Below are 72089 nucleotides of genomic sequence, written 5' to 3' on the forward strand. Positions count from 1 at the left end.
GTTGCACCCCTTCCCCTAGATGCGTAAAATAATTGTATTTAAATTGCTCATTCTTCTTTTACTATTAAAAATTTGGCATAAAATGTATACCTAATTAGTATAAGTTATGGCATATGTACTAATTTTTTTGAAGTTTTTAAAAGTAAATGGGTTAAGTGGGTCAATCCACCAGGTCAAACACAGTCTGTTTAGCTAAATGTATTTTCAGGTTCGATCTAAAATTGACTTGAATCCGTTTAGAGTAAACCCAAAATACGTGAATTAAATTACGTGTCTAAGTTCGTGATATAAATTCATACCTCTATTTAAAACACTGCCACGCCAATTTTTAATTTAAATATTATTAATTAATAAAACTTTGCAATCTTTGTTCATATGTGTTTTAGTTGGGCCTGACTTTCTACAATATTATTCCGTATATTCTTCTAGTTGGTTGCGGCCTTTTTCTCCATCCTTGGGTACACAAGGAAAACCCAAAGATTTGGTGTAGTTGAGACTTGAGACCCATCAATGGGCTCTGTGTTCGTCGATGATGTCTAGGGTTGTGCAAAGGGTCGGACCCGACCCTTTTGGACCCAGAACCTCCAGAACCTCTACCCTTTTTAGCCTGTAAAATGAGAACCACGAACTGACCATTTTATGTTTATCCGGTTCCGGGTCCAAAAGGGTCTGGTGGGTGGGGTAAAGGGTTTGATGGGCAAGAACTTTAATTTTATTTGGGTCTGTGAACTGAGCTGCATTAAAATAAAAAAAATGTTTCATAATAGTAGTAACATCAATCTAAAAAAACAAAACATAAAACCTTTCACCCAAAATCCCTAAAGCATACACATAATTCTACCTGGAAAAACAGAACCGCAGAATGTTTGATGGTTTGATCTTGGAAGGATTGGTCTTTGAAGATTTCAATGGCCGATGGTTTCAATGGCTGAAGTCCGAACTTTTCATTAGCCAGAGGTTTGATTTAGGAAGGATTACTTATACGCAAGGAAATTGGATGGTTTTAATGCCTTTTTGTTTTATATAAGAAATATAAGGAACTAGGAATAGATGGAAGTTTGATGGTTGTTTATCCAAGGTTCCAGTGGTTCTAATTTAATACCCACGGGTCAGAACCAGAACCGACCTGAAACCTTTCATTGATGAATTTTTAAACCCACGAACCGACCCTTTCAAGGCAAAAAGGTTCGGGTCATTGTGGTTCCGGTTCGGGTTCAAGGTTCTGAGTTTCCAGAACCATAACTTGCTCACCCCTAATGATGTCACATTGATTCCACCATTCAAACACTCATTGCAGATTTGTAGATGTTATACAAAAGGTAGGGTCGAAACCGGTCAATGTTAAAACCATGTCGGGTTTGGATTGGGTTGGGTTGGGCAAGGTCTCGTCATTTTAGTGTCACCAAGATTATTCTAGTATAAACAGGATTTGTGGGTTGGGCAAGGTCTGGTCAAGTGTGGTGATTTTAGTGTCACCTTGATTATTCTAGTATAAACAGAATTTACTTGAGACTAAAGGAAAATAAGAATATAGACTGATACGGGTTAGGAAATGTGTAGCACACTCATTCATGACTATTATTATTCCAAGCGGGGGGCACCCCCTTGGTGGGAGTTTGCAGGCAACACCCCATGCAGGGTCCAAGGGGTAAAGTCGCTATAGGTTGCTACAGATTTGCGCAATTGTTGGATAATTGCACAGAAGCTAATCAATATTACCTAATTATTTGTGGTAAAAGATAGTCAGGAGCAACTGACCATCGGTGGTAACTCGTCGATGGTAACATAATGGCAACGACAACTTGGCTGCCAGAGGTAAGATGAGGTTTTCTAGCTAACGGTTTTCCATTGCTATAACTATCTAACTATCAAAAACTAGTTGCCAACCTAAACTTTGTGTTGGTTCGTCGCTTATATAAAGATGTTCTCTGGTGTATTTTTGGTATACGTCGTTTTCTTAACATATTTATTTTTTTCACTATCTTTGAATTATCCCATTGATCTTTTGATTCATACCCTCATGTTCACTTTTTTAAAATAGTAAAATACATGACTAACGGATCTCATATTTTACCTCTGGCAGCCAAGTGTACGCTCCCTGTCTCAGCACTAGATGACAAAAGTTGATTTTTGAAAGATTTGGAAGATCTAGGGGACCCACAAAGTTGACCATGCCCCGTGCCTAGTAGACACGCCCTGTGCCTCAAGAACCGGTTGTAGCAGGTCCCTTGGCCAGGCACGCCCCGTGTCTTGAGCCCAGCCACCTTATAAATAAAGGCCCATTTGCAACATTTTTCTTTGTTCATTCTCTTCCCCTCTTTTCCACTACACGTTTCTCTTCTACCCGCTATCTCTAATCATTATAATCTTTAAAAAAACTAAAGAATCATTAGTGCAATCATGCTTTTGATGATTAATATAATCTTTTCAAATTTGGTAAAAAATAGTTTCATGGTCATTCTTGGCTAGATTCTTGAGGGTGTTTTGTGGGAAACATACCCCCTTGATAGGGAGTAAACTAAGGAAGATCATGGGTAAACAAGGGTGTGTGTGTGTGTTAATGACTTTAGTTAATTAAAAGTTGATTAAAAGTGAGTGAAATATTAGTGTCGCCATTGACTTCGGTCATTAGTATTTTGGCTTAACCCTTAAAATTTACCAATTATGTTGCGGAGGTTAAAACATGTTGATGCTCTGACCGGAGGTTAAAGGTTTTGTAAAAGACTTTGGGTGCTCTTGCTTTTACGCGGCGCTAGTACCAAAGTGTAAACGACTTGGTTTCCATAAAAAGTGACTGCCTTAGGAGAATTAGCGACTCACCAAAGGACTCATAATTTAAACCCCTTAAACTATCTAATTAACCAATACTAAATTATAGTGGTATATACTTTCATAGTTGATTGGGCGTTACCATTATGGTTTGATTCCGTTCTTAAGTGGCGTTTCCCTGCTGATTTAAAGCGATAGGTTCGAGTGTGTTATGATTATGACCCAGATACTACACAACCCTATGCATTAAGACACATAGTTCCTCGTCTGACAATCGAGCCCTTGTTACCCCATGGTAAGAGTTAGTTAACGAAGCATGAAGAGGTATGTTAATCCCAAACACCCCATTTTCTTATCATTGATTACTATCTTTTTAGTTACCTCTTGATTTTTCTTTTGAGCCATTTTTAAAACTTTAACTTTTGGGTTTGACTAGAAGCTAAGATGACTTGGTACTAAAATTCGTATCCTTGGACGACCTCAGTGTCTTACCATTACTATATTACGCCAACAATGGGTGCACTTACCCAACGTGAAGTGTGGTGTGATAGTATTTTATCGTGTTTTTATAAAAATTAAAACTTGAACTAGTGCATAAAACAACTAAAAATATATATCATTTTTATAAGCACACGCATCACGTCAGTTTTTTATGTTCGTGATTGGAAACCTGGGACAACAATTGGTATCAGAGCTTGGTCAAGAGCCGAAGAAAAGAAGCCGAAGCAACGATTGATCACACATTCAAGATCTATTAAGCCGAACTCGACCAGGGAAGACCAAGATGAATAAAGGATTGACAAGTAAGTTTATCCGTTTAATAGTTATGTTTAATTATCGTATCCAGAAAAATAAAAAGAACAGGAAGAAGAATAAGAAAAGGGAACGATCGACAGGAAGGTAATCGAAACTTTTTGAGTCGGTAAAAGTAATTGCTACGGTTGAAAAGGCAAAAGGAGTTAGCGTAATCAAAATCCTGGTCTATTCAAAATAAAGGGTGGGTTTAGCAATCAATTAGGTGATGGTGTCTCAAAGCAAAGTCCATGTGGACGACTAGGATGGTACATGGATGGTTATTAGTTTGCAAGGACGGTCTGTTAAATCATAATTAGGATTCAAGTGGAGGCGAATGAAAAATTCTCACACTTGGAATTAATTCAAAGTCATGAAACCTATTTGATCATGGTTAGTGGATAAATAGATAATAACCAATCTTTGGTATTGGGTTAACTTTAATTGATTTTGGTATGCATGGATTAAATGGATGCATGGGTGATGGCATCAGTTTGCAATTCGGACCAACAGTGGTTCAGTAAGTGTGAAGGTTATCGTCGGGTGTTAACGACAGTTACGAGGTGGTTCGGGTCAACCGGTGTCATGGGGAGTATCGTTGGGAAAACGATGGTGACGGTGATCAATTCAATTCGTTTCAGTTTAGTTAGTGATGATAGTTTAGTTAGTGATGATGAGCTTGATGCATTAGCAACTTTCAATTCGGGTTTAATCAGACCTGATCATTACCGCCAAGGATAAGAACGGAGTAACCGGTGTAGGTTGTTTCTTTGGTAGAAGTATCCAATCGGACTTGCGGGAGACGGACGGAAGAAGATTCTTCAAAGCGGGAGGCTTTGAATCTTGTCTTGTCTAGAAAGAAAATAATATAACGGTAGAAACGATGAGCTTGTTTTTTTTTCTTTAGTTGATGGTTAAGAACGGTGTAGTTCTGGTGACCCGGGTAGAGGGATATTGAGAGATCAAGCGAGTTGAAGTTGTTGATAAGAACGCGAATGTGAAACGAGTCCAAATCAAAATTAAGGTGGTGAATGAAGGAAAATTTTGATTTGGAGACAATCTTGAAAGTTTTAGTGGGTTTAAGATAAAGATTGTATGGTTAACTATTTAATTAGTTTGAATTATCTGTTTAATAGATATGTTTATGTAGTTAGTTTATTTAAGTATTTATATAAAGTTTAAGTGGGTTAGGATTATTTTATGTTTCGTATAAATATAGGATTACGTATTCAGTTTTATTTGTCGAGTCGAGTTTAATAATACGACGAGTATAAGACGTGTTAGTCTCCAAATCGTTTGTGTTTGGTTTTGTATGTCTATGATTAAAAGCGTGGGCCAACACCATTAATCCCAAATACTCCATTTTCTTATCATTATTACTATCTTTTTAGTTCCCTCTTTAGTTTTCTTTTGTGCCATTTTTAAAACTTTAACTTTTGGGTTTGACTAGAAGCTAAGAAGACTTGGTACAAAAACTCGTATCCTTGGACGACCTTAGTATCTTACCATCATTAGTCAGTGGTTTTATCATATTGGGCATTCGGGCAGTGAGTCCTCTAGAATGGTGGTGGGCCGGGTCAATAAAGTCTCTACGTTATGGCCTTTTGCCATTGGGTTTACCCGGGTTCAACAAAATATTGAAACCCGCCACTGAATTCAAAGATTTTGTATTGAGAATCGTCCACTGTAATTATAGTTAGAAATGTAGATTTAAAAAACTAAAATAAAGAAAAAAATTCAAAAAAGGTTTTTTTTTTTTTTTTTTTTGTAAGAACTTCATTCGTTTAAAATTTAAATTCTAACATGTGCCATAAAACTTTTCAAAAACTTGGTTCACGAGCCGAGCCGAACCGAGCGGACCTTTGCTCGTGCTTGGCTCGTTTACAAACTTTACAAACTGAACCGAGCGGAGCGGCTCATTTAAAACTGAGCATCAAATCAAGCGAGCATTTTTCGAGCAGTAAAAATTTCGAGCGAGCGTCGAGCGAAGTTCGAGCGACATGAAACATTGAGGCGATGAACAGACTGTCGTTTATCGATTTAGGGTTTAACTTTTAGTTTTGATTTTAACTTTTATTGGCGTGGTTGGGCAAGTACGTATAGATATAGTTGTAAATTTGTATATAGTTCGCCAAAATCTAATAGATTGGTACGTATAAACTATAAATTTAATTTATATTTAAGTATATATGTATGTGTAAGTGTGTATATATATAGGTGTATGTGTGTATATATATGTATAATTTATATTTGTGTATATACATGTTTATAGATGTATGTGTATGTGTATATGTATATGTATATATATATATATTAATTAAAATAATAATTCGAGCCGAGCGGACCTTTGCTCATGCTTGGCTCGTTTACAAACCGAACCGAGCAGAGCGGCTCGTTTACAACCGAGCGTTAAATCGAACGAGCATTTTCCGAGCAATTTCCGAACGAGCGTCGAGCGAGCAACGAGCAGCGAGCGATTTGAACGGCCCTACTTGTGAACCTGCACACAAAATTAATGGTTTGACATTAAAGGTGGTTTGAGAGTTGAGACCATTAAATGAATGATCTGTACAATTGTACACATGAGTTCACGAGCTAAATCTATGGAAAACAACCCTTGATTAACTTTTCCTTTCTATCTATATCTATATACTATATATAAGCATTTCCTATGTACACAATTGTAATTTAACACCCATTTTTTAAGATGGCAGCCTAAAAGTCTCAAATAAAACCTAAATTTTTACATTTTTTCTCCCCATTTTGTCCTCCTCTCCTTACATCCCCCTCCGAATATGTAGCCAATCGAACAAGCAAATGAAACGGTGGGAGCAATTAATTATGGTTAGAATGATTTTGTCACCCTCATCGATTGCAGTAGTGAATGCTAATTTTAATTCTCCATTGAATGCAACAATTGAAGCATTTGTGCGTTTCCATCCCACCCACTGAATTTTAGGTATATTTATGTCTTCCCACACATATAAGATGCGATACATAGATTTTTTTTTTTTTTGAAAAGGGCGGAAATTTTATAACAACTTAAGCAAGGCGCTCAAGAAACAGTACAAACAGTACAAACAGAAAAAAAGAACAACTACATGAACTACATAACAAGTGAAAAATACTTAGAAATTAAACGATCTCCAGTTCCCCCATGTAATTTCTGATAGTCCTGCCCGATTTTTTAACCAAGTGAACGATATTGCTTTTATGTCGCCAATCACCTTTGTAATGTTGGGAGATTTTTGTTTGAAGATGATTCCATTTCTCATTAGCCACAGGTTCCAGCAGGTTGCCGCGACGATAGCATAAATTGCCCTTTTGACTTTCTTTTCCCGTTTGTGTGAATCCATAACCTCCAATAACTGGACCACACTTACTAGATACCTTGGTTGCTGAATTTTCATCCACTGGAATACTAAAGTCCACACCATTTGGGCCCAGTCACATGTTATAAGCAGATGATTAATCGATTCTACTGTATCGTTACAAAAGACACATTGCAAAGAGGGTAAGTGAATACGCCGGATCTGTAATGCCTCTTTTGTTGCTATTCTGTCGAGAACCACCCTCCAAAGGAAACAGTTAACCTTTTTAGGAATCCAGTGCAGCCATTTGAGAACTTTCGTTTCGTTAGTTGTATTAATATGATCCAGCTCCTCCCTTATCAGTTTGACTGTGAATTCCGTTGTACCCGAGCCTGATTTCCATAACCAAACATCTTCGCTGCCATTAATGTTGATGACCTTTATTCTTGAGATGCATTCAGCCCATTCTTTACTCTGCTCCTCGTTTGTCAAAGACGTGCTACTGCCCCATTTCCATTCGATGCCATCCCGATTGAATATATATCTATCCATCACACGACAGGTTTTTTCACTTTCAAGAGCATAGAGATTGGGGTAAACGTCCCGTAGTGGTCCGTTACCTACCCAGTTATCCAGCCAAAAGAGTGTCTTATCTCCTCTCCCTATTTTCGGAACTAGTCTCTCTTGGACCTTGATGGGTTGGTTTTGCGTTAACCGACCCATGTTTACAATAGCCTTCCAAACCCCACCAAGTGAGCTTTTTAGAGGAATGTATGAATGGTTCCTCACCTTACCATGCACAGCCGTGATTATTCTCGCCCACAGCGAGGATGTTTCGTTCTTATAACGTACACACCATTTGATCATTAGAGCTTTGTTTGTAGAGGATAGACTGCCTATACCGAGACCCCCTTTATTTTTTGGTGCAACAACTTTAAACCATGGGACCCAACTAACTTTATCTTTCTCCAAGCATCCCCCCCAAAGAAATTTACGACGAATTCTTTCAAGATGTTTTAGAACTTGATTAGGTGCACTAAAAAGTGATAGATAATAAGTAGGAAGATTACCTAGTACCGCCTCAACAAGTGTAGCTCTTCCTCCAAATGACAGTGTTCTTGCTTTCCATAAGCTCAGCTTCTCTTCGAATCTTTCAATAATCGCTTTCCAATTTTTTACCAACCCCATGTTAGCTCCAACGGGGATCCCGAGATAAGTGAATGGAAATACCCCCATTTTGCACTGAAGAATGGAGGCATTTTGTTCAATCAACTCGGGAGGTACACCCACTCCAAATAATTGACTTTTGTTGAAGTTGACCTTGAGACCGGATGCCAAGTGAAAGCATCTAAGTAATCTAGAAAGATTATATAGATTTGATTCCGACCATTCACCCACAAATAGGACATCGTCAGCATATAGTAGATGAGATATGATGGGTCCGTTATTTGGTGTTATACAACCTTTAAAGATTCCTTGAACATTAGCCGTGACCGTAGCAACATGTAATGCCTCCATTGCGAGAATGAATAAAAGTGGTGATAAAGGGTCGCCTTGTCGAACACCACGTTCAATGTTAAACTCTTGTGTTGGTGAGCCGTTTACTAACACTGAGGATCTTGAGGATGACAGAATTCCCATAATCCATTTCCTCCATAGAGCAGGAAAACTCATTTGAGATAGTATCGTATCCAAGAACTTCCAACTGATTGAGTCAAAAGCTTTCTCGAAGTCTACTTTAAATAGCATCATTTCCTTCTTTGTTTTCTTACCCCAGGATAGGAGTTCATTGATTATTAGCGGCCCGTCCAGTATGCTACGACCTTCAATATACGCTGTTTGAGTGTCACTTACCAGGAGCCCAATAACCTTTTTCAGTCTCTTTGCCAAAACTTTTGAGATTATCTTCGAGATACATCCTATAAGATTAATGGGTCTAAAATCTTTGATACACTGTGGGTTGGTAGATTTCGGCACCAAGGTGATGAAACTTGAATTACAACCTCTGTTCAGATTGCCGTGCACATAGAAGTAATCGAAAAGACTTAAAAAATCGGCTTCCAAAATGTTCCAAAAGTGTTTTATGAAACCAAACGTGAACCCATCTGGACCTGGTGTTTTCTCCCCTCTGCAATCCCAAACCGCTTCCTTGATTTCCTCTATGGAAAAGCGCTTCACCAACATGGATGTATATCAAAAGTTCGATGGTTCAATGGGGTTACGGCGACAGCCGAATTCAATAAATGCGCAATTAAACCAAAACGGTTTCAGGATTTAATCATAACCATATGATGGGATGGATCAAGAACATTTATATCTTTAGTCTCTGTTGGGTGCGCAAGTTTGGAGTCCGACAGAGGCTGAATTCCAATCGCAGGTTAGTAAGATTCATCACAGTTATCTTGTAAACCAATTATAATCTCTACATTGTGATTATTTAGTTGTTTTATGCATGTTTTTACTGAATTTTAAAGAACTGGAGATCTAGGGTTCATGTTATGTTTGTATTTTGGTAAATTAATGTGTTTATATTTGGTGTGTACATGGTGTTTGAATGAAGAAATTGGGGATTTTTATCGGTGAAAATGAAATTTCAGGTGAGATGGGAGTGAAGAATGATCTGAGTTGGTGGGCTTCACCTTCAGTCGTTGACCGTGTTAGTGAGGCTGGGGGAGGTTATTAAGGAATGCGAGGAGGTTGTGGGTTGAAGAACCCTGGTTTTTAAAGAGCTTATCAAAGATTAGCTTCTCTATATCTCAGGTAAGTTTATAAATCCTGATCCAATCAATCAAATCTTTATTTGCTTTTAGTTAATCGTGTATGGGATGTTGGAATTATTTAGATCATGATTTGCAACCTTGACTTCTTTTCTTTTTGTGCATTCAGGTACCCAACATTCATATTTTAAAGTAATTTCATGGTATGTGTATACTCTTCGGTTGTTCTCTACTTTAAATATACTGTAATTGTTTATCTAGAAGCTAGAAGCAAAGTTACAATGCAAGCATGTTGAACAAGAGTTATATAATTAACAGGCTGGTTATAGGAATCGTAGGTTTGAGACCGGTTTATAATCCTCTACACAAAAACGGTTCCTGAGCTGAAACCAAATTTCAACCCGATCTGAAACCGGTTTGTAACCGACAAGCAAAGGAACCTATTTGAGCCGGATGGAAATCATAGGTTTGGGACGGGTTTATAACTTTACTTTGAAACTGGTTTGAACCCGAACTGAACCGGTAAAAAGCTGCTCAAAACTGGTTAAAACCAGTCTACAAACTAACATAATCCGAACCGGTTTCAAACCAAAATTGGTTTTCACTTTTCATTGACCTACTTGAACCAGTTTAGGGATGGAAGCTCACTTTCTGCTAAAGAGGGAAGGTTTTGATGTTTGTTCATATGGAACAGGGACCCATGTTAAACTCCCTGGTCCTTCGTTAAGAGAACCGAATGTGTACAAGTTTGGCACCCCTTACAAGCAGATGTTTGATGAACTTAGGCGTAAAGATCCTGAACTGTATCCTTGAATACCAGATTGACTTATGTACTTAAGAATTTTATTGTTTAATTTCTATAGTCTATGATCTCGAAACGAAGATTGCTATTTTTGACTATTGCCTAGCCATAAGCGCAATGGTATCAGTTATTTGTTATCAGTTATTTGCTTTAAGTTATCTGTATCTATTATGGTTATCAGCCGTATTGAACATAGTTAAATTGAACAGGCATGCAAAGTTACGAACAAAACGGGCTTGTTTTATGACTTCAGACAGAATTCAAGATCTGCTAGATCAACCGATTCTTCATTTTCAGGTTTGATTTTTGCATGTTTTACACATACTTAGGTTTACATCATTATACGTGTCATTTGTTATCGGATGTGATTAGATTTTAATCATTTTATTATATTGGGTGTTGTGAATGTTGTGCAGCAAATATGTCAGAGAGATTTGAAGCTTGAGAGCACTCTGTTAGATGGGAACCCTGCACCGCGGCTGAAAATCTATGATTTTGGCTACTCAAAGGTATTCATTCATATTGCAACCATGGTTAAGTGTATTTTGTAAGTAAACAGGTGTTTTGATTACTTTGGTTAAGTGTATTATATAATACAATTATTTATATATGTATGTTTATGTTTGCATAAAAGAATTGATTTTTATATTTATCTGTTTGAGATTTCAGCAATCTCTTTTTTACTTATCTGTATCTATTTTGTACTTGTCTTATAGTGATTGGGGTCATAGAAAAAGACATCACTTTGATGGCGAAAATGATTATTCCGGAAGCTTGAGATTAGCTGATGGAGAAATGATTATTCCAGAAGCTTGAGATTAGCCGATGGAGTTGAACGACAAGCCAGAGATAGAAAACCTTTATCTCCAGAATTTGACGATATTCATGATGAGCAGGTTTGTTTTATTAATTACAAATAATTATGATGCAGTTTCGCGTGCACTCAAATGGCTCAAGAACAATTAGTAATCAATGACGATAAAAACGAACCATTGGTTCCAAGAACACAGTTCTTTTTATTTAATAATCAACCAAAAACTGATCAACAATAAACCCTAAATGCCCTACTTATAACTATGAAAAAAGATAAAATAAGAAATTCAAATTTTAAATAAAAATATAAGATATGCTGATATGCTCCTGCATCATTCTCCCCGTCTTCGAAAAAACTCGTCCTCGAGTTTTGCCTTTGGACCAAAGCCACCCGGATCGTAAGGAACATCAACCCGACACCCACTTAATATTATCATCACGACCCGTCTAAACTGCTTAATTTCATCGGCCTTTTCGCCTAACTCTGAAACTGTACCACCAGGGTCGTATGGAACGTCGAAAAAAACTCGTGTAAACAACTCAACTGTACGGGTCGTCTCACCCAACTGTAGCATGTACCTCCCGTTTCTTTCATCTTTTGGATCCCCACCAATTAGACTACCATTAAGCTTCGATGGACTATTTAACACAAGCCTACAAATTAATTCTAAAATTGGCCCATCACAATTTTGTAAACCCACTAGAGATTTTGCAAGCATCTCATTTAAATTGCCATGCATGGCATCACCCATTTTGATTTCCTCATTCTTATTTTTTTCCATACTACGATTCACATCTTTTTTGATGGGCCACTCCACTATCATTTCCAAATTTAAAATGGCCTCGCTAGGAACATTATCCATGTATTTACTTAACTTACCCACATTTATGGCAACCTCCATAACTTCCTCAGCGGCATTGTTGGATTTTCCAAAAATCAAACCTTCCATATCTTGTGCAACAGCCAATCCTTCCACTATTTTTGTCGACAATAATGGAGTTTCAACCCTACCAACCGTCTGGTCACCGCTAGCCACCACATCATTGGCAATATCCACCACAACACCAATATGACAACTTTCGGAACCCAATTCATCATCACCAGTCAACGTGACACCACCATTAACCAGATTTTCCCCCGTTAAAAACACATCACAATTAACAGGAGTATTCAAATCGTTATATTTGGCCTCTTCTTCGTCATCACTTTCGTCCCAAACGATGTTATTCGAATCGGGTTCGTCATCCGTCAAACTCTTCTGATAAATTGGTTCGAAGAACCGGAGGTGGGGATGGCAAAAAGGATGCTCCTCTTCCTCGTTCACATCGTCCCGGACGATAGTTCCCGATTCGGTTTCCTTAAAGCGCATCTCCCGTCGTAACTCAAGATCTCGGACTCTTTGGCGGAGCCGTTTGATCTCTTCAAGATCTCGGACTCGTTGCCGGAGTCGTTTGATCTCTTCAAGATCTCGGACTCGTCGTCGGAGCCGTTTGATCTTCAGATCCCATGGATCAGGATAGACTCCATCGCTGCCTCGGTCGGCGAATCTACGAATAGGGTGTCGACCTTCACCACGAGCACGTGAATAGAAAACACTAATGTCGTTGCCTCTGTCGGCGACTCTACGAGCAAACAAGTATTCACCTTCACGTCGAGCCATTTGAGAACCAAAGCTCTGATACCAACTGATGCAGTTTCGCGTGCACTCAAATGGCTCAAGAACAATTAGTAATCAATGACGATAAAAACGAACCATTGGTTCCAAGAACACAGTTCTTTTTATTTAATAATCAACCAAAAACTGATCAACAATAAACCCTAAATGCCCTACTTATAACTATGAAAAAAGATAAAATAAGAAATTCAAATTTTAAATAAAAATATAAGATATGCTGATATGCTCCTGCATCAAATTATTTGCTAATTATCATGTTCTTGCTGCTTACCTATTTGTATTTTCTTTTAAATCCATGGTGCAGTTGAAGCAATAGCAATCTGAAATTGACATGCTAGAAGATCACAAGCAGCAACTACAGGTGTGTGCGACCAATTTTTTGTTTATCATTATCTATTTCAGTTTTTACATTTTAAGCATTATTGTAATCAATGCAATGGTACATAGATCTATTGGGAAGAAAGTACTCAAGAAGCAGAAAGTCTAAATTCTAAAATTGAAGAGCTTGAGATGCAATTATTCACCGAGAAAAAAGAATGCAAAAGATATTTAATGGGCCACATCAAATATATAATCTTCTTTAAATAAAGTAAATGTGGGCACCCTAAATCCCTTATTAGGCCATGTGTAGTCATAAAGCCCTTTTGGGGGCGTTATGCGACACGTGTCGTGCCACGTCAGCAAGGGGCTTTATGGGGCGTTATGCAATTTGAGGCCGTAGTCATAAAGCCCCTACCCATCATTACCTATTTAATAATTTTAAGTTTTATTAATTAATATAAAAAAACTCTTCTATTTTTGATTGGCCAAATCAATTAACCAAACAACAATAACGCCGCGAAAAATCTGGCGCCCTCCCCCCATTTTTGAAACATAGCGCCCTTGGGGGCGGTGTTTCCGGCGCTATAATGGCGCGATGATGGGCTAAAACGCCCCACTACGTTCAACCTTACAGTGGGGTATGCTCACAAAGATTGATGTGATACTTGTATCATCAAAGACAACGACCAACTATTAGTATGACTATAAAGATTTCAGTGTTAATTAACGAACCATGATAAACGTGTTGTTTAAAACATGATGGTTCAGCAGTTTACCTAAACACCCGTGTTCTATATCCAGTTGCGATTAGTTCCTTGTATGTTGGTACCATCGAAAACTGAAAATCCTTCCAAAAAAGTCATTTGATGGTACCAGCGGCAACGTGCGGTGGTTGACACGGCAATGGCTATGGATTCCTGCAATGGAAGATTTGGGGATTTAGGGTTCTGTAGATGATGCTAGATCTAGAACAAATATGGGTTTGCAAAGAGAGAGCGAGCAAATGTTAGAAAGAGGGAGAAAATCGGTGGGTTCTGGCCGCTTGGAATATTTTTACTGTTAAATTCATCGTATTTTAGATTCAAAAAGCACTTGGATGTAAAGGAAATCCACTAGCTTTTGACATTACAGCTGCTTGTAGCGGATTCGTATTGGGCCTCATATCCGCTTCATGTTGTATCCGATGTACATTTCTTATAATTATGTTTCTTTCAAGTCTATTTATCGGGCTTATATCATAAAAAAGGCAAGCAACTTTGGTTTAGTATCTGTTTACAGTAACTATCCTCTATCTCACCTGTAAATAATGTTAAAACCTTTTGAAATTTTGATTTTAGGTAATCCATATGGGTCAAAATGAAGTAAGTTTGACCATGTTGAGAGGGGTTTTCTTATAAGAACATGAAATAGCAAGCTGCCATTAAAGTCGACAAAAAACAAATCCATCCAGGTACAGTTGGCTCCCAACAAGAAGCTGCTTGTTTGTATGACACGTATTGCATCATGTCTAAATAGTATAATTCACCAATTTTAAACCGCTTTCATGTGTGGTAGAGAACTGAACTTTGAGCTCACGGCTGAGGAGAAGGACGAACTCAGTAAACTGATTTGGGATGATTTCTTAACCATGACTAGGTAAGCAATCAATAGCAAAAGTAATTTGACTTGTCTTTAACTTTGTATATTTGATTTCTTAACTATTTGAATTTTTTAACATTGACTTTTCACCTCAAGAAACCATGATTTTTCCAAGTTTTGCAAGTTAATGGAAAAAGAATACAGAAGTTGAAATTTTAAAGTCAAACATGCTGACTCAAAATGTCAACCACTTTTTGTTTATCTAACAATTACTTTTATTCTCTCAGAACATCAGAGACGGGTTAGTTCCCGAATGAAGTTCGAGCATCCGTCATAACAGCAGTGACCCGCATACGAAGGCGGATCAAAGAGGAAAGAGTTTCTCAGGATCTGAAGATGTTGAGACATTGGGTTCCCGATGATTTAAAACTTTATTATTGGCATTTCTTTTGTTAAAACATTATAATCTTTATATCCATTTTTAACAAGTTTTATGCTATAACGTGCATTTTAGGAGCATACCTAAATGCTTATGTTGTACCATGCAATCGAGACCTGGCAACCGGGTCGGTTTGGGTCGGGTCATGGGTCAAAATGGGTCATTTACAAAAAAAGGGTTGTTTTTGTTCGGGTCGAAACGGGTTTGGGTCGGAACGGGTTTGGGTTGAAACGGACCCGGGTCAAAATGGGTTTCGGGTCGGTCCGGGTTGGTTAAAAATTGCTTTCTTTAAAAGGGTTGTTTTGATTGTTTGCATAGGCGGATAATGAGAACCACACCTAATATATTATAATTTTTTTTTATTGTTTTAAGGTTTAAATTATATTTTTGTCCTGTATTATCGACTCCGCAGCAACGTGCGGGTTTCCCACTAGTATGTATTGATGATTAAAATTGGGTTTTCTCTGGGGTTGCTTTTTGATGATATTACGTTTTCTCTCAAAATTTTACACTGTTTAAAAAACCTCTTATCAAGGGGCAATGAATAATACTGATTTTAGAACGCAACCGTATTTTCTAGCCATTTTTTTATTTGTATATGTTCGCCTTTAGTGTTACATTTTTCTTAAACAAGTTGTCCTCCCAACATGGTTGTTTTTTACCACTAGAATTAAAGGTAGGTTTAACCTTAATAGCAAATACGACTGGTCTCTCTCTTGGCTTAGCCCGCTTCTTTCTTTTAGGAGGATGGAGACGACTCTGCTAATTCTTTCTCAACAGGTTATAATTGACGTCGATTTATCATTTTTAACGTCTCTAATTCAAAACTGAACATGAAACTTTGGTTAAAAGATCGCCCTAAATGAAGTCTCTCTTCCTGCTTCTCTCTTTTAGGAGGTGGGAGACGACTCTGCTAATTCTTTCTCAGTAGGGTTATAGTTGATGTCGATTCATCATTTATCACGTCTCTAATTCAAAACCGAACATGAAACTTTGGTTAAAAGATCACCCTAAATGAAGTCTCTCTTACAGTTCAAGAGTTTCGAAAGACTCTTATCATACTATGTGTAATGCGACTCATTTACTACGATAAATAATAAAGAAAAAAAACTATTCTATTTTGACAAAAGACGCGTAAAGGATAATTAAGGCTTTGTGTGTTCATGAAAATTGTGTTCATGAAAATTGGTGTTCTTTCAATGAGTAGAAATTCAACTTCCAATTGGTGAAAGCATCCAACTGGGTTGTATCAGCCACGATATCATATGTAAAGAAAATTGCAAGCATCCAACTGGGTTGTATCAGCCACGATATCACCAGAATCCAAGTTAGCTGGCTCAATAAGGAAATCATCATAATCCAGATTAGTTGTATCATTATGGTCTTTATCAACATTTGCAACCTCATATGTAAAATTTGTCTCTATTTCTTTTGCTTTGTCTTTGATGGATTGTTGATAAAGTTCCACCAAGTGTTTGGCCGTACGACAAGTCTTCGACCAATGATTGTTACTTCCACATCGGTAACATGCATTCGATGAAGATCCCGCCTTCCTTTTATTTTTTTCATCATTGGATTTATTTTCATTATTATGCCACTTTTGGTGGGTCCCTTTGTTTTTAAACTGAACACTATGATAATTTCCTCGGCCACGTCCACGACCATGACCACGACCACGGCCATGACCACGACCACGACCACGACCACGATGATAACCTCGACCACGTCCGTAACTTTCACTTTGGCCATTATATGTTGCCACATTAGCTTCAGGGATTGGGGTTGCTCCAACCGGACGAGTCTCGTGATTTTTCATTAAGAGTTCATTATTTTGCTCGGCCACAAGCAAACATGATATTAACTCACTATATTTGGTAAAACCCCTTTCACGATATTGTTGTTGTAGTATCACATTCGAGGGGTGAAAGGTTAAGAATGTTTTTTCCAACATTTCCTTATCAGTAATATTTTCACCATATAGAATCAATTGTGATGTGATTCTAAACATTGCCGAGTTGTACTCGCTTATAGACTTAAAGTGTTGCAACCTTAAATTAATCCACTTGTAACGAGCTCTCGGTAATATTACCGTTTTCTGGTGGTCATACCTTTCTTTCAGGTTGGTCCAAAGGACAAGTGGATCCTTGATAGTGAGATACTCACTTTTCAAAGCCTCATGAATATGATGGCGTAAAAAGATCATGGCTTTTGCCTTATCTTGGGTACTTGCTTTATTTCCTTCTTTAATTGTGTCACCCAGATTATTTGCATTCAAATGTATTTCAGCATCCAACACCCATGACAAATAGTTTTTCCCAGTAATATCTAAAGCCATAAATTCAAGCTTTGCAAGATTTGTCATGGTAGAACTATATTATAAAAAAAAACACATACATTAATGTATGTTATTCGAAGTGAAAACCAATAAATATAATTAGTTAACATTGTATTTCAAATAAGGAGGAGAATTACTCATCTTATGCAGAAGACAATTAAATAATATAAGAAAATCTGATTTCAATATTATGTTTATTTAAATAAGGTCAATTATGATTTTTATTTGTATTGGTTCATACCCAGAATAACATATCGTAGAATCTTGCTATATACATACAACAAATATGTAAAATAAAAGGTAATTCTTATTTGTTTTCTATGTTAAAATATCATATTACATAGCATACACAGGTTTTAATATGATGGGTTCATACGGTGCTTAAGAATTAGAGTTGGTGATTTTAATGGATTTTTATAATGTAAGTCATTCACTAATGTTTTTAAGTTCGGATAGAAGTACAACTGATCTTATTTTCAACACCTACATAAACGAATGTCGGCGGCAATAGTAATTCTGTGGGATTGGCCAATTTGGGCGGCGCATGCCACCCAACCTTTTTTTTTTTTTTTATAAATTACAATTTTCCTTTGGTTATATTTATACTCATACATGACACTTCCTTATTGGCCCAACAAATTTACGATTTTATCCCGTTTTCAAACTACGATTTTATCATCAGTTCAAAATTATGTTTTTACCCTCACTTAAAAATAAATTTACGCTTTTACTCCCAGCTAAAAATTTTCAATTTTGCCATCGGTTCAACATTACAATTTTTCCCGTTTAAATTTACAGTTTTGCCATTAGGTTTTCTTCCTTATAATAACGATTTTGCCATCTGTTGAAAATTATATTTTTACCCCATTTAAAAATAAATTTATGCTTTTGCTCCCAGCTAAAAATTTCAATTTTGCCATCGGTTCAAAATTACGATTTTGCCCTCAACCCCATTGGTCCATTTAATTTACGATTTTATCCCTGAAACAAAATTATGATTTCCCCCTCAGTTCAAAGTTACGTTTTCCCCATTTTTTTAATTTTCTAACAAAACTATAAAACTTTTTAGTTTTAATTGGTTGACTCGATTTAATTTTTTTTTTTCGTCTAAAGGAGCTGCCTAACACTCGCTTATTAGTCCTGAAAATTACAGTTTTGCCCTAAGCCCAAATTATGGTCTTATCATCATTTTAGTTTTTTTCCTAGCAAAATTATAATAGTGTTTTTTTAATTTATTGAGAACTATTCGGTCATAGCCCCGCAACGCGGGCGGGACATCAAGCATGGCAGGGAATAGTGTTTCCCTGCCATTGGTCGAAATGGGTGGCCGCACCTCCTCTATCGGACAAACCATTTTATTATTTTATATTCATTTTAAAATTACAGTTTTGCCCCCAGTTTAAAATTATGCTTTTCTCCAGACTAAAGAATATAATAACCTTTTTGCCAGCAGCTAAAAATTACGATTTTGCCATCGGTTCAAAACTTACGATTTCACCCTCAGTTTTTTATTTTATACCCGCTTTAAATTTACGTTTTTGCCTCCAGTTTAAAATTACGTCTTCGCCCCCAGTCCAAAATAAAATTTTGCTTTTGCCCCCAGCTCAAAATTACGATTTTACCATCGGTTCAAAATTATGATTTCCCCCCAGTTTAAAAAAAAAGACTTTACACCCAGCTAAACCGAATATACGATTTCGCCCTTGATAAAAAATTACGCTTTTACCCTCAGCCAAAATTATGTTTTCGCCCCAGTTCAAAATAAAATTTTGTTTTTCCTCCGGCTCAAAATTACGATTTTACATCGGTTTATTATTTTATACCCACTTTAAAATTACGGTTTTTCCCCCAGTTTAAAATTACGTCTTTGTCCCCAGTTCAAAATAAAAATATGCTTTTGCCCCCAGTTAAAATTTACAATTTTTTCCTCGGTTCAAAATTACGATAACACACTCAATTCAAAATTACGTTTTTCCCCCAATGCAAAATAAAAATATGGTTCTCCCCTAGCTAAAAATTAGGATTTTACCCTTGGAAAAAAATTTGATATTCCCACAAGTAAAAATAAAAATATGACTTTGCCCCCAGCTAAAAATCGTGTGAAGAAGCTGCCTAACACTCTTTTTACTTTTTCTTTCTAGCAAAACTATGGTACTGTTTTTTTAATTGGTTAAGAATTATTCGGCTATCGTCCCGCAACGCGGGCGGTGCAACACCTAGTTGATATATATCTATTAATTCATCACATCTTGATGAATAGTAACTTATTTTTGTCTTTTTGGGTTTTTGGTTTTTGGTTTTCTTTTTTCTTTTGTGTTAACTTTAGGGTATTTTTTTCATTTATTATTTTAGTAATTGATCACAGTGTTTGATTGTCACGTTTGGTCTCTTAGTATTTTTTTTTTCGGGTTGTTATTTAGTACGATGTTTGGTAGTTTTTATGTCATGTGAGTCACTTGGTGTTAAAAATTCATGTTTTAGTTTTACGTTTTTCCCGGTTTTAGTTGTGGTTCGGTTGCTATTTAGCATGGTTACTCCCCGACCCCGTAATACTGGTAACACGGTTTTACGCCCCTCCCCGGTATTTACAATCTTTACTTCTCTATTATATTGCTCAATACGTTCACGGATAATATTACTAATTTCGTTGGCTTGAATGGTTACCATGAGTATTTCTTAATTCTTTTTTGAAAAAAAATAAATAAATAAATCAAAAATAATGCCTAAACTCTAAACTAAAGTAGAGGGGCTAGTCCGTTATTTGTTTCATCGCCGCCAATATGCCAATATTGGCACTGATAGTACATAAATGTAATTCGTTGTTTAAACAACTATTCAGAGTTTCTAGAGCTCCTTGTAAAGCTTGTTATTATAACATAAACAGGTTTTAGTTTTTAAGCACACTAAAATAAAATTGAGTCACTGTATGTTGACTTTTGACAAAATAGAACAAACTGAAAAATTGAAAGCAACGACAAATAACTTTTATCCTCGGTTTACGCTTTCTTTCTTTTACTATTTTCTAATATTAAAATTTTAACAAAACATTAAATATTTGTTTTGGTGTAACCACCATGAAATCTTTGGTGAAGTTATACGAACTATGTTAATGTTACGATATAATTAAGTATGTTATTATGAGAGACTAAAGAGAAGAATAAAACAAATCTCTAACACAACCCACAATTGTATAAATTACAATATGGATTATGTATGAGTGTGATGAATAATGGTAAACTAATTAGAGAATATGATATACCTTATGATTTTGTGATCCAAAGCAATCGTGCTGATAAAGTGTTATGAACAAGCCTAATAGCAAGAAGATGAGAGGAGATATTGGGAGAGAAAGAGATGTTTAATATTAATGGTGCATCTTTTACATTAGAATACATTGAATACTAGTTCTATACCCGTCCGGTGGACGGGTGTTTTAATGTCACAATGAACTCAGAAACTTATAAGCTAACATGCGGCTGTTCGGTGTTTTCTTTGCCCATTAGACTTGTGTAAGATACAAAACTTATTAGCCAACTATGCTCCTATAACTCATCGTTCACTTGATGATGATGATTTAGGATACACGAAAAATGATTACACACAATGAATTAAACTAATTAGGCACATGTTAACAAAGTAATTTTTGAAGCAAGTTCTAGATACAATGATGCATAAAAATCAACAGATTAAAAATAAAATCGTATTTCATTTATATAAATAGAAGTATCAGTATTTTCACGATTCCTAAAACATTACATTAGATGGAAAAAACAATATAAAGAAAGAGAAAAAATTACTAACCTGCAGCAGCCACCAACACAAATGCAATCCACTTTCAGACTATCTTTGACTTCCAACCCGTGGTGGTCATTGTTCTCCTTTGAGTGGAGGTCTTCCTCACAATGAATATATAACTATTACATCATGAAGATCCTTGTAATTTTCATTGTTCACCTTGCAGAAGATTCACAAAACTAAGAACCTTTAAAGCCTTTGTAAAATGATTAGAAAAAAAAAAGTATTTTTAGATCTTCGTTGCTAACTTGAGACTTAATCGCACTTCTTTTCACACTTTGGCAACTATACCTACACCATTAAATCACCACATATAAAAGCATTAATGTGAGTAATTAACTCAGATTTATTTACATGTAAAATAAAAGAAGTAGCAAACATCTCCCAAGTACCAGTTGTGCATAAGTATGCTAACTGTACATCTGGCCCAACATTTTTCTCAGCTACCCAACGTAGCTCAGAAAGTTCTGAGTGTAGGATCCCATGCAACAACGTATGCTATGCCAGTGGACATTGCCTACGCCCACATCAGCTCCTTAGTCCATCCTTTAAGTTTTCAAGTAAAACACACACTTTGACCCATATAACACCTAAGCCATCTATTTAAACTTCTAACCTGCATTTTAAATCTTTAGGTTGAAACCGGCCACTTTTAAAGAAGCCTCACTACATCAATTTCCCAAGATATATTGAAGGAATCAATTAGTTAACAAATATTTGCAAAATGATCACACTCACTCTTTAAGTCTTAACATTTCTAGAAGGAAGAAGCTAGATTCTAGGTGACATACCTTCTTAGCAGCAAGCTATAAGCTTGTTTCCGACAAAGGGCACACCTGTGATTCATGTGCATATGAATTAGGACACCAAATTTGGACTTAGATATCCTCAACAATCATAGACCATAACTAAAAAAAAAGAAACCTTTTTAATAATGGTTTGTTCACACACTCCACTTTGAATTTTTATAACTCAATTGACGTGTTGCATCGAGAATTTTAGAGAATACACATTAGTCAATGAAAGAGGATATTGTAAGTAAATGCTTACCAAAATATCAGTTAGTATACGGTACTGGTCAACAGTGTCGGTCGATGAATTAACCTTGGTAATCATGCCTGCTGACAGACCAACAATACGGTACTGGTCAACAGTGCCAGTCGTGCGGCAAGTATCCAAAGAATTTATACGAACACAACACATACCATACAAATTTTCTATAGAAACCACAGCTTAATCAGCTAGGTTTAATTATTAGATTGTTATTTGAACAACTAATGCATTTAATAAACACACACAACATTTTATATGATAATCAACATACCTTTCCGTAGGAAGCGTCAATAAAAATGGCTTCAGACCAGAAACAGTAAAACCACCTAATACTTATACTTCATTGTCATAGAACCACCACCCGGTCTCCTTGGGAAATCTCCCATTCCTGCAATTCTTCACATATCATTCATCATCAGCAGGACACTGTTGTCATGCCGAAAACTCACCATCCATAACTTGATTTGAAAAGTTTAAGGATAGAATATTGAGCAAGTTAATAAGAAAACAAACCTTACAAGTAGAGCATGGTAGCACGGAGACGATGTTGATGCGTACAAAACCGACAGTCATGGCAGGGGACCATGAATCCTGCAGTATATTTGCACCAGTAGCTAAACGCCCCCGTCAAACAAACACCAATGAAGAAATATATTCACACATGATAACACAAAATGCTCTTTAATGCACAAAAACATTCTACAAACTTTTAAAACTTATAACCATTAACAGCAACGCTAACTCTGAAGTAAACCTTCATAAATAGAATTCCCTAGCATTTATTATAAATTTTTTCTTGTGTTAACTGTTGTTAAAAAAGTAGTTATTATAGTTTGTCCAATCTCCAATGTTAATTGCTAGGCTAGAGGTTTAGAAAACATATGAACATATGAGTCATGAAACAAACATGAACAAAGCTGACAATTGCTATAAATGTGTGGATGAAGTGGAGCTGAGGAACAAAAATAACCTGTCCAGCCAACATAGCAAAACAAAAGATCATGAATTTTAACTTGAAATAAGAAACTAAACTTCCACAAGATTCAAATAGACAGCCTAACAACGTAGTCAAAACATATTACATGCTACATCACATGATCTTTGTTGTACTATAAAGGGCGTCGGTATACGTACACCACCGCCACATATCATACCAGCCATTTAATGGTTATATGGTGATACGGGTCGTATAAGGTTATACAGGATGTATAATTATTGCAACCAACCGTAAAGACTTGAACAACTTGTAAAACGACTCGTATAAAACGTTATTCTGTTGTGTGGATAGTAAGAGGATAATTTACCAAGTAGATAGACGTAGACAATCCCTCACCGAGTTCACGCTAAAAATGCGATTTGTAGGGACTAAAGATGGGCCCATATGAAATGATCTCCACACTATCACTGTCTTTATGAAATTAAACAAAAAATAAGATTTCAAGTGTAATAAAGAAACTTAAAAAAGAATCAGGCATTTTAACAAACTTAGTACCTCAGCTTATAATATGCAATCTCATAGAGTCATTGTACCTCAGCTTCATAAGATTTCAATGTGGTCAAGTGCATTTGAACCTACCCCTGCACAGACCATGTCACCGATTTGTAAGAAATTTCCAATTAAAATTACAACTATTTTCATTTCAACAGTTGTCGTTTTATGCAATTTGAACTAATTTTAATGGACTCGCATTTCGCCCTAACCCCATCTCACTCATTGGATGTTCGAAGCACCATCTTGCATACAAATAAAAATAATAAGAAACAGATTATATTCAACCTTGTAACATGCATCAGAGATGTTTTCTTAGAATTTAACAATGCAAAATGACATACCTTGACGAAGATAAAACCTGGAATTTCACTTAACTCAAAAATTAAAACCCTAAAGATGCAAAAACATAAACAAAAAAATGATTCATAAAAACTGGCCAATAACTATGATGAATATATAAGTAAAACATACCAATCTATGAAAAACCCCCTTTTATTGAACAAAACCTAACTATCATCGGTTTCAAGTACACCGTGGCTGTCGACTTCGATTGGAAAAACCTGGTCAGAGCAGCGGCGGGAGGAAATCCGAACACCAATCCACCGTCAGTTTAATCTTCTGAAATCAAACCACTCCAAAGGATTGTAAGATGAGCGCATTTTTGAATAGGCTCCAGCGCTTGGGGAACCGAAATCGAAATTGGGGAACTATGAATTGTTTTTGAGCAGAGAAAGAGAAGAAGAGTGGGTTTGACCGGCAACGTGGGGAGAAACTGAATAAAAGGAAAACCGCTTTCAACCTCTGCATCTAGAAGCTTTTCTTGAATTATTACGGTCCAGATTTTACCTTAGGTTGATCTAAGGGTTGATATTTATTTAAGAGTGAGTTGACTTTAATGGGAACATAAGAATAGATAATTTATAAGGGGAAAAGGCTTGGAGAACAAGTTGGACTATATTAGGAATTGATAATCACAATATAATTAATTATTTATAACAAAAAAAGGTTTTTGTTATAAATACAGATATATTCCCTCCTAATTCTCCTCCTAAATTATCATGGTTTCAGTTACATTTGACTACATAATGTTTCAGTTACATTTGACTACATAAATTCTCAGCTACATTTGACTACATCATTGTGTATATATATATATATGATTGATAAATGAAAGAATATACACTTCTCATCTTATCATATTTATCTTATTTTTCATATCACGTTATCAGCACCCTGCTCTAACTCATTCTGCTTGTTGGCGTTATCTCTTGTTTTGGATGCTTCTACAGATATTTTGGAATTCTACTTCCACCACATATTCATCAATCCAGGTAATATTCATTAACGTCTAATGCATTTATTTGGCAGATATATAAGCTTTTACTCACTTGAATCACACACATCAACAAATTTTTTTGTGATTCAGTATTCAAACTTGCAAAATATTGTTCAAAGTAATATGAGATATAATCGTTTGTTTGTGAGTAGGATTTTGAAATCGACAATCATGCTTTTAGATCGTAAATTTGCTTTTAGATGTAGACCTTATATTTTTGTCTGTGAGTAGGATTCAATCTCGTAGTTTATTAGATCGTAAACATGTTTTTAGATCTAGACCTTGCCTTATTACTGTAACTACGAAACACGAATTGGTTCGACAATCACTGCCGTCATGTATTACTGATTAAATCCTAGTGTGGTTGCCCCGTGAGTTCTTCGATGCAACCTTGATTTGAAAGAAGATTTTGACTCAAGCATGGGTGACGTCTGCGGTTTTGGTGCAGCCTTGTTTTGCCCAGAAATTCCAAATCTTAACGTTCGGTTGTACGATCAACAATTTCTTTGGTTTCATATTCTGCAAAAGCGAAACCTTTGGTTTCAATTTCTTGAATAAGGATATCATATAGCAAGACTCTGGTGAAGACCCTTGTGACAAGCATCATCGTCGACCGCCACCGATTTTTTTTTTCAGCCGCTATACACCCACCGGCGAGTTTTACGTGGTAGGTACGATCAACAACCGTACATATCGGAACTAGAAGAAGTTACGTAACTGAATGAAGCCATGATTATCTATTAAATTCTTGATTGATTTTGAAAAAAAAAGAAACGGAAACGCCTTATTAAATTCTTGATTGATTTTGAAAAAAGAAATGGAAACGCCTTAATGATAATTATCACCGAAAAAATAGCGTAGGTTAACTGTTTGTAGGCGGCACTTTTTGTGTCTTGAAGGTCAATTTTTTTTTAACCACCCTTTTCAAATGCTTTGGTAACTCGGTGTTCTCTGATTTTTTTCTAGGAATGGATTTTTTTTAGATACTATATTATAATAGTATTACAACCTTACATGTTTTACATACATTTTTTTTTTGAAATAAATTTTATAAGCTTACACTTAGGTCCCTCAACTTTAAAGTTTTTAATAAATTTGTATATAAATTTAATTTATATACATATTACTTATTTCACATATAAATTTAATTTTTGTAGATACAATGTCAAATTTATCAAAACTCGAATTTGTCGCACTCGACATCTCGGGCAACAACTACCCCTCTTGGGCTTTTGACACTAAAACTCATCTGGAAGCAATGAGTTTGGGGGAGACAATCATTGATGGGAATAAAACGTCCCTTCAAGAAAAAGCTAAAGCTATGGCATTCCTTCGCTTTCATCTTCATGAAGACCTAAAGAGGGAAAACAGTACTGTCGAGGACCCTCTCGAGTTATGGAAAAACATTCAAGAAAGATTTGACCACCTGAAGTTGGTCTTACTCTCTAAAACCCGCTACAAGTGGGTTCATTTAAGGCTACGAGATCATAAGACTGTTAGTGAGTACAACTCTGCCTTTCTTCGCATCACCTCTGAGCTTAAATTATGTGGTGAAAAAATAACCGACGAAGACATGCTTGAGAAAACTTTCTCAACGTTCCATGCATCAAACATGCTCCTGTCGCAGCAGTATAGGGAACGTAAATTTACAAAATATTCTGAATTAATATCATGTTTGTTGGTCGCGGAGCAAAACAACAAGCTCCTACTACAAAATCATCAAGCGCGACCAGTCGGTGCAAGCCCATTGCCAGAAGCCAATGCGGCAAATTATCAAAGCGGACGTGGGAGAGGTCGCGGTCGCGGGCGTGGTCGTGGACGGAGCAATACATGGCAAAGAGAATCTCAAAATTCTAAATCTAGTGGTGGCGAATCGAGCCGACAAAACACGGGACGACCTCCTAGAGGGAGAACCAGCGAGAGCCAAAACAATATATGTTATAAATGTGGAATGTCAAATCATTGGTCCCGCACATGTCACACCCCTAAACTGTAACACCTCGAAATTTTGTGTCCAATGATGTGTTAACACGTGTCATTTGTTTACACGTGGCATCTATAATAAATAAAGGACTAATTTTGACAAACCTTGAAAATATATAAATTCGAGGGTTATAAATATCAACAGGGGTAAATATACTGTATAGTATCCCTAAATAATGCTTAAACCTTCAAACGAATAAATTATAGATCGTACAAAAACAAAACGCGGAAGAAAGTGAGAGATTACAAACTACAGGGGTTAACTGTGTCAACATGTTTAATAATACCTCTGAGTGACCCTTTAACGTTCCCAAGACTTTGTAACGGTATTATACCCTCACTAAAATAACATATATGAATTTCGCGAAGTTTCGATATGAAACGAGAAAGTTACGATCGAATTCGTAGAAGAAGGGTTAAAAGCGTCAACAGTGAAAGTTAAGGCTTTCCAATATAATTAATAAATAAACCGGGGACTTAATAATGCGGGTAATTAACACGAGGCCCCTATCGGTAAATAACCGAGGGCCAAACCGCAAAGTTACCCCTTCAAAACCGAAAGGTCAGGCGAATCATTACGAAAGATTTCGTTATTAATGGCCAGATTCTGTAATAATTACAAAAAGATTTAAAAATCCTGAAATATAACCTTAGGCGACCCGCGTAAGGTTTCAACATAAGTTGAGGCGGGCCGCGAGCCTCCTCTATTTCGCGTCTGATTTTTGAACTTTAGGCGACCCGCGTTAAAATGGCATGGAACTCCCATGCGGGCCGCGTAAAGTGCCCAGATGCAGAAAAATTGTGTTTTCTTGACTTTTGGAGCTTGTGAACGATCATGCACATAATTATGGGGCATGGGCACCCTATGCTCAACCCATAACACTTAGGGGACACCTACCATCACCCCTGGTCTGATAGTAGTGCTTGCAATGATCAATATGGCTTGGCATTTGGCTATAAATAGCCATGTTGTAGTTACAACCTTCATCACACTCAAAACACACTATCTGATCATTCTAAGGAGCTCTCTAGCTTTTCTTCTGCTCCATAAGCAAGAACACAACCTCTGTAAGTGATCTAACCCTTTGTGGTGTCACATTTCCTTAGTTATGGCTCATAAACGCAACCGTCGTAACTAACGGTTGTCATTGCAATATCTTGCAAATGATTCAGTCTTATGACGAATCAAAAGTGGTTATGAGTTGGTATTTATGTGGGTATTAAACCTCTAAAATGGTTCCCCCTGATCACCACTCTAGCTATGTCAATTATCGAGTCAAACGTGCGGTTAAAAAGTCAACAGAAAGCTATTTTAGCGATTTATGCATAATCTGTAATATATATGTTATGGAACCTGTTTTGATAATCATAAAACATGATAATAAGTATATAAACATGTTTGCGCTCGTTTGAATCAATCATTTACTATATAGAACCGGTTCGGAGCCGAATGTCGCAAAAGTTTGACTTTTGCTTTGACTTCAGTTCTGACCCGTTTTAGTGAGGTATAAATATACCCTAGGACTCTCTTAGGACCAGGTCACATGTTGGTATAAGCCTCTGTGGTCGGTTCATGAGTTATCCGAGTCTTTTACGTATTTCCGTCATTCGCCTAAAAGTTGACCGTAACGGCCTTTTAAAATTAAAACGAGTATTTCGGACACGTGGACGGACCAAAACCTTGCTTGTTAAATTATAAGCATGTCCCTGAAGTTTCACGTCAATCCGAGGCCTAGAATGAGAGTTATGCTAAAAGGCGCACTTTTAAGAAAGTTTTGTAATTACCGGCGCCATTAGCATAACGCTCATCTAACCCAAGTTTTTGGCACCAAAACTTTTACCCACTGTGGTAAAATAATATTTTGGGAATTTTAAAGATTTTTAATAATTTTTACCTTGCTCATAACCTGCGGTTATGGCTACGGTTCGGTAAATACCGAATATGCCCTTTTTGGCCAAAACGGGAGTTCTACAAGGTCTTTTGACCCGATTCCAGTTGCCACTGGTTTTAAATAATAAATAAAGTATTTTAAGCTTTATAAGCTGTTCGGGAAACTCAGATTTCCTGTAGAACTCGAAAATTCCTTTTAAAGTCTTTAAAATGACCGAAAAGCCCCTACGGGGCATAATATTAACTTAAACTCGTTACGGGCATTACGGAAGGTATCCTACTGATACCAAAATACTTTTAAGGCATATTGACTTAGGAAATAAGCGTACGACTCTTATGGTTAACCGTTTCGCCTATTTGCGCACACGGTACGGCCCACGGAACTAGTTTTCGTGCAATAGCCGATACGGGTCAAAGTATACTACTTGAACCCCAAAATCCAGAGTATGAACTATAAACCCATATAAAACAAGTCACTGAACTTGTTGGGTCCAGATCATACTCCATTCTCGGTTTTCGCCTTTTCGTGCGAATTAACCATATCTATATATCGGAATCAACCGGTTTAAGCTACGGCTAATATAAGGACCGTTAGGATTCTAAGAGGTTAATTAAAACCTTCGTTCCAGATTAGGAGCCCCAGTAAAAGCTATCGGTGACTTGATCTTAATTAAGGATTTATACTTGCAAAGGTAAATACTTTTGACTTATTTCCCCTATATGGGCTTGGGTTACGGTATATTAATACCGCTTGATTGAGCATTATATACTTCCATCGCTTAGGTGGTTAATTGATTAAATATGATTGGCTCATTTAAACAGTTTTGTTGCTTATAAGCCTTTGGGGGGTTTAATGACCGTTGTCCCGGATATCCTCGGCATCATTTTACGAAATGGCCACGACCATCGACATCCCGGTGTAGGCGTACACCCGGTATAAAGTGTCGACATTAAAACTAAAAGACGTAGCCGTTGGTTTCTGTACTACGGTTTTACGCAAACGTGGTGTGTCTATAAATCTTTAACCCGGCACGACCCGGGCTACTGAACGCATAAAAGAACATGTAAAACGTTCACAAGATCATTATGAATTTTCCCAAGTTATAAAAGAGTTTGTGCCTTGTGCATTCAAATCAATTTTAATAAACATTTTCAAATGTGTCAGTTGAATGTATTTACCAGTGTAAACTGACGTATTTTCCCCAAAAAGATTAAGTGCAGGTACCTAAACGTAATTGGCTGGTATTAGCTCCCTAGCGTCGGGATAAGCCTCGCAAGCTTGATTGCAGTATCTAATGGAACAATACTTTACTTTTATTTACGATCCACTGTGGATATATCCAACCCCTGTAATACATTTTGATATTACAATCAGAGGTTGAAATTTATATATTTATCTTATGCTTCCGCTGTGCATTATATAATTGTGTGGTTTGACTATATTGTTGCCAACATCGTCACGGTAATCCCCCACCGGGCCCACCGGTGAGACACGTGGAAATCGGGGTGTGACAGGTTGGTATCAGAGCCAACATTGAGTGAATTAAACACTATCCTTATGTGTTTAATCTCAATGACACAATTGCACATACTTGAGTCTAGACTTAACATAGGAATATTCTAAATTCTGATCCGGAAATTTTGCTTCCAAATTTTTATACGTCGCCAAGCGAAGGAGCTGTAATAGGAAGTCTCCACATCCGGAGTCTCGAACTGCTGAGCTTCGTACCGCGGCCAGGATGAAACGTGCAACCAAGGAGAAAGCATTCAGGAAATGAATGAAGACGAAACTCCTCTTGCTGAAGATCGTTTCCTTATTAGTCCTTATAAGGACATAATTATCTTTCAGTCCTTACAAGGACAACATTATTCCTTTCAAGTCCCGCTTAGGGCAACTTTATACTTTCACTTTTATATAATGGAATGATTAAGTTAGACTTTCATTCTGAATAAGAAATATTAAATAAATGAAAACCATTCCTTTTTATTGATCTGCCTAAATAAAGAATCTTAAGGGGGTGAAACCTAGCTTGGGGTCTTTTAAGATCAGTCAAGATGGTACGACCTAGATGAAAAGATTCTGATTCCCTGTTAACCTCTGTACGCATGTTAACATTCATGACAGATGTGATTCGTTAAAATCACGCACGTCATTCTTATACAATAATCCTTTAAAGGATTTCAAAACCCAACTAAATGATATATAAATCGTGGGTTAAATCACCAATGAAGGTGATCAATATTATAAAGACATCCATTAGTGATGCAATGCCTACGGGCCAGTATTATAAAGACATCCATTAGTGATGCAATGCCTACGGGCCAGTATTATAAAGACATCCATTAGTGATGCAATGCCTACGGGCCAGTATTATTAAAACATCCATTAGTGATGCAGTGCCTACGGGCCAGAATTATTAAAACATCCATTAGTGATGCAGTGCCTACGGGCCAGAATTATTAAAACATCCATTAGTGATGTAGTGCCTACGGGCCAAACTTATTAAACATCCATTAGTGATGTAGTGCCTACGGGCCAAACTTATTAAACATCCATTAGTGATGTAGTGCCTACGGGCCAAACTTATTAAGACATCCAATAGTGGTGTAATGCCTACGGGCCAAACTTATTAAACATCCAATAGTGATGTAATGCCTACGGGTCATACTAATTGTCATATAAGACAAAAGGCAGTGGTAGTCTATGACTCCCTGTCAGAAAAAGGTAATGAACTAAGTTCAAACCTCAAGGCTTTGATTCTCTGAAATCCTAGCTTATAAATTATAAATGTCCTAGTGACTAGGCCTATTGTGCCAGAATACCTTCATGCTGTGATTCTCTGAAATCATAGCTTATAAATTAAACTTGTCCACATGACTAAGCCTTTTGTGCTATTACTAAATGCCTCGATCCCAGACGGTCATGGCTTATAAATTAAACTGTCTACGCGACTAGGCCAATTGTGCTATTATTAACTTATAAACTAGGATTCGTGATAAGATCCTAAATAAAATAAATATTCTTCCTTCCCTGCCAGTAGGCATTATTTTTTTTCTAAAAAGAAATCTCAAGGGTAAACCTAGCCTATATGACGAGGCCAAGATGGTAGGACCTATTCAGGAGATTCAATTCCTTGTTAACATCCGTAAAATGTTAACACTCCTGGAGAACGTGGTTCGGTAAAATCACGTAAGTCATCCCTAGATTGGGTTATTCCAAGCCTTCCTTATTAAAATAATCATCCCTTAAGGAGGAAGTGCCACGGGCTATAATACACTGTCCGATTGCGACATCAACAATTGTAATCTTTTGAAATTCCCCATCCTAAGGGGATGAGCTATGCTCAAAGCCCTCTAGACGCTAATCCTGTCGTCATGTCATTATTATGACCACTGAACGACAGTTGATCAAATTAAGTGCAAATCCTGTCGTCATGTCATTATTATGACCACTGAACGTCAGTTGATTAAATTAAGTGCTAATCCTGCCGTCATGCCATTATCATGACCACTGAACGACAGTTGATTAAATTAATGGCACTGATCATGTCGTCATGTCATTACTGTGACCGCTGAACGTATCATCAGTGCAATGACTATATGTCTTAATATCTTACGAGATGTTAATTGATAGGCCTCCAGGCCAGAAATTTTAATAAAGACGGTCGTAACTTACAACTCCCTGTCAAGAAAAGGCAAGAACACGTTCGGGCCTAAATACCTTAATTCTACAAAATTAAGGTTGATAATATGAAGTTGTCCCTGTGACTTGGTCTCTTGTGCCATAATTATATTTTATTAAATTAGGATTTATGATAAAAATCCTGAATAAAATAAACATCCCTCTTTTCCCTGCCAGTATGCAGTTTAAAAAGAATCTTGAAGGTGAGGCCTAGCCTACACGGCCAAGATGGTGAAACCTACTCAAGGGATTCAGATCCTTGTTAACACCTAAGCACGTGTTAACACTATTGACAAATGTGATTCGGGAAAATCACAAAAGTCATCCTTATATTGGATTCTTCCAATTCCCTTATCTAGGCTAATGATTTAGAAATCATGGCTTATATGGGATGATCATATCGTTAGTGATGAAATGCCTGCGAGCTAAGCTTGCTGTCCGATAAGACAATGACAGTGATGGTTTTTGACCGTCTGTCTAAGATATTGGACTATGTCCAAACATAGTAGTCTATATGATCAATGCGATCATGACTAATATCATCTAATACGATGATAATATTATTTAACATCCTTAGAAATGTTTTGCCTACGGGCTATAATATATTATCCATTTAGGACATAGACATTGTTATCTTTATGATTCCTTGTCTAAGGTGGTGAGCTATGCTCAAGCCAGAAATAGTCAATATAATTAACACAATCATGACTTAGATCATCTAATAGGATAAACCTATTATAAACGGCCATTAGTGATGTTTTTCCTAAAGGGCCATATTATATTATCCAATTGAGACAAGGCAATCGTAATCTTTTGTGATTCTTTGCCCAAGGGAGTGAGCTATACTCAAATCCTATACTCTATACTATCATTGCAATCCTGACTAATAGCATCAATATGATGATCATAAACTCATGATATTGACATCCCTAGTGATGAAATCCCTACGGGCTATACTTTACTCTATTTTGATAAGACAAAATAGGAGTGATCCTTATGATCCCCTATTCAAAATGGTAGAATGATACCTAAACCTAATAGTCCACGCGATCTAAATGATCATGATTAATATCGGTAGATACAGTAATATAGATAGACATCCACGAGTGATGTTAATTGGTATTGCCTTCCTGTCAAGAAAATCGCCTGTCTAGACGATGAGGTGGTAGTCTATGACTCCCTGTCCAAAAGGTGAAGAACTGTGTTCAAGCCTTAAGACTCTTGATCTAATGAAGTTGCAACCTACGAATTGATGTCCTTGTGACCAACCCACAATTTATACTGCAAGTCACCTACGACTAGCCTCCATGCTTTAATAAGTCGTTCGTGACAAGTTAACATATTAAATGTTAACATCACTGGTGACAGGTGTTAGTGCCATATCCTATAGACATCCTAGAGACAAGGCCATTTGTGCCACACCTAAATGTCATTACGACAAGGCCTTCGTGCCATATGATTACTTATATTCTTCAAGACTGGGCTTATTGCCATATCCTTCTACGTCCCTCGCGACAGTTTTCTATGCCATTTATGTATATACATATATATAACCAAGACCATGTAAGGATAGCCTTTGAGCTATTTATAAACGTCCTTGTGACAAAGACAGTTGTGGCATTATGGTCCCCTGTCAAACAGATATTGGACTAGCTCCAAACCTTAAAGGCCATTGATGATCCTTTTGTGACCTAGGCTAAATGTAATAGATATACATCCCGATAGCATTCACTAAGAATGTTCAGAACAAAATGACCCATACGGCTTATGAATGCCATGGCTAACCTAAGTCAGGTCATCAGAATGATGACTAATAATTGTTAAATCTTAGTGATTAGTACCAAGTTTCGAGTATGGAAGACTCGGATGAGGTAGACAACAGTCGCAATACTATTAATGCGACGAAAGTTAATAAAAACTACAAACATAAACCTCAATATTAATGGAGTTAATCTCCTGGATATGGTTGACGCAGCAGTTGAAGGGACCATGGAAAGTTCATGAAACAATCCAAGGGCCGAATGCTCCTCGCTCTGAATTTCATTCAAAACCATGTCCAATCGCTCATGAAAAGAGTTTGGTTCACACTTCGTATATGAAGGACGAACCAAAGGAGGAAGATAACTCCCATAAATCTAAGAAAGAGAGCGAATATATGCTTAATAAAAAGCAATGAAGGTTCGGTAAGAGCCTGTATGTAAGAATTGCTAGCAAAGACATTAGGGGCAGTGTCGAATAAAACCAAAACCCAGGCAGTGTGACATCTGCTAAGGAACAGGTCATCATTTCCTCGGAATGTAGGGACCTGGAGAATACATTCTATCACGACTGTGATAAGTAAGACCGTATTAGAGATAGATACCATAAAACTGCCCAAGAAGGTGCAGCTAAGCCTGGAAAGGGCTAAAGGAAGAAATGCCTGGACTCATCTAATGAACACCAAAAGGCAGTTTACGATGTCATCAAGTATGTTCATCACCCTTTTGCCAATGATAATCTCCGCTAAGTGTCCTGATTTAATACAGGCAATCATCAATCTTCATAAACCATAAGCTTAGCAAACTTTATATTATCCGCAAGGTATAATTTACCAAGGGAACCTTAGTACCCAATTCTTTTCGTATCGGCAAGAAATCCTTCCGAAAAATCTAAAAGTACTCTTCCTTCGCATAGAGTACAACAACATATGTTATTTTAATTATTTTTCTTCCTTCATTGTTTTTCTATCGCCTGCGAATGCCAAACTATGTTTGATAAAAGTGTCATATGAGGATTGGCGTATCCTAATGTGTCCCATAGATTATTTCCATGCCTGATCAGTATGGAGGTTTAATACATGGAACCCATGAGATATCCCAATGGTCATATTGTACTAAAGTCGACTAGTAGTATTCAAAGAAAATATCCAGAATGGTATTGGCCAAGTAAATGTTCCCGAATTGGAATTTCGTGGACCTATATGTGTCACTTGTTTGGCACAAACAATAATGAATAAACTGGAGCCTGAGATATGAAAAATCTCTGTAGTCTCCCTGTATCTAGATTATCTTCTCATAAGTTTCCCCAGCTTACCTCCTGGAAGGCGGGTAGAATTAATATTAACATCCCGCTGTGGGCTGGAGTATTACGAAAACTCCATATTGCTTATAGAACAATCGAAACCTTGATTAAGTAGGGTTTAAGATATAGGCTCATATAGCCTGACTCAATATTCCGAAAGTTTTATGTTATTAAATAAGAAAGACGGTTCATATTGCTTATATATTAGAGACCGCAACCCTAATTAAGCAACAACTGAGAATTGCCATAAGATGCCCAGGATCTAAAGGCAATTTGTTGGTGGATAGGCTTGAAAAAGTCTGTAGCCGCTTATGTAGCCAAATACTTGACTTGTGCGCAAGTCAAAGCTGAGCATCAAAAGCTGTCTGGCATGCTACAACAACTTGAACTGCCCAAGTGGAAGTAAGAGATGGTAACTATGGATTTTATTGCCATGCTAACCAGGATGAGGAAAGGAAATGACACAATATGGGTTATAGTCGATAGACTGACTAAATCAGCTCATTCTTACCCATCAAAGAGACAAGTAGCTCCGATATGTTAGCCCAACTTTTTGTTGATAAGATTGTAGCCTTACACGGCATACCTGTGTCTATTATCTCCGACAGGGATACTAGATACACATCTCGTTTCCGGAAAAGTTTCCAGCAATCTTTGGGCACGCGTTTGAACTTTAGTACGGCTTACCATCCACAGACGGACGGTCAAAGTGAGCGTACTATTCAAACGCTAGAACACATGCTTCGTGCATGTGCGAACGATTTAGGTGGTAACTGGGATAAAAACCTACCCCTGATCGAATTCTCCTACAATAATAGCTACCACACCAGCATAAAGGCTGCGCCTTTTGAGGCATTATATGGTAGGAAATGCAGATCGCCTGTTTGTTGGGCGGAAGTAGGAGAGGTCCAATTATCGGGACCAGAGATTGTTCTCCAGACAACGGACAAGATTGTCCAGATCCGGGAACGTCTCAAGGCTGCCCGCGATAGGCAGAAGAGCTACGCTGATCCAAAGCGTAAGGATTTTCACTTCGAAGTGGGTGAAAAAGTATTACTTAAGGTGTCACCCTGGAAGGGGGTGATGCGTTTCGGCAAGAAAGGCAAGCTGAGTCCGAGATACATAGGGCCTTTTGAGGTCATTGAACGAGTCGGATCAGTTGCCTATAAACTAAACTTGCCTGAAGAGCTCAATGGAATTCACAATGTGTTCCACATCTGCAATCTCAAAAAGTGCTTCGCCGACGAGTCGTTGGTGATTCCACACACAGATGTGCATATAGATGAGAGCTTAAAGTTTATAGAAAAACCCTTGTCGATTGAAGATCGACAGGTAAAGAAGCTTCGCAGAAAGCACGTACCGATTGTAAAAGTCAAATGGGATGCTCGTAGAGGTCCTGAATATACGTGGGAAGTCGAAGCTACAATGAAAGAAAAATACCCCTATTTATTTGAGTAAATCTCGGGTCGAGATTTATTTTAAGGGGGTGAGGATGTAACACCTCGAAATTTTGTGTCCAATGATGTGTTAACACGTGTCATTTGTTTACACGTGGCATCTATAATAAATAAAGGACTAATTTTGACAAACCTTGAAAATATATAAATTCGAGGGTTATAAATATCAACAGGGGTAAATATACTGTATAGTATCCCTAAATAATGCTTAAACCTTCAAACGAATAAATTATAGATCGTACAAAAACAAAACGCGGAAGAAAGTGAGAGATTACAAACTACAGGGGTTAACTGTGTCAACATGTTTAATAATACCTCTGAGTGACCCTTTAACGTTCCCAAGACTTTGTAACGGTATTATACCCTCACTAAAATAACATATATGAATTTCGCGAAGTTTCGATATGAAACGAGAAAGTTACGATCGAATTCGTAGAAGAAGGGTTAAAAGCGTCAACAGTGAAAGTTAAGGCTTTCCAATATAATTAATAAATAAACCGGGGACTTAATAATGCGGGTAATTAACACGAGGCCCCTATCGGTAAATAACCGAGGGCCAAACCGCAAAGTTACCCCTTCAAAACCGAAAGGTCAGGCGAATCATTACGAAAGATTTCGTTATTAATGGCCAGATTCTGTAATAATTACAAAAAGATTTAAAAATCCTGAAATATAACCTTAGGCGACCCGCGTAAGGTTTCAACATAAGTTGAGGCGGGCCGCGAGCCTCCTCTATTTCGCGTCTGATTTTTGAACTTTAGGCGACCCGCGTTAAAATGGCATGGAACTCCCATGCGGGCCGCGTAAAGTGCCCAGATGCAGAAAAATTGTGTTTTCTTGACTTTTGGAGCTTGTGAACGATCATGCACATAATTATGGGGCATGGGCACCCTATGCTCAACCCATAACACTTAGGGGACACCTACCATCACCCCTGGTCTGATAGTAGTGCTTGCAATGATCAATATGGCTTGGCATTTGGCTATAAATAGCCATGTTGTAGTTACAACCTTCATCACACTCAAAACACACTATCTGATCATTCTAAGGAGCTCTCTAGCTTTTCTTCTGCTCCATAAGCAAGAACACAACCTCTGTAAGTGATCTAACCCTTTGTGGTGTCACATTTCCTTAGTTATGGCTCATAAACGCAACCGTCGTAACTAACGGTTGTCATTGCAATATCTTGCAAATGATTCAGTCTTATGACGAATCAAAAGTGGTTATGAGTTGGTATTTATGTGGGTATTAAACCTCTAAAATGGTTCCCCCTGATCACCACTCTAGCTATGTCAATTATCGAGTCAAACGTGCGGTTAAAAAGTCAACAGAAAGCTATTTTAGCGATTTATGCATAATCTGTAATATATATGTTATGGAACCTGTTTTGATAATCATAAAACATGATAATAAGTATATAAACATGTTTGCGCTCGTTTGAATCAATCATTTACTATATAGAACCGGTTCGGAGCCGAATGTCGCAAAAGTTTGACTTTTGCTTTGACTTCAGTTCTGACCCGTTTTAGTGAGGTATAAATATACCCTAGGACTCTCTTAGGACCAGGTCACATGTTGGTATAAGCCTCTGTGGTCGGTTCATGAGTTATCCGAGTCTTTTACGTATTTCCGTCATTCGCCTAAAAGTTGACCGTAACGGCCTTTTAAAATTAAAACGAGTATTTCGGACACGTGGACGGACCAAAACCTTGCTTGTTAAATTATAAGCATGTCCCTGAAGTTTCACGTCAATCCGAGGCCTAGAATGAGAGTTATGCTAAAAGGCGCACTTTTAAGAAAGTTTTGTAATTACCGGCGCCATTAGCATAACGCTCATCTAACCCAAGTTTTTGGCACCAAAACTTTTACCCACTGTGGTAAAATAATATTTTGGGAATTTTAAAGATTTTTAATAATTTTTACCTTGCTCATAACCTGCGGTTATGGCTACGGTTCGGTAAATACCGAATATGCCCTTTTTGGCCAAAACGGGAGTTCTACAAGGTCTTTTGACCCGATTCCAGTTGCCACTGGTTTTAAATAATAAATAAAGTATTTTAAGCTTTATAAGCTGTTCGGGAAACTCAGATTTCCTGTAGAACTCGAAAATTCCTTTTAAAGTCTTTAAAATGACCGAAAAGCCCCTACGGGGCATAATATTAACTTAAACTCGTTACGGGCATTACGGAAGGTATCCTACTGATACCAAAATACTTTTAAGGCATATTGACTTAGGAAATAAGCGTACGACTCTTATGGTTAACCGTTTCGCCTATTTGCGCACACGGTACGGCCCACGGAACTAGTTTTCGTGCAATAGCCGATACGGGTCAAAGTATACTACTTGAACCCCAAAATCCAGAGTATGAACTATAAACCCATATAAAACAAGTCACTGAACTTGTTGGGTCCAGATCATACTCCATTCTCGGTTTTCGCCTTTTCGTGCGAATTAACCATATCTATATATCGGAATCAACCGGTTTAAGCTACGGCTAATATAAGGACCGTTAGGATTCTAAGAGGTTAATTAAAACCTTCGTTCCAGATTAGGAGCCCCAGTAAAAGCTATCGGTGACTTGATCTTAATTAAGGATTTATACTTGCAAAGGTAAATACTTTTGACTTATTTCCCCTATATGGGCTTGGGTTACGGTATATTAATACCGCTTGATTGAGCATTATATACTTCCATCGCTTAGGTGGTTAATTGATTAAATATGATTGGCTCATTTAAACAGTTTTGTTGCTTATAAGCCTTTGGGGGGTTTAATGACCGTTGTCCCGGATATCCTCGGCATCATTTTACGAAATGGCCACGACCATCGACATCCCGGTGTAGGCGTACACCCGGTATAAAGTGTCGACATTAAAACTAAAAGACGTAGCCGTTGGTTTCTGTACTACGGTTTTACGCAAACGTGGTGTGTCTATAAATCTTTAACCCGGCACGACCCGGGCTACTGAACGCATAAAAGAACATGTAAAACGTTCACAAGATCATTATGAATTTTCCCAAGTTATAAAAGAGTTTGTGCCTTGTGCATTCAAATCAATTTTAATAAACATTTTCAAATGTGTCAGTTGAATGTATTTACCAGTGTAAACTGACGTATTTTCCCCAAAAAGATTAAGTGCAGGTACCTAAACGTAATTGGCTGGTATTAGCTCCCTAGCGTCGGGATAAGCCTCGCAAGCTTGATTGCAGTATCTAATGGAACAATACTTTACTTTTATTTACGATCCACTGTGGATATATCCAACCCCTGTAATACATTTTGATATTACAATCAGAGGTTGAAATTTATATATTTATCTTATGCTTCCGCTGTGCATTATATAATTGTGTGGTTTGACTATATTGTTGCCAACATCGTCACGGTAATCCCCCACCGGGCCCACCGGTGAGACACGTGGAAATCGGGGTGTGACAGGTTGGTATCAGAGCCAACATTGAGTGAATTAAACACTATCCTTATGTGTTTAATCTCAATGACACAATTGCACATACTTGAGTCTAGACTTAACATAGGAATATTCTAAATTCTGATCCGGAAATTTTGCTTCCAAATTTTTATACGTCGCCAAGCGAAGGAGCTGTAATAGGAAGTCTCCACATCCGGAGTCTCGAACTGCTGAGCTTCGTACCGCGGCCAGGATGAAACGTGCAACCAAGGAGAAAGCATTCAGGAAATGAATGAAGACGAAACTCCTCTTGCTGAAGATCGTTTCCTTATTAGTCCTTATAAGGACATAATTATCTTTCAGTCCTTACAAGGACAACATTATTCCTTTCAAGTCCCGCTTAGGGCAACTTTATACTTTCACTTTTATATAATGGAATGATTAAGTTAGACTTTCATTCTGAATAAGAAATATTAAATAAATGAAAACCATTCCTTTTTATTGATCTGCCTAAATAAAGAATCTTAAGGGGGTGAAACCTAGCTTGGGGTCTTTTAAGATCAGTCAAGATGGTACGACCTAGATGAAAAGATTCTGATTCCCTGTTAACCTCTGTACGCATGTTAACATTCATGACAGATGTGATTCGTTAAAATCACGCACGTCATTCTTATACAATAATCCTTTAAAGGATTTCAAAACCCAACTAAATGATATATAAATCGTGGGTTAAATCACCAATGAAGGTGATCAATATTATAAAGACATCCATTAGTGATGCAATGCCTACGGGCCAGTATTATAAAGACATCCATTAGTGATGCAATGCCTACGGGCCAGTATTATAAAGACATCCATTAGTGATGCAATGCCTACGGGCCAGTATTATTAAAACATCCATTAGTGATGCAGTGCCTACGGGCCAGAATTATTAAAACATCCATTAGTGATGCAGTGCCTACGGGCCAGAATTATTAAAACATCCATTAGTGATGTAGTGCCTACGGGCCAAACTTATTAAACATCCATTAGTGATGTAGTGCCTACGGGCCAAACTTATTAAACATCCATTAGTGATGTAGTGCCTACGGGCCAAACTTATTAAGACATCCAATAGTGGTGTAATGCCTACGGGCCAAACTTATTAAACATCCAATAGTGATGTAATGCCTACGGGTCATACTAATTGTCATATAAGACAAAAGGCAGTGGTAGTCTATGACTCCCTGTCAGAAAAAGGTAATGAACTAAGTTCAAACCTCAAGGCTTTGATTCTCTGAAATCCTAGCTTATAAATTATAAATGTCCTAGTGACTAGGCCTATTGTGCCAGAATACCTTCATGCTGTGATTCTCTGAAATCATAGCTTATAAATTAAACTTGTCCACATGACTAAGCCTTTTGTGCTATTACTAAATGCCTCGATCCCAGACGGTCATGGCTTATAAATTAAACTGTCTACGCGACTAGGCCAATTGTGCTATTATTAACTTATAAACTAGGATTCGTGATAAGATCCTAAATAAAATAAATATTCTTCCTTCCCTGCCAGTAGGCATTATTTTTTTTCTAAAAAGAAATCTCAAGGGTAAACCTAGCCTATATGACGAGGCCAAGATGGTAGGACCTATTCAGGAGATTCAATTCCTTGTAAACTTATAAACTGACGTATTTTCCCCAAAAAGATTAAGTGCAGGTACCTAAACGTAATTGGCTGGTATTAGCTCCCTAGCGTCGGGATAAGCCTCGCAAGCTTGATTGCAGTATCTAATGGAACAATACTTTACTTTTATTTACGATCCACTGTGGATATATCCAACCCCTGTAATACATTTTGATATTACAATCAGAGGTTGAAATTTATATATTTATCTTATGCTTCCGCTGTGCATTATATAATTGTGTGGTTTGACTATATTGTTGCCAACATCGTCACGGTAATCCCCCACCGGGCCCACCGGTGAGACACGTGGAAATCGGGGTGTGACATAAACACCTCGTTGAGGCATATCAACGCATGATGAAAGAAAAAGGAAAGAATGTTGAATCTAATCTGATTGAGAATGCACCTTCACCCACGATATCAGACGTTCATTTGGATGCATGCGATTTCATTGAAAATGTTCGTGATGTTTAAACATATTTAACGTATCTTTTATGTTTTATTTTTCACATTGTGACCTTGGTATTTGGTTTGGTTTGAAACTTTTGCAATGTTTTATTTTTACTCCTTTGCATTAATTTTTATTTATTTATTTTTATTTATTTCCTGAAGAAATATGCATGCTAGCTCCAGTAGAGCTATTATTGGTGATGAATGTCTGGTAGATAGCGGTAGTACTAACACTATTCTTAAAGATATGAAATAGCTACCCGAAATGTAGCGTTTGCCCGACTATTAACGCAAATCATACAATTGAGAGCTCATTTCCCTGAAAATCCAATTAAAAACATACGAGTGGATAATGCAGGAGAATTCACATCCCAAGCTTTTAACGATTATTGTATGTCGATTGGGATAAAGGTTGAACATCCAGTAGCTCATGTTCATACACAAAATGGTTTAGCTGAATCATTAATTAAACGATTACAAATAACCGCTAGACCTGTCTAATGAGATGCAAATTGCCATCTTCTGCATGGGGGCATGCTATTCTACATGCTGCTGCATTAATCCGATTAAGACCAACTGCCGACCATGAATACTCCCCATTACAACTGGTCTCCGGAAGAGAACCAAATCTATCCCACCTCAAAATATTTGGTTGTGCGGTATATGTACCAATATCGCCACCACAACATACCATAATGGGACCACAGAGAAGACTGGGCATTTACATTGGTTTTAATGCCCCTTCTATTATTAAATATTTAGAACCATTAACGGGTGACATGTTTACCGCACGCTTTGCTGACTGTCAGTTTAATGAGACAGTATTCCCAGTCTTAGGGGGGAGATAAGACTAAAGAAAGATTGGTAACACAAGAGTTAACATGGAATGCATCATCATTATCGAATCTCGACCCCCGAAGTGGTCAATGTGAATCTGAAGTCCGAAAGATTATACATTTGCAAAGAATGACAAATGAATTATCAGATGCATTCACAGACACAAATAGGGTGACAAAGTCACATATACCAGCATCAAATGCACCTGCTCGAATTGAAGTAATCCCAGAAGCGATTACCATACAAAGAAAACGTGGGAGACCAATAGGTTCCAAAGATAAAAACCCACGTAAGCGAAAAGAGCAGAATAAATCAGTTGGTGAAAATTTAGTAAATGAAACTCTAGAAGAGGTAAATGTCCCAGAAGAGACAAATATAATTCCAAAGGAAAATGAAAATCCAGAAGACGCACTGGTACTAAATGAAAACGAGATCTCTATCAATTACGTACAAAATAGTACAATATGGAACCGAAATGAAACACGTGTTAATGATATGTTCGCATATGCTATAGCAACAAATATAATCAATGAAAATGATTACATACCTAAAACTCTAGAAGAGTGCATGCACAGAATTGATTGGCCAAAATGGCAAGAGGCCATAAAGGCTGAGTTAGGTTCGCTTGAAAAGCGAAATGTTTTCGGACCTGTAGTCCGAACACCCATAGACGTCAAACCAGTAGGTTATAAATGGGTGTTTACTATAAAAAGAAATGAAAGGAATGAGATTGTACGATACAAGGCACGTCTTGTAGCACAAGGATTTTCCCAAATCCCAGGAGTTTATTATGAGGAAACGTATTCCCCTGTAGTGGATGCGATAACCCTTAGATTTCTAATTGGCCTTGCAATCTCAGAAGGACTTCAAATGAGACTTATGGATGTCGTCACTGCATACTTGTACGGGACACTAGAAAATGACACCTACATGAAAATCCCTAAAGGATTAAAAATGCCGGAAGCATTAAAATCAATACCTCGAGACATGTGTGTTATTAAGCTAAAAAGATCTTTATATGGTCTTAAACAATCTGGTCGTATGTGGTACAATCGGCTTAGTGAATATCTTGAAAAAAAAAGGATACAAGTCTGATGTAATCATTCCATGTGTTTTTATAAAAAGATCACTCTCAAAATTCACTATAATAGCAGTCTACGTGGATGATATAAACATCATTGGAGCTCCTGAAGAGATAAAAAAAACTGCTAATATATTAAAGAGAGAATTTGAGATGAAAGACCTTGGCACAACAAAATTATGTCTCGGCCTGCAGTTCGAGCATTTGCGCAACGGTACATTCATACATCAGTCAAATTACATCCAGAAGATGTTAGTACATTGTAATATGGACAAAGCTCATCCTTTTAGCATACCCATGGTTGTTCGACCGCTAGATCCTCAAAAAGACCCTTACCGCCCTCAAGAAGAAGGCAAAGAAGTACTTGGTCCAGAAGTACCGTACTTAAGTGCAATCGGTGCTCTTATGTATCTTGCAAATAACACGAGACCTGATATTGCATTCTCGGTACATGTACTAGCGAGATACAGTTCAAACCCAACACGTAGACACTGGAATGGAATAAAACACATATTCCGATATATTTGCGGGACACAAGACTTAGGTCTTTTCTACCAGAAAGATCAAAAGTCTCAGCTTGTTGGGTATGCTGATGCTGGATATCTATCAGATCCACATAAAGAAAAATCTCAAACAGGTTTATTCACATATGGTGGCACAACAATTTCTTGGAAGTCAACTATGCAAACACTTACAGCAACGTCATCAAATCATGCCGAACTAATTGCACTATATGAGGCTGGTCGAGAATGCGTGTGGTTGAGATCAATGATTACTCACATACAAGAAGCATGTGGATTAGAACAGATCAAGAGGGAGCCGACAATTATTTATGAAAACAATGCTGCTTGCATAGCTTAGATCAAAGAAGGTTACATCAAGGGTGATCGAACAAAGCATATTTCACCAAAATTCTTCTCAACATATGACTTGCAGAAAGAAGGGGAAATTGATGTTTGCCAAATCAAGTCAAGTGAAAATTTAGCTGACCTATTCACGTTATTCACAAAATCTTTATCAAGAAACACTATCGAGCAACTATCACACAAGATCCGTCTCCGTAGATTGAAAAATGTTTGTTGAATTCAGGGGGAGAATTATACACACTGTACTCTTTTTCCCTTAACTAAGTTTTGTCCCAATGGGTTTTCTTAGTAAGGTTTTTAATGAGGCAGTACAACTGATCCAGTAGTATCAGTTTATTATATAGGTCCTGAAGTATCTATTTAATATCATCCTGAAGTATGTTATTAACTGTGTATAATAAATAATAATATATATCTGAGGGGGAGTGTTATAAATACAGATATATTCCCTCCTAATTCTCCTCCTAAATTATCATGGTTTCAGTTACATTTGACTACATAATGTTTCAGTTACATTTGACTACATAAATTCTCAGCTACATTTGACTACATCATTGTGTATATATATATATATGATTGATAAATGAAAGAATATACACTTCTCATCTTATCATATTTATCTTATTTTTCATATCAGTTTTGTTTTATTTTGTTTTTTTTTTCTTTTTTTTTTGTAAGAACTTCATTCGTTTAAAAGAAGGTTTTTTTTTTTTTTTTTTTTTGTAAGAACTTCATTCGTTTAAAATTTAAATTCTAACATGTGCCATAAAACTTTTCAAAAACTTGGTAGGCCAAGGCCCAATTATATGATTGAAGTCTCATTAGAGTTTTGCTTGTGAACCTGCACACAAAATTAATGGTTTGACATTAAAGGTGGGTTGAGAGTTGAGACCATTAAATGAATGATCTGTACAATTGTACACATGAGTTCACGAGCTAAATCTATGGAAAACAACCCTTGATTAACTTTTCCTTTTTATATGTATTGATGAATAAAATTGGGTTTTCTCTATGGGTTGCTTTTTCGTTTTCTCTCAAAATTTTACACTGTTTAAAAAACCTCTTATCAAGGGGCAATGAATAATACTGATTTTAGAACGCAACCGTATTTTCTAGCCATTTTTTATTTGTATATGTTCGCCTTTAGTGTTACATTTTTCTTAAACAAGTTGTCCTCCCAACATGGTTGTTTTTTACCACTAGAATTAAAGGTAGGTTTAACCTTAATAGCAAATACGACTGTTCTCTCTCTTGGCTTAGCCCGCTTCTCTCTTTTAGGAGAAGGGAGACGACTCTGCTAATTCTTTCTCAGCAGGTTATAATTGACGTCGATTTATCATTTTTAACGTCTCTAATTCAAAACTGAACATGAAACTTTGGTTAAAAGATCGCCCTAGATGAAGTCTCTCTTCCTGCTTCTCTCTTTTAGGAGGTGGGAGACGACTGTGCTAATTCTTTCTCAGTAGGGTTATAGTTGATGTCGATTCATCATTTTTCACGTCTCTAATTCAAAACCGAACATGAAACTTTGGTTAAAAGATCACCCTAAATGAAGTCTCTCTTACAGTTCAAGAGTTTCGAAAGACTCTTATCATACTATGTGTAATGCGACTCATTTACTACGATAAATAATAAAGAAAAAAACTATTCTATTTTGACAAAAGATGCGTAAAGGATAATTAAAGCTTTGTGATTCATGAAAATTGGTGTTCTTTCAATGAGTAGAAATTCAACTTCCAATTGGTGAAATCCCACAAATTCTTGAATGTCATCGTAAAATAAGAATAAAATTGTGACAAATTACAAGCAATAATCCTTAAAGCATGCATAAGACCTTCTACACCCTTCTACAATTTTGACTTTTGACACATCTTTGACTTTTGCTAAATTTCATAACTTTTATATCGATTTCTACTATACAAACTGGCACAATGCACGATTTATGCGTCACTTTAGTATTCATGAAACACACTAAAATATTCCAACTTCAGTTAAAATCCAAATATATATTATTTAGATTTTGGGATGTTACACATCATTACCCTTTGACACCTTTTTTTAGCCAAAGGGTCATCAATTTCTCATGATAAGCACATCATCTCGCTAAACACGCTTTTTTGTCTACGCCCTTATCAAAGCCTAACCAGCTTCTTTCTTCATTGGTTACGCGATATCCTATTATTTTTACTTGTTGGTGAATCTTGAATTTAGTTTTTGATAAAATCAGCGAAGAGGAGAGGGAGAGGGGGGGGGGGTTAATAGATATAAAATTTTCAAACATATTTAGTAAAATTTACAATGCGAATCGAAAACATGAGGGGTGGGGACCCCTAGCCCAAGCCAAGAGCCACCCCTAGCTGTACTATTATTTTTGAATTTATAAAACAATTACATTAGTTTAACCATTTAAAGGATAATTATGATTTGGGGAAGATATTGAAAGTTTGAGTGACTATAAGATAAAGATGGTTTGGTTAACTATTGAATTAGTTTGAATTATTTGTTTAATAGATAAGTTTATCTAGTTAAATTATTTAATTATATATAGAGAGAGTTTGAATTGAGTTAGAATAAGTCTATGTTGAGTATAAATACAGGGTTACGTATTCAGTTTTATTTATGAAGTCGAGTTTAATAATTGGAAGTGTTTGGATTTTGATATAAACAAAGTGCACATGTTTTTATATAAATTTACACCCACTTTTTTTGTGTTTTGTTAAAGTAATATTCAAAATAGGCTTATTTTGGTTTATATTTGATTTTTGGGACAAAACAAGCCCAAGATGAACAAAGGAAGCAAATCCAAACGAAAAACTGAAGAAAATGAGAAAAATAGTCCAGACACGGCCCATGCCTCGGATCCAGATTCTGGAAGACACCTCCAAAAGACCATGGAGCAAAGCTAGACAAGAAAGGTCCAAACACGCATCGTACCCTAAAGGTACGTCCCGTGTCTCAGCACTAGGTGAGAAAAGTTGATTTTTGAAAGATTTGGAAGATCTGGGGGACCCACACAGTTGATCATGGCCCGTGCCTAGGAGACACGCCCCGTGCCTCAAGAACCGGTTGTAGCAGGTCCCTTGGCCAGGCGGAGCACAACTAGCCTATAAATAAAAGCCCATTTCCACCATTTTTCTTTGTTCATTCTCCTCCCCTCTTTTCCACTACACATTTCTCTTCTACCCACTATCTCTAATCATTGTAATCTTTAAGAAAAACTCAAGAACCGTCAGTGCAATCATGCTTTTGATGATTAGTATAATATTTTCAAATTTGGTAAAAAATAGTTTTATGGTCATTCCTAGCTAGATTCTTGTGGGTGTTTGGGGGAAACTTACCCTCCTTGATGGGGAGTTAACTAAGAAGATCATTAGCGAACAAGGTGTGTGTGTGTTAGTGACTTTAATTAATTAATAGTTTATTGAACGTGCAGAAATATTAGCATCTCCATTGGCTTGGGTCATTATTATTTCGGCTTAACCCTTAAAATCTACCAATTATCTTGTGGAGGTTAAAACATGTTGATGCTCTGACCGGAGGTTAAAGGTTTTGTAAAGGACTTTGGGTTGGATAAGCTCTTGCCTTTACGCGACGCTAGTACCAAAGTGTAAAGGACTTGGTTTCCATAAAAAGTGACTCATAATTTAAACCCCTTAAACTATCTAATTAATTAATACTAAATTATAGTGGTATATCCTTTCATTGTTGATTGGGCGTTACCATTATGGTTTGATTCCGTCCTTGAGTGATGTTTCCCTGCTGATTTAAACCGATAGGTTCGAGTGTGTTATGATTCTGACCCAGATTCTGACAATCGAGCCTTTGTTACCTCATGTTAAGAGTTAGTTAACGAAGCATCAAGATGTATGTTAACCCCAAACACCCCATTTCCTTATCATTGATTACTATCTTTTTAGTTAGCTCTTCATTTTTTTTTTTTTGAGCCATTTTTAAAACTTTAACTTTTGGGTTTGACTAGAAGCTAAGAAGACTTGGTACTAAAACTCGTATCATTGGACGACCTCAGTATCTTAATATTACTATATTACGCCAACGATGAGTACACTTGCCCAACTTGAAGTGTAGTGTGATAGTATTTCATCGTGTTTTTATAAAAATTAAAACTTGAACTAGTGCATAAACCAACTAAAAATATATATCATTTATAAGCACACTGCATCACGTCAGTTTTGTATGTTCGTGATTGAAAGCCTGGGACAACAATTGGTATCAGAGCCAAGAGCCGAAGAAAAGAAGCAGAAGCAACGATTGATCACACATTCAAGATCTATTAAGCCGAACTCGACCAGGGAATACCAAGATGAATAAAGGATTGACAAGTAAGTTTATCCGTTTAATACTTATGTTTGATTATCGTAGCCAGAAAAATATAAAGAACAGGAAGAAGAATAAGAAAAGGGAACGATTGGTAGGAAGGTTGGAGAGTAATCGAAACTTTTGGAGTCCGTAAAAGTAATTGTTACAGTTGAAAAGGCAAAAGGAGTTAGCCTAAACAAAATCCTGGCCTGTTCAAAATAAAGGGTGGGTTTGGCAATCAATTAGGTGATGGTGTCTCAAGGCAAAGTCCATGTGGACGACTAGGATGGATCATGGATAGTTATTAGTTTGCAAGGACTGTTTATTAAATCATAATTAGGATTCAAGTGGAGGAGAACGAAAAATTCTTTCACACTTGGAATTAATTCAAAGTCATGAAACCTATTTGATCATGGTTAGTGGATAAATAGATAATAACCAATCGTTGGTATTGGGTTAATTTAATTGATTTTGGTATGCATGGATTAAAGGGATGCATGGGTGATGGCATCAGTTTGCAAGTCGGACCAAGAGTGGTTTAGTGAGTGTGAAGGTTATCGTCGGGTGTTAACGACAGTTACGAGGTGGTTCGGGTCAGTTGGTGTCATGGGGAGTATCGATGGGAAAACGATGGTGACGGGTGATCAATTCAATTCGTTTCAGTATAGTGGTGATGAGCTTGATGCATTAGCAACTTTCAATTCGGGTTTAATCAGACCCCCGATCCTTACCGCCAAGGATAGAACGAAGTAACTGGTGTAGGTTGTTTCTTTGGTAGAACTATCCAATCGGACTTGCGGGAGACCGACAGAAGAAGATTCGTCAAAGCGGGAGGCTTTGAATCTTGTCTTGTCTAGAAAGAAAAGAATGGTAGAAACGAGGAGCTTGTTTTTTTCTTTAATCGATGGTTATGAACGGTGTAGTTCTGGTGACCTGGGAAGAGGGATATTGAGAGATCAAACGAGTTGAAGTTGTTGATAACAACACGGATATGAAACGAGTCCAAATCAAAATTAAGGTGGTGAATGAAGGAAAATTTTGATTTGGAGACAATATTGAAAGTTTTTGTGGGTTTAAGATAAAGATCGTATGGTTAATTATTTAATTAGTTTGAATTATCTGTTTAATAGATATGTTTATATAGTTAGCTTATTAAGTAAATTACAAGTTTGGTCCTTTATTGTAACACCAGACTTAATATAACTAGTTTAATGATACAAAAACTTGCATTTAGTACAAAATTTATGAGTTTACAAAAGGTTTAATGATTTTTAAGACCTTACGAGGTCATAATAATCAAGTCATCATGCTACTAGTTAACTTAAGAAAAACATGATTTCAGTGTTTACATATTACTAAAACAAAATAAACAAGATGCGAAAGCTTCATTTGGTGCGTTCGGTTCTTGGTATTTGCTTGATCGCCATCCGGGTTAGGTCCATCTTCACCTACGGTCAAACCCATGAAAATAATTAGTTTTGACACTTTAGAAATCAAGTATATACAAGTTCCAGGTTCAAATGAATCAAAATTCAACATCTGAGAGAGTCGCGCCACGCGACAGACTTAGGGGGTGGCCGTCGCGTGACCCCAGCACCGTCGCGTCGCGCGACGGATATTTGTTCTCCCCGTGGCGCGGCGCTAGCACGTTATTTCGACAGAAAGTTGTTGTTTGGAGCTGCTAATTTCGCCCAGCACCACTTATCTCGGTTCCAAACTTTAAATTGACATAACTTTTAACTCGGGCATCCGTTTTAGTCGATTATTTTTCCTACGTGACCGTAACTTGATTACGGATGCGTTTATCAACACGTTTTGCATAAAAATATCATTTCAAAAACAGTTGTCCTTTAATTTGTCTCTTGCTTATTTGACCCATTTGTTTACAAGTTTCATGACATGTATTGTTGTCATCACAAACCTTAGGCCAATGCACTCGTTTCTGCGTTTACCAAACGTGAGCTTTTGCTCCCCTCCCGAGGGTTGCTTATATAATAATCATCATGCTTATTTCCAAGATTTTAACCATGCCTTTCGAAATCATTTGACAAGCGAATGTTCCGAACTATAAACCCTTTACAAGGGCTCATGCTTTTGCAACGAATTAGCGTATTCGTGACACGCCCTACGCTTGATTTATATACATATATATAACCAATCACAAGAGATGGTTATTAATTTCTATGTTTATAACTTAACTTGTTTTGACCCGTTTGGATGCCGAATGGGTGTCACCATTACTAGACACATCCAAACTCTATTTCTAGCACATGTTTTGACCCGTTTTACTTGTCTATGGCACTTTGTCACTCCCGTGACTTAACGGGTTTTCGTTGTTTACCAAATTTCAATATAACAAAGTATGTAGCGAAACTATAAGTCGCGTACCTTTAGTGCACACCTTTCAAACGTGTATCCCCTCCGGCGTGTCCGCTTGACGATCCGGATTCCTTGCCTAAAGAGTTCAATTCAAAATAAATTTAGAACTCTTTCATACACCCTAATGCACAATTCTATATAATAATCGAATCTGCGTTTTCACCCAACTTTTTACATTTTAATCCTCACTTAGGCGTTTTATCAAACACCTAGCGGGTCAGATTTTTACATAATCATAACCTAGTTCATGAATTGTAATTTTCATCTAAACCAACTTCAATTAGGCATATTTACACATGTTTTAACTTCTATATTTCAGAATTTACCTCTTGGAATTCAGATTACACTAAAACAAGAATCACAATCCTGGTGTTCATCAAGTTTCTACAAACTTACTAGCCACCTACATTGGTGATTATAAACCTTACAAGCCTCATGCAAGATTTTGATAAGAAATCATCTAGGGTTTATCCCTAGACACCATATTACTTCTAATTTCACCCATGCAAGACATAATCAAGCTCAATTTCAGTTCTTCACAATTAACCAAGAATTTGAGATGAATCAAAACATCAAGATTTTACATACCTTATGATCCCTTCAACTAGGTGATCATTAATTTGTGCTTGAAAATCGATTTGGACTTGATTATGACCTTCAATTGATCAATTTTGTGGTAGCTAGGGTTTGGTGAGGAGCTTATGTCGCCCCCTGCGTTTCCTGGTCGACCAGACACACCTCTTGTGTATGTTTGGTATGTTTTAATTTGTTTTAGTTGAATTAAGTTTCAAGTTATACAACATAGGTCCCTCCACTTGTATTTAGTTTATATTTTGGCAATTTAAATTCATTCATGCTTTAAAACAAGTCAACTAACTAACTGGGTTGTAATTTCCTAGTTAGTTGGTTCCTGTTTAATTAACACTTAATAATTCTGATTTAGAGTTTTATAAATTCCGGGTTGTTACAAGTCCACCCCCCTTAAAAGGGTTTCATCCCCGAAATCGAATTACGTACCGAATAACGTAGGGTAGAGTCGTTGCACCTCCTCCTCGGATTCCCATGTAGTATCCGAACCCTTCCGGTGTTCCCATTTGACCTTTACTTGATTGATTTCTTTGTTCCTTATGGTTTTCACTTTACGATCCAAAATCGCAATGGGTTTCACCACACAGTTAAGTCAGTCATCCACCTCGATGTCGTCGTAGTGGATATAGGTTGTTTCGTCCGCTAGACATTTCCGAAGATGTGACACATGAAATGTGCTATGAATTCCGCTTAATTCTTCCGGTAGTTCAAGGCGGTATGCTACCTTCCTTACTTGTTCGACAATTGTAAACGGCCCAATAAATCTTGGGCTTAATTTTCCTCTCTTTCTAAATTGGATAACCCCCTTCCATGGGGATACCTTGAGCATGACCTTGTCGCCAACCCGAAACTCGATCGGTCTTCGCCTTTTGTCTGCATACGACTTTTGTCTATATTGTGCCGCTTTCAAGTGTGCCCGAACCATCTCAATCTATTCATTAGTAGCTCGGACTATATCTTTGTGAGCGAGTTCATGTGGACCCACCTCACCCCAACACACCGGGGTCCGACACTTCCTACCGTAAAGCATTTCATACGGTGCCATTCCGATACTAGCATGGTAGCTGTTGTTATATGAAATTCGACCAAAGGTAGATAAACATCCCAACTACCTCCGAAGTAAATAATACATGCTCGTAGCATGTCCTCCAATGTTCGTATTGTTCTTTCACTCTGTCTATCCGTCTGAGGATGGTACGCAGTGCTGATGAACAATTTGGTTCCCATTTGCTCTTGGAAATCTCGCCAGAAATTTGAAGTGAACCGGGTATCCCTATCGGACACGATGGATACTGGTACTCCGTGGCGTGCCACTATCTCATTAGTGTAAACCTCCGACATATTTTCTGACGTATAAGTCTCACGTATTGGAATAAAGTGAGCACTCTTTGTCAATCTATCAACAACTACCCATATTGCATCAAATCTACGGGTCGTCTTCGGTAGTTTGGTTAACAGGTCCATTGTAATATGTTCCCATTTCCAAACCGGAATTTCCAACTGTTGAAGCTTACCGTATGGTTTTTGGTGTTCCGCCTTGACTTGTAGACATGTCAGGCACTTCTCCACGTATTTCACTACATCTCTTTTCATTCCGGGCCACCAATAGTTTTGTTTCAAGTCGTTATACATCTTGGTTGCTCCCGGATGGATGGAAGAATGGGATTTGTGAGCTTCATCTAGTAAAAGCTTTTTAACTCCACATATGTTAGGAACCCAGATTCTGTTGAAACGTGTTTTCAAACCGTGATTGCCTTCTTCAAGATCTTTAAATTGGCCGACAATTCTTTCCTTTTTCCAGTTTTCTACCTTCACTGCTTCAACTTGTGCTTCTCGGATCCGTTCTAGTAGGCCCGAGGTCACAATAAGCTGCATTGATTGTACTTATATCGGGGCATAATCTGTCCTTCGACTTAACGCGTCTGCTATTACATTGGCTTTCCCGGGGTGGTAATGTATTTCACAATCGTAATCCTTGATCGTTTCTAACTACTGCATTTGCCTCATGTTTAATTCCTTCTGATCGAAGAAATATTTCAAACTCTTATGGTTAGTAAAGATTGTACATTTTACCCCATACAAATAGTATCTCCATATTTTTAAGGCGAACACTACTGCTGCCAGCTCCAAATCATGAGTCGGGTATTTCTTCTCATGGATTTTCAGTTGCCTCGAGGCGTAGGCTATGACCTTGCCTCTTTGCATTAAAACACATCCGAGCCCCGAATGCGACGCATCCGAGTAACCCACCATGTCATCAACTCCTTCCGGTAACGTTAGCACCGGAGCGTGAGTTAACTTTTCTTTTAGTGTTTGGAAGGCTTCCTCTTGTTTGATGCCCCATACAAACTTTTCCTCCTTGCGAGTCAATTTGATCAATGGTAAAGCAATTTTGGAGAAATCTTGTATGAATCTCCGATAATATCCCGCGAGCCCTAAAAAGCTTCGGATTTCTGAGGGATTCCTTGGAGTGTTCCATTTTGACACGGCTTCTACTTTTGACGGATCCACTAGTACCCCGTCGGCACTAATGATATGCCCGAGAAACTGCACCTCTCGTAACCAGAAAGCGCACTTTGAGAATTTTGCATAAAGCTTTTCTCGTCTGAGTGTCTCTAACACTTCTTGCAAATGGTAAACATGTTCAGCTTCATTCTTCGAATATACTAAAATGTCATCGATAAATACAATTACCGACTTATCCAGCATAGGTTTGCAAACCCGGTTCATGAGATCCATGAAAGCTGCGGGTGCATTAGTCAACCCAAAAGGCATCACAAGGAACTCATAATGCCCGTACCGCGTACGAAAGGTCGTCTTCGGTACGTCTTCCTCCTTGACTTTCAATTGGTGATAACCCGGTCTGCTATCAATCTTTGAGAACCAACTCGCTCCTTATAGTTGGTCAAACAAGTCATCAATTCTTGGAAGTGGGTATCGATTTTTCACCGTGAGTTTGTTTAACTCTTGGTAGTCGATACACATACGCATACTACCGTCCTTCTTCTTCACAAATAGTACTGGTGCGCCCCACGGGGACACACTCGGTCGGATAAACCCTTTGTCGAGTAATTCTTGGATTTGAGACATCAATTCTTGTAGCTCTGATGGCGCGAGCCGATACGGCGCCTTGGCCACAGGTTTTGCGCCCGGAATCAATTCGATTCCGAACTCTACCTCCCGTTCTGGTGGTATTCCCAGTAAGTCTTCCGGGAACACATCTTCATAATCGCATACCACTGGCACATCTCCGATTTTGAGGGATTCTTTCTCCGATTCACTTGCGTATACCATATATGCCTTGCATCCATGTTTCATGAGTTTGTGAGCTTCTATCGTGCATATCACCGGGTTACCCCCTTTTTCGCCGTATATTGTAACGCGTTTTCCGCTAGGAGATGTCAGTTTTATTTCCTTTCGGAAGCATGCCACCTTTGCATGGTATCGGGATAACCAATCCATACCCACGATCACTTGAAATTCTCCCATTGACATTGGGATCAAGTCTATTGTGTATTCTTCATCGTCAATGCTCAACTTACAATTTTCACATACATCACAAACGATAAAACTCTTGTTATTACGTATCTCTACTTCTAAAGGCATCAGTAATTTTGTTAGAACAAATGAAGGATGTCGAATAAACCCATATGAAATAAAGGATTTATTCGCACCCGTATCAAATAATATACGCGCGGGAATCGAGTTTACAGCAAATATACCTGAAACCACTTCGGGTTCAACTTTTACTTCTGCAGCAGTCAAGTGGAAAGATCTAGCCTTTGCCTTCAGGGCTTCACCTTTCGTGTCTTGCCCATCTTTCTTTCCCACCAGTTCCGAGCATTCCGATTTCTTGTGACCCGGTCGATAACAATTGTAGCAAACCGTCACTTTTTCTGGGCATGATGAAGCCATATGCCCCATTTTCCGACATATGGGGCAAGGCTTATCCTTGAAGCGACATTCGCCCCTATGACCCTTTCCACAGATTTTGCAATTTGGCGACCCGCCTTTCGCATCCGATTTCTTCACTGTTTCGTTCGTTCGCAATTTCTTCTTAGGGCTTGGATTAACATTATGAGCCCTCCGTTCACCCCGTTCAACCTGCTTTCTCAATTCGATCTCCCGTTTCCGAGCAACATTTATGATCTCGGTAAGGGTCTCGTATTTTGAAGGAGTCATAAACTCCCTATACTCGGCGCTCAACATATTGTAATAATAATATATCTTCTGTTCTTCGTTTGTTATTAATTCATCACAAAACTTCATTTTATCCATAAACGTTCCCGTGATCTTGTCTATGGACTCACCCTTATGCCTAAGTTGCATGAACTCTTCCTTGATTCGATTTATGACCGCCTTGGGACTGTGGTGTTTAAGAAACGGCGTCTTAAATTCATCCCATGTGATAGCCTTGGCTGCTTCGCTTCCAATTTCTTTCTTTTTGTTATCCCACCAGCTACGTAGTCATCTTCATCACAATGGGTCCTCTCGAATACCCCTTCGATATCGCTTAGCCATCGTTGGCATACGATTGGGTCAACCTCCCCATTATAGACTGGCGGTTTGCATGCCATGAACTCCTTGTATGTACAAGGCTTTCGTCCTCCGGACTTCTCCTTCGTTATATTAGCATTATCTTCCAATTTCTTGATTCTTTCATCGAACACTGTTAATACCGTGGTCTGGATCTTATCGATGAAACCAAACAAACTATTTTCGATTGCCTTTCCAACCTCCTCGGCAATCACTTCTCTCATTTGCTCGGTGACTCTTGGCACCGCATCATCGTTACTTTCATCCGCCATCTTAAATACTGAAATGTTTACATTAATCGTTAAACATTTCATTTTTAACATATGATTTACTTGTTTTGGTTTAATCAAGTTTATAGCTTGATTCAACCGTTCTTGTTTCATGCATTTCCCGTGTTTGAGTGAATCTACACACTCTTTTCGTGCATATCCGTTCATGTTTCATTTCTATATTCTCTAAATCTACTTAAAACAATTAACACTTACCGGATGTTTGATCAAGCTTGAACCGAACACACTTTATTGACAACCCTTAGCTCTGATTACCAACTTGTAACACCCTACTTAATATAACTAGTTTAATGATACAAAAACTTGGATTTAGTACAAAATTTACGAGTTTACAAAAGGTTTAATGATTTTTAAGACCTTACGAGGTCATAATAATCAAGTCATCATGCTACTAGTTAACTTAAGAAAAACATGATTTCAGTGTTTACATATTACTAAAACAAAATAAACAAGATGCGGAAGCTTCATTTGGTGCGTTCGGTTCTTGGTATTTGCTTGATCGCCATCCGGGTTAGGTCCATCTTCACCTACGGTCAAAACCATGAAAATAATTAGTTTTGACACTTTAGAAATCAAGTATATACAAGTTCCAGGTTCAAATGTATCAAAAACGAACAAAATTCAACATCTGGGACGGTCGCGCCGCGCGAAGGACTTAGGGGGTGGCCGTTGCGTGACCCCAACACCGTCGCGTCGCGCGACGGATATTTGTTCTCCCCGTGGCGCGGCGCTAGCACGTTATTTCGATAGAAAGTTGTTGTTTGGAGCTGCTAATTTCGCCCAGCACCACTTATCTCAGTTCCAAACTTTAAATTGACATAACTCTTGACTCGGGCATCCGTTTTAGTCGATTCTTTTTCCTACGTGACCGTAATTTAATTACGGACGCGTTTATCAACACGTTTTGCGTAAAAATATCATTTCAAAAATAGTTGTCCTTAAATTTTCTCTTGCTTATTTGACCCATTTGTTTACAAGTTTCATGACATGTATTGTTGTCATCACAAACCTTAGGCCAATGCACTCGTTTCTGCGTTTACCAAACGTGAGCTTTTGCTCCCCTCCCGAGGGTTGCTTATGTAATAATCATCATGCTTATTTCCAAGATTTTAACCATGCCTTTCGAAATCATTTGACGAGCGAATGTTCCGAACTATAAACCCTTTACAAGGGCTCATGCTTTTGCAACGAATTAGCGTATCCGTGACACGACCTACGCTTGATTTATATACATATATATAACCAATCACAAGAGATGGTTATTAATTTCTATGTTTATAACTTAACTTGTTTTGACCCGTTTGGATGCCGAATGGGTGTCACCATTACTAGACACATCCAAACTCTATTTCTAGCACATGTTTTGACCCGTTTTACTTGTCTATGGGACTTTGTCACTCCCGTGACTTAACGGGTTTTCCTTGTTTACCAAATTTTAATATAACAAAGTAAGACTAACAATTAAACATAATGTAGCGAAACTATAAGTCGCGTACCTTTAGTGCACACCTTTCAAACGCGTATCCCCTCCGGCGTGTCCGCTTGACGATCTGGATTCCTTGCCTAAAGAGTTCAATTCAAAATAAATTTAGAACTCTTTCATACGCCCTAACGCACAATTCTATATAATAATCGAATCTGCGTTTTCACCCAACTTTTTACATTTTAATCCTCACTTAGGCGTTTTATCAAACACCTAACGGGTCAGATTTTTACATAATCATAACCAAGTTCATGACTTGTAATTTTCATCTAAACCAACTTCAATTAGGCGTATTTACACATGTTTTAACTTCTATATTTCAGAATTTACCTCTTGGAATTCAAATTACACTAAAACAAGAATCACAATCCTGGTGTTCATCAAGTTTCTACAAACTTATTAGTCATCTACATTGGTGATTATAAACCTTACAAGCCTCATGCAAGATTTTGATAAGAAATCATCTAGGGTTTATCCCTAGACACCATATTACTTCTAATTTCACCCATGCAAGACATAATCAAGCTCAATTTTAGTTCTTCACAATTAACCAAGAATTTGAGATGAATCAAAACATCAAGATTTTACATACCTTATGATCCCTTCAACTAGGTGATCATTAATTTGTGCTTGAAAATCGATTTTGACTTGATTATGACCTTCAATTGATCAATTTTGTGGAAGCTAGGGTTTGGTAAGGAGCTTATGTCGCCCCCTGCGTTTCCTGGTCGACCAGACACACCTCTTGTGTGTGTTTGGTATGTTTTAATTTGTTTTAATTGAATTAAGTTTCAAGTTATACAACATAGGTCCCTCCACTTGTATTTAGTTTATATTTTGGCAATTTAAATTCATTCATGCTTTAAAACAAGTCAACTAACTAACTGGGTTGTAATTTCCTAGTTAGCTGGTTCCTATATAATTAACACTTAATAATTCTGATTTAGAGTTTTATAAATTCCAGGTTGTTACATTTATGTTTACACCAAATTGCAAGTGGTGTCCTTTAGCGCAAAAGTTGACAAGTTATGTACTTAATGTTCCAAAATCTTGCATATTGTGTCCTTTAGGCCAAACCAAGTTAGATTTTTTGGTTTGAGGAAGAATCCACCAAATTAGGGGTCAAGCATGGATAACAGGGGTCTGGTGGGGATTCTGATCAGGGCCAGTTCTAGATCTGAAGAGCTAATGCGGTGGTGGGCGGTGCCGAATCTAACAATATTGCGGTGGTGGGCGGTGGCAGGTGGGGTAGTGGTGGGCGTTGGTGATGTTGGTGCGGTGGTGGTTGATGCAGAACAATGGTAGTGTTGGTTATGTTTAGAGTGGTGGAGGGTGGTGGTTATTGGCGGCGGTTGTGAACAGAGGTAGAGAGAGGGCTATAGAGAGAGAGGTGTTCTATGTAATGTACAGAATTACAGATACATCATATATATTGTTTAACAAAATAGTTCCTAAGGAGGTGAAATGACAAGAATGCCCTCATGTGTAAGGCACATGACCAGATTTAACCAAAAAATCTAACTGGCTTTGGCCTAAAGGACATAACGTGCAAGATTTTGGAACATTAAGTACATAACTTGTCAACTTTTGCGCTAAAGGACACCGCTGGAAATTTGGTGTATTTATAAAGGACAAAACTTGTAATTTACTCTGGTTTATTTAACTATCTATCTATATATAATCTAAAATTTAGTTACATGTTCTATTTTAAAACCAATATTTATGATATATTAAATGCAGTACTTAAAATAATATATTACAAAATCATAAGTATATTATAAAGCATTTCTTTAGGGGCTTCTTAAAAATTAAGAAGTATAAGTAAAAATGCTTAGTATACAACACACAATGCATATATTAATTATGTTTGGGGGTTAAATTTGTCATTTTTTTACAAGGACTTCTTAAAAATTAAAAGGTACAAGTAGAAAGACTTAGTATACAACACACGATGCGTATATTAATTATGTTTTAGGGGTAAATTCGTCTTCCAACATGAATATTAAATTATTAATATCTTAATTCTAACCGATTATAATTAATTGAAATGGATCTCTAGGGACTATAATTAATTGAATGTAATGACTCATTATAAATTAACAATACAAAGAAAATAAAATTAGCTTAAACATTTATAATGAAATTACATTGAAAAAGCAATTCCAAATTCCAAAATACTTCCAAGCTAGCTAATTAGATCGGGTTGATCCTAAATAATAACGCCAATAAGTTAATTACATATTTACATCCAGTTTTATCTATACTATATTATAAAGCATTTCTGAAGGATACCGTCAAAATTTAAGTAATTACAATATTTTATGCTTATGATACAACAACTTAATGGGGTTAATAAATGGGCACAATGGTCTTTTAACATGGGTTAAATGATTTTTTAAATATAAATTAACAATTGAAGTATTCTTAAATACAACTAAATTGATAAAATAAATGTAGACAAAATGATAATAAAAATGAATTCGAAGAGTTAAATAAATGTAGACAAATGATAATAAAAAAGAATTCGAAGAGTTGTCTACATTGTTTCCTAGCGATCGAATTTAATTTCAACAAATTAGCTGAAGAGTTGCGATCTTGATGCTTACTTATATTTAAACCCTTTCCTTAGTCATGCAAACCTCACAATATGGGTTCTCATTATTTCCCATCTCTTCTCCTAAACAAATAATCCAACTCTGTACTTTCGTTGTCCCTTCACCCCTCTCTCATTTTATAATGTTGAGCATCATGCATCTGTCTCATGTCTTACATTCATTTATTCACTCAACATCAACCAATGATAACACCAACAGTGCCCATATAACACCACGAGATCATGGTACATGTTTTGATAACTACTCAATCTCTACTGATTTATTGATTCATGATAATAACATGATATATCTTACATTACTTTAAATGGTTTTTACAATATTATGGTTTTTAAAATGCCAAGGTCTGTTAGCGATGATGTGGAGTGCTAATGTGACTGGAATTTAAGGATGGAAAGTGTTGGCTTTGAAGATGGTGTTGAGATATCGAAACGTGATCTGGTTCCGGGCACTTTCATGCTTTCACAACCAATGGTTGTTTAAATCGGTTTCGCCTGAAAAGTTTATCAACCGATGGTCCACGTGGTTCTTTTTGTGTAATAAAGTCGTTTTCTCTCTTAAAAAACAGACTATTGCAACCAATATTTGCTAAATGCATATTAGCGACAAATTTGCAACTAAGAATTAAAACGATTGCAAAATTAGCTAATGCTTGCGACCAAAAACGCTAATTGTTTTGTTTAAAAACTAGCGAAGATGAAACCCAAATTATTGTCACTAAAAGCACTCACAAAATGTCCACTGGTCGCAAAGTAGTAGCAAATTTGATTTGCGCATGAAGGTTTTAGCAACATTTTTTGAGTTATGAATGTCATCTTACCCTTTACTTTATTCTTCTTCTATTGTTTGGACAGAAATGGGGCTCAGATTTGGTAGAAGCAAGGCACATCAAACATCTTGATGAAAACCTCAACATCATAAGATTAAGATTTGGGGAGCACATGAAGCCGTTTTTTGTGTAATTAACCGCGAGTTCATCGTGTACGAGAGACAAGAAACAACGGGTGTTGAACTCTGGTAAATGATCAAGGAATGGATTGTACTTATTTTTCGTTATAAAAGTGTTAGTATACTTTGATCTAAAAGTTTGAAGGATAATGGTATGAAGGTGGTACCATTGGCCTCATTGCTAAAAGAAATGACAACAGAATATTCAATAAGAAATGGTATTACAACCTATAAATCACAAGCACACCTGCTACGATTCGCCATCTAGGCACTGAATCCCTGTACTACCACATCGATGGGTTCAAATCTTTTAATTAGATAATCCAATTCATTTTTATGAGAAGCGTCAAAGATAATTTATTTAAGTTTAATATAAATTAAATTTTGTATAGTGGCACATATAATTCGATTCGATCAGCCTTACTTTGCCATTATCTTTGTATTTGGTCTTTGTTTAAATTTTATTCAATATCATTTAGTAATTCTTATTTGTTTTTTTCTTTTAATTTTAGTATTTAAAAACTTTGGGATACGAATGAGCCAGTTTTCATCTTAGACCCCTATGAGGTTTAACCATTTGAAATTTAAAACGTGTTGATATAATTGTGATTCGATTGGATATGTTTCTATTGCAGTATTTGGATTGAATTGACTGTTGCACTTTAATAATCGTCAGTTATAGTTCGTTTTTTGAATATAGAGAAACACTGACTTATTTAAGGTGCTTGATTTGGGTAAATAGTAGCAATATAAACTGTTATTGTAATTTGGTGTGATATTCAATTCAGTATCAGCAACCTAATCAAATTGTACCCTAAACATAGAGTAAATGTGTTCACCAGCAAGGTAATAATATGTGTTAAAGTAAGGCTGATCTAACCGTTATCCCTGTAATGTATGTTTTTGGACTTGGCATACATGTTTGTTCTTAAACAGATTCAGCAAACAAAGTTTCCTGTGCTATGCACGCCTTAAATTTTGTGTGGTCGGCTTATGGTACAGGCTCTTATCACGTTTTGTATGGCTTCTCTTACATTGTTTTTTTGGCTAATTATCTTTTATCCATACATAAACATTTTCCCCGAATGCACAACAAAATGAAGGACACTAACTATTGGTCATGCCGTGCATCGCACGGGCCTACCCTCTAGTGTATATAAAGTTTAAGTTGAGTTAGGATTATTTTATGTTTCGTATAAATACAGGATTACGTATTCATTTTTATTTGTCGAATCAAGTTTAATAATAGAGTAAATTACGTTTTTGGCCCCTGTGGTTATATCAGTTTTACTATATTGGCCCAAAATAAGAATTTTTAACAGATCAGCCCCCATGGTCCCATTATCTAACCGTTTTAGCCCCTGAGACTAACTCCATCCATTACCCTGGTTAATTATTTGTCACATGCAAGGGTATTTTTGTAATTTCTCTTCCCCTTTAAATCTAATTTCTATTTACCCAGATTTTAAGAACACTCTTCATCTACATAAACTTGAACAAAAAAAAAAAAAACCAAAAGTTTCTGCACATCAGTTTCAGATCTTCATCAGATTTCAAAAACACTCTTCATCTACATGAACTTACCCAGATTTCAAGAACACTCTTCATCTACATGAACATGAACAAATAAAAAAAACAAAACCTAAATTCAAGAACAAGAACCCATCATCTGCACATCATCATCTTCAAACCCTAATCTTCAAGAACAATCATCATCTAACCCAGATCATCGTCATCATCATCATCCCCACATAAACAACATCCAAACACCCCCTAAATTCTTAACACAAAATTGTCAAAGAACAAATAAAAAACAAAACCCAAATTCAGTGTTTTGTGTGTTTGAATGAAACCCCCAAATCCGACTGACCTGGGTGATTCAATCGTCGCCGGATGTTTGAACGGAATCGATCGTCGCTGTGTCAATCGTCGCCGGATGTTTGAACGGAGTTGATATCCACCGGCCGTTCTTCTCCATCGTCTTCCCCGTCGAACCAACCTCCGATGTCCACCACAACCACCACCTACAATCGTGAACCACCCTCTCATCATCACTGGTAACCCACATCAATCGTCTTCTCCAGTCACCGTTCTTCACCACCATCATCACCATACCATCAATCAACCGTACTATTTGTTCAAGACACGCAGATGATGATGATCTGATTTGTTAAAGAAATCAGATCTGGGTTTTTTGTTCAAGAGATGCAGATGATGATTTGTTCAAGACACGCAGATGATGATGATATGATTTGTTCAAGAAATCAGATCTGGGTTTTTGTTCAAGAGAGATGCAGATGATGATCTGATTTGTTCAAGAAAATGATGATTTTGGGTTTTATTTATAAAGTCATAAAAGGGGGAGGGGAAATTACAATTTTACCCATCATGTGCAACCCATGTGACCAAGAAATTAACCAGGGTTAGGGTTTGGTTAGTCTCAGGGGCTAAAACGGTTAGACAATGGGACCATGGGGGCTGATCTGTTAAAAATTCTTATTTTGGGCCAATATAGTAAAACTGATATAACCACAGGGGCCAAAAACGTAATTTACTCTTAATAATACGAATAGTATGAGATGTGTTAGCCTCCAAATTATTTCAATTTGATTTTGTATGTCTATGATTAAAAGGGTGGGCCAACACCATTCAAAATGACCTGTCTAGCTATTAGCTGAAGAGGAAGATACTATTTCTTTATGATAAAAACAAGATACACTTCCACAAAAAAAGCTCGTGCTTGAATATATATATTATTTTTAGCCACAAGTTTTGACACAACTCCTAAGTTTGGCCTTTATCTTTTCAAGCATTCGATAAAAGACATTTTCAATACGCTAGTAGTTGTGACACCACATGTGCATTAAGTGGTCTAGAGTCCAGACAAATTGTTAATTGTATTCCATTTTCTAGCAGCTTTTACTAACATACAGCAAGTGGTACTTCAATGTCGGGTTAATATTTGTTTATTGTTTTGCAGCATATATTTAATTAGTTTTATTTATATACAATTAGGATTATTTTTTTCTATGTTATTCTTCAAAAATTTTGATGAATTGATGTCATTCGAGTGTTATACACACTTATGTATAGTCTTAGATTCCTTTAAAAAGTATATTTTTGTGAGAAGTGTGGGAATATATAGGAATTGACATGTATGCATCATGCTTTGTGCTTAACCATCATGTTTTGGGTTGTTTTGGAAGAAAAACACAAACATAACAATTTAAGACGTAATGTAATGAATTCTAAGCCTAAAACATTGTGGCAAGAACGTTAAGCAATGTGACATGATGCCTATATGTCAATTCATATGTCTTCTCACCCTTCTAGACTATGGGGTATGGGGCTTGGGTTGGGGCATGGCCCTTGGGGCTTGGGTTTCAAGCCGGGCGTGGGGCGGTCTTGACATCCTAGCTGGCGGCCTCCTATTCGCTGACCCCGCCCTGTCATAGCTGACCCGCCATACCATAGCGGGCCATTTGAAAGTTTGAATTTTAAATTCAAACCGTTTGGCCAAGCCAAGCGGTCACCCCAACCCCAACATCCCCTATAAATGTAACCCCCAACCCCACCGGCTACCCCATTCCAAACCTGTCACTATCCACCGCTACCCCACCGGCTACCCACTTCCAAACCCGTCACTATCCACCGCTACCCCACCGGCTGACCACCCCCAACCCGAAGAAGATGGCATCTTGGACCCACGAGGAAGAATTGGCTCTCGTCACAAGCGTTGTTGACGTTATGAAGGGTCGGCAACCCGACCAAACACGATATTGGCCTGAAGCATTCGCAACCTACAAACATAACGTCCGACACGACCGCCACAACCTCAACGCGTGCCAATATAAATGGCGCGAGCTACGGCCCAAGCTCGATCGTTTCAAGGCTTACTACGAAGCCGTTCCGAGCGGCGATTTAAGCCACGAGGACTGGGTGGCGGTGGCGAACATTGAATTTCTAGGCAAGGAGTGAAAGGCGTTCGACAAGATCGCCCTTTTTGAAATTTACCTAACGCTCTAAGTTTTTTATTTTGTAATTTTTATGTATTATGTAATTTTTAGGATTATGTAATTTTCAAAAATCTAATGAAATTGTAGGTTTTTTTTATAAATGTTGTGTGAATTTTATAATTTTTTTGTAATTTTTTTTAACAATCTGCCAAGCGGTGCACCCAACCCACGCCCCGCCATACCCCACAGACACGTCACTAGCCGGGGGGCTCCAATTCCAGGTGTTACTCATGCCCCAACCCAAGCCCCACCATACCCCACGGTCTTACGACTTGTATATGGACACCCCCCATATTTATTTGACATCCCTGGTGTCTTATACAACGTGTATATGGTTATACGCGACGTACATGGCTCAATAATAACAAATAACAATTCTAACAATTTCAATGAAACTGAAAACAAATTAATGTATTGTCTTCGTTGATTTTTATTACTACATATTAGTGCCTTAAACTGTGTAATACGAGGCGTATATAGAGTCTCCCATTCTATAGCTTCATCACGTCGGTATAAACTCCAAAGTCCATTCGGTATTCGCATTGGACAATCTATCTTAGGTTAACTTAACCATGATGAAATGGTCATTGTTCACAAAAGAAAACGATTTGATAAGATGGTTAGGGTAAACATTCGGAACATCCAATAAGAGGAAGAAAGTTTGACAATCACCAATGCTTCAATATTGAATAATCACACCAAATTTTTGAGCAATCAATAATTTCGTTTAGGGCATCCACATCCTGCAGTTATTTGTTGAAGGTGCCACGTGCAACCAATTGATAGTTCTACATACTTCGTCATAATATCCCTCGAGGACCTTTCTCGAAATCGTTAGCATCTTCCTCTTGCTTGTTCATGTGTTGTTCTTCCACTTGTGAATGGTAAGTCTCGTATGTGTATTGTTGATAGCTTTGTGTCACGTAAGTAAGATGGTTCAACTTCTTCTACGAACCCACTAAACAACTAAATGGTGAGACTTTGGTAAAATAAAGAATCACATCTTATAGAGATTTTTTTTTCTGGTTCAAATCTAGTAGCACTCTCCCGTCATCACAATGAACCACAGACACAACCTCCTCACCTTGTTCAACGTCGTGTCCGAAAATGCTTTCTGAGACCCATGACTCGTTCGAATATTTGCCAAAAACATAGTTAACGTCCCAAGACGACACCTTGATACGAAGGGTTTGGTCAGATTAATTATGGTGTGAAATCTCGTTTGATTCAAAATCCACCCGATGGCATGAGCCAGAGCCATTTTTGCCCAACCACGAGCAAAGGGGTAGCGTTCCCTTGTGGCTGGTTCGTGGAAGACCCAACAACGAGACCATTACGAATGGTCTTGTTATGAAATTATAGGAATTTCTTTAAAATAATTATGATATCAAGAAAGAAAAAATAAATTACGCAAGCTTATTTATACATAAAACCAAAAATAGACAACACTCTTGTGGTTTTAGGCAATGTTTTAAAAACCGGTTTTTAAGTCATACCGGGTTAGGCTCTAAAATGGTTCAACCGGTTGAACCGGGTTGTATCGGGCGGTTGAACCGGGCTACTAGTTAACCCTATAAATTTCATAAAATACAAATTCATCTAAAAAAACAATCAAATCTCAATTGGATTTATGTAACTTATCATAGTTTTATCTAAAAATAACTATTTTTATTGTAAACTAGTGAATATTTTTATTAGTTATAAACAATACTGTATTGTACGATATAAGTAACAGTTTCAACAACGATAAAATATTGGAATAGAAGACACTAGGTTAATTACCGGAAATATGGAAGATCAATATTACCTTTAACATCGTATTTTATTAAAATTAAGAAATCAAATCTTAAGATAATGCAAACTGGTTCAACGGTTTGAACCGGTAAAACCGGATTTACTGTCGGTACATAAGGCATACCGTATTCGGGTTTTACCGGCCTTTATCGTACCGGACTCGTGCCCGATATCCGGTTTAACCGGTATAACCGGCCGGTTCATACCGGTATTTAAAACATTGGTTTTAGGCAAAATTAACAAATTAAATGACGTAATTTGTATTTACATGTTAAGTCATTGCTTGCCGCTAAGAAATGTTTGATAGACAACACTTTTGTCTACTTTCTCTTACATCTTTTGTGAATAGAATAAATTTGTTTGTACGCTTAAAGAAAAATGTTTGATAGAACTAACTTGAGTTATAAGTTGTAATTTTTTAATTCGAATTGTGATGTCAATTGCAAATTATTTAAAAGTGTTTGGTAAAAATAGTTGTAGATAGAGATCCAAATTTTCTATTTGTGTAACGATTTATAGAGAAAAGATCAAATAGAAAGTTTATTTTGGCTAGGAAGTGTAGGAAGCAATAGGACTAGAACAAGTGGCAACATTTAAAATAAAGAAAAATAATATTTTAGTCAATCAAACATTTTCTTCTTCCTTTTCAAAACCCAGTAGCTTCAAAACCCAGTAACTTCAAAACCCACCATCTTCAACCATTTCTTCACTTTCTATCTCAATAATCACTACATTATAGTGCGATTTTAATCACCAATCAATGATTCAAACACCCGATCAACGTGTTCTTCGGCTTTTTTGAAGAAAACCCAGTTTAATTTCATAAGAAAATCTCGTTTTTTCCGGTGATTTTGGAAATAATCACTCGATTCGAGCGCTGATAAGTGTTTCAATCATTTAAAATTCGTCAATTGTTGAAGAAATCACTTCGATCCATGTACGAAATTCTTTAATTTCATTTTTACGATCTGGGTGTTTGATTTAGTCATTGCGTTTTACGATCTTGGCGGGGGTCCGGGGGCAGCGCCCCTGGCGGGGTCCAAGGGGCAGAGCCCCTGGCTGGGGTTGAAGACAGTAAAATTTATTGCTGTAATAAAAATGCATCAGAAAAAATAATTTTCCAGAAATTGACTCATTTCGAAGACAGTAATTCGTAGACAATTCAGACAGTTCACAGACAATTCACAGACAGTTCACAGACAGTTTTATGTGTCCATTGCGTTTTAGAAATAAGAGAGTTTATGTGTTTTCTGGCTATTGCGTTGTAGAAAAAAAACACATTTTTAAGTGTTTTTAGTCATTGCGTTTTAGGTAAAACACATTTTTGAAGTGTTTTTAGTCATTGCGTTTTAGGTAAAACACATTTTTAGGTGTTTTCAGTCCATTGCGTTTTAGAGATGAGACATTTTTAAGTGTTTTCTGGTCATTGCGTTTTATAAATAAGACATTTCTTTGTGTTTTTTATGCATTGCGTTTTAGGTAAAACACATTTTTATGTGTTTTCAGTCCATTGCGTTTTAGAAAAACAGACATTTTAAGTGTTTTCTGACCATTGCGTTTTAAAGATAAGACATTTGTTTGTGTTTTTGGTGCATTGCGTTTTAGGTAAAACACATTTTTATGTGTTTTCAGTCCATTGTGTTTTAGAAAAACAGACATTTTAAGTGTTTTCTGACCATTGCGTTTTAAAAATAAGACATTTGTTTGTGTTTTTGGTGCATTGCGTTTTAGAAAAATGTCAATTTTTAGGTTTTTTTTTCATTGCATTTTACGCAAATGGGTTTTTTCCATTGCGTTTTACGCAACTGGGTTTTCAAAAAAAAATTTCGAAAATATAGCAATAGTAAACTCGTTTTAAAGATAAAAAAACGCTTGTTTTTTGGTGCAATTTTTATAATAAAATAATGTCGTATGAAAAAGTTATTAACGTTTAAAAAATGGGGGGAGGGGGGAATTGGAGGAGAGGGAAACTATTGTCTTGGATTGACTAGAATACCCTTAAACAAACCCATGTGTCTCTTTTCTTCCCTTCAATTTCCATCATTTAATCTTAGTCCTTGATTAACTAAATGGATGGTCAAGATCACTTCCTAGCCTTCTTAGCCAAATAAACTTCCTATTGTATCTCCACGATTTATAACTTCACATTATAGGTTGAGATCCTTTCATATCTTAACATCTCATTTTGATAATGTGCCATTTTTTCCCTATCTTGTTGTTACGGTTTGGCATAACCAACATCAAAGGATCCTAATCCATACGTCATACATTTAATTAAATTTCATCACATGAAATTCTCATAAACAAGTTAATGATAGGATTTCATTTCGATGAAACCAAATTGTAAGGTTCTCCTAAAAATAATAATCAAATTTGTCAAAAATTATTTTATTTAGATGGTGTTTGTTTACTTGAGATAAAATATCTTATGTATTGTGCCACCTCTTATGTATAAGTGATGGTAAAAAGAATATGTTAAATATAGACTCGGTTTTTTTTTCCAATACTGTTGGACAGGAACTAAAACGCTAAAAGAGATGTGATGTGCATCTCACAATCACATGGACAAAGTACTCTAAGTTTCACCATAAAATAGGGAAAACAACGGCACATGTGATGATGGAGATTGTCGGTGGGGATGCCATTGCGACGATGGTCTTGGCATCTAACATTAGCTAGGTAGAGATGGTGGTACAAGAGGAAGAAGCAAAAAGTAAGAGATGATGATACGAGATGATGAGGAAGAAGCAAAGAGTAAGAGATGATGATACGAGATGACAAGAAAGAGGTAAATAACAGGGAAAAAAGTTTAAAAATATCAGTATTATAGGAAAAAAGAATAATTAACAGAATAACTTTTAATTCAAATTTACATACGAGAAAGAAGTAAAGAACAGGAAAAAAGAGTTTAAAAATATCAGTATTATAGGAAAAAAGAACAATTAACAGAATAACTTTTAATTCAAATTTACATAACTGAATAACTTTTAATTCAAATCTACATAAGGGTGGAGGGTATGGTTCAATCACTCTATGGTGTTTGAATAATTCTCTACCCAATAATAGCATGTCATGTCAACTCCTCATTCTACTTCCCATTTTACACTCAATCAGAGGGTATGGTTCAAACACCTAGAGAGTGGTAAAGAATTTAAAAAAAATTGTGATTGATTGAAAAAGGTTGGGACCCACCATTAAACCCCCCTCCATCCTCCTACTCTCCTTTTTCCACATCGGTGACTATACACCGAAAAAAGTTATCACCGAACCCTGAATTTTCATCACCGATTTAGCGGAAATCATTCACCGATCGGTGAATGGCATCACCGAATCATTTCACCAAAACCATACCGAGTCCCCTAACCCCTTTTTTCTATTTTAAATGATATAATATATTTTAATTTGACTATATGTGTTATGAATAATTGATAATACTTTAATTCAAATATGTGGGACCATATAAAAAGTCTGTTAACCATTGCTTTTGTGATCTTATTTGAAAATGAGACAAACGAAAGTTGA

General features: G+C 37.0%; 3 protein-coding genes and 1 long non-coding RNA gene across 10 annotated transcripts; 2 read left to right on the top strand and 2 right to left on the bottom strand.

Annotated features, from left to right (window-relative positions):
* Positions 1-16479: 16479 nt before the first annotated feature.
* LOC110869718 lies at positions 16480-17580 on the bottom strand. Its single transcript, XM_022118948.1, has one exon. The coding sequence runs from the start codon at positions 17578-17580 to the stop codon at positions 16480-16482; it is 1101 nt and encodes a 366-aa protein (XP_021974640.1).
* A 3645-nt stretch (positions 17581-21225) lies between these two features.
* LOC110872325 lies at positions 21226-24648 on the bottom strand. 7 transcript variants are annotated; one of them, XR_004864821.1, is made up of 5 exons: positions 24365-24648; positions 23894-23979; positions 22673-23809; positions 22399-22466; positions 21226-22184 (listed from the first exon to the last, which is right to left on the bottom strand). It is a non-coding gene; the product is annotated as an uncharacterized LOC110872325 (long non-coding RNA). The 7 variants fall into 7 exon arrangements; XR_004864820.1 differs by having other exon boundaries at positions 23894-24283; XR_004864822.1 differs by having other exon boundaries at positions 22673-22992; positions 23706-23809; positions 23894-24648.
* A 456-nt stretch (positions 24649-25104) lies between these two features.
* Positions 25105-27225, top strand: LOC110869717. The gene is made up of 2 exons (XM_022118947.2): positions 25105-25224; positions 26387-27225. Exon 2 carries the CDS (start codon positions 26392-26394, stop codon positions 27223-27225), a length of 834 nt encoding a protein of 277 aa, XP_021974639.1. The 5' UTR covers positions 25105-25224; positions 26387-26391.
* Positions 27226-45005: 17780 nt separating this feature from the next.
* Positions 45006-45599, top strand: LOC118480926 (secreted RxLR effector protein 161-like). Its single transcript, XM_035975928.1, has one exon. It carries the CDS (start codon positions 45006-45008, stop codon positions 45597-45599), a length of 594 nt encoding a protein of 197 aa, XP_035831821.1.
* The last annotated feature ends 26490 nt before the right edge of the window (positions 45600-72089 follow it).

Source organism: Helianthus annuus, chromosome 8, assembly GCF_002127325.2.
Source record: "Helianthus annuus cultivar XRQ/B chromosome 8, HanXRQr2.0-SUNRISE, whole genome shotgun sequence".
Taxonomy (NCBI): domain Eukaryota; kingdom Viridiplantae; phylum Streptophyta; class Magnoliopsida; order Asterales; family Asteraceae; genus Helianthus; species Helianthus annuus.

Coding starts and splice junctions, on each gene's coding strand:
- LOC110869718 (XM_022118948.1), bottom strand. CDS start 17,580: ATGACAAATCTTGCAAAGCTTGAATTTATGGCTTTAGATATTACTGGG.
- LOC118480926 (XM_035975928.1), top strand. CDS start 45,006: ATGGACAAAGCTCATCCTTTTAGCATACCCATGGTTGTTCGACCGCTA.
- LOC110869717 (XM_022118947.2), top strand. CDS start 26,392: ATGTCAAATTTATCAAAACTCGAATTTGTCGCACTCGACATCTCGGGC.